General features: G+C 34.9%; 6 protein-coding genes across 8 annotated transcripts; 2 read left to right on the plus strand and 4 right to left on the minus strand.

Moving 5' to 3' along the window:
* Nucleotides 1-10,875: 10,875 nt before the first annotated feature.
* On the plus strand, nt 10,876-13,337 carry LOC141695099 (protein YABBY 4-like). Its single transcript, XM_074499356.1, has 7 exons — nt 10,876-11,247; nt 11,519-11,680; nt 11,815-11,938; nt 12,487-12,535; nt 12,633-12,708; nt 12,795-12,881; nt 13,008-13,337. Exons 1-7 carry the CDS (start codon nt 11,134-11,136, stop codon nt 13,077-13,079), a joined length of 684 nt encoding a protein of 227 aa, XP_074355457.1. The 5' UTR covers nt 10,876-11,133; the 3' UTR covers nt 13,080-13,337.
* A 1,821-nt stretch (nt 13,338-15,158) lies between these two features.
* LOC141697165 (acid beta-fructofuranosidase 2, vacuolar-like) lies at nt 15,159-18,440 on the minus strand. Of its 2 annotated transcripts, XM_074501417.1 has the most exons (9): nt 18,027-18,440; nt 17,866-17,874; nt 16,811-17,670; nt 16,542-16,703; nt 16,230-16,465; nt 16,066-16,153; nt 15,739-15,950; nt 15,568-15,619; nt 15,159-15,388 (listed from the first exon to the last, which is right to left on the minus strand). In XM_074501417.1, exons 1-8 carry the CDS (start codon nt 18,415-18,417, stop codon nt 15,577-15,579), a joined length of 2,001 nt encoding a protein of 666 aa, XP_074357518.1. In that variant the 5' UTR covers nt 18,418-18,440; the 3' UTR covers nt 15,159-15,388; nt 15,568-15,576. The 2 variants fall into 2 exon arrangements, with proteins under 2 accessions (XP_074357518.1, XP_074357517.1); XM_074501416.1 differs by lacking the exons at nt 17,866-17,874; nt 18,027-18,440 and having other exon boundaries at nt 15,159-15,400; nt 16,811-17,652.
* Nucleotides 18,441-19,412: 972 nt separating this feature from the next.
* LOC141697166 (uncharacterized) lies at nt 19,413-23,988 on the minus strand. The gene is made up of 13 exons (XM_074501418.1): nt 23,832-23,988; nt 23,533-23,647; nt 23,101-23,179; nt 22,933-23,008; nt 22,521-22,604; nt 22,334-22,438; nt 21,872-21,952; nt 21,684-21,748; nt 20,812-20,881; nt 20,641-20,718; nt 20,366-20,463; nt 20,129-20,264; nt 19,413-19,828 (listed from the first exon to the last, which is right to left on the minus strand). The coding sequence occupies exons 1-13, from the start codon at nt 23,889-23,891 to the stop codon at nt 19,682-19,684; spliced, it is 1,194 nt and encodes a 397-aa protein (XP_074357519.1). The 5' UTR covers nt 23,892-23,988; the 3' UTR covers nt 19,413-19,681.
* A 7,097-nt stretch (nt 23,989-31,085) lies between these two features.
* Nucleotides 31,086-32,783, plus strand: LOC141696587 (serpin-ZX-like). The gene is made up of 4 exons (XM_074500712.1): nt 31,086-31,122; nt 31,227-31,311; nt 31,475-31,901; nt 31,992-32,783. The coding sequence occupies exons 1-4, from the start codon at nt 31,086-31,088 to the stop codon at nt 32,781-32,783; spliced, it is 1,341 nt and encodes a 446-aa protein (XP_074356813.1).
* A 6,066-nt stretch (nt 32,784-38,849) lies between these two features.
* Nucleotides 38,850-43,094, minus strand: LOC141697167 (putative trehalose-phosphate phosphatase F). Of its 2 annotated transcripts, none has more exons than XM_074501420.1 (13): nt 43,024-43,094; nt 41,555-41,617; nt 41,007-41,453; nt 40,757-40,897; nt 40,599-40,670; nt 40,336-40,467; nt 40,191-40,247; nt 40,003-40,104; nt 39,795-39,872; nt 39,614-39,683; nt 39,437-39,507; nt 39,247-39,339; nt 38,850-39,136 (listed from the first exon to the last, which is right to left on the minus strand). In XM_074501420.1, the coding sequence occupies exons 3-13, from the start codon at nt 41,301-41,303 to the stop codon at nt 39,083-39,085; spliced, it is 1,167 nt and encodes a 388-aa protein (XP_074357521.1). In that variant the 5' UTR covers nt 41,304-41,453; nt 41,555-41,617; nt 43,024-43,094; the 3' UTR covers nt 38,850-39,082. The 2 variants fall into 2 exon arrangements, with proteins under 2 accessions (XP_074357521.1, XP_074357520.1); XM_074501419.1 differs by lacking the exon at nt 43,024-43,094 and adding an exon at nt 42,809-42,997.
* A 14,849-nt stretch (nt 43,095-57,943) lies between these two features.
* On the minus strand, nt 57,944-58,924 carry LOC141696588 (uncharacterized). The gene has a single exon (XM_074500713.1). It carries the CDS (start codon nt 58,922-58,924, stop codon nt 57,944-57,946), a length of 981 nt encoding a protein of 326 aa, XP_074356814.1.
* Between the last annotated feature and the right edge of the window lie 13,165 nt (nt 58,925-72,089).

Below are 72,089 nucleotides of genomic sequence, written 5' to 3' on the forward strand. Positions count from 1 at the left end.
TATAAATATCCATGGTGAACCAATCATTCCAAAAGAGGAACCTATTGATTGGGACAACATCACATTGCCTACCTTTCTAACCACTCTTCCACCACCAAAGAAACAGAAAAGAAAACCAAAATCTACACCTCCCACAACCTCTAAGAAATTCACTCAAAAACAAAAACCTAAGCCTAAGTCACCCATTTCTAAAGATGATTATGTGCACATCTGTGACATAAAAGAAATTTCAGACATTGAACTCTATCTGGATGAGCTGGAGGATGTAAGGGGAATAGCTGCCTACAGACAGTTACCAGAAAGATTAGTGTTCAGATATAAAGGAGCTGGGGAAAGAACATGGCCTCTCCACAGGATTCTAAATGAAGGCTACTCTACCTTGATCAGAGTCTTTTCAGCCATTAAAAAGGATTCTGGCTTTACCAGAACAGCCAAGACTGAAATTCTCAACAAGATTGCCAACATAAGGAAGACTTGGAGGGAACCAAATGCTTTGCCCAGAACCTTACTCATACAAGAAAGGGGAACTAAAATTCACAAATCACCTCATTGGTTGATGGAATTTAGAGATGACAAAGGAGTCAGAAGATTTTTCAGACTTGAAGACCAACTCAAGATTGCCAGCAATGAAACTCTCAAGGAAATGCAATCTAAGTTGGATATCAGTGATGAAGATGAAGCTGAATTCTTCAGAAAACTCCAACTCCAAATTGAGGGAAATGACAAAGGGCTAGGAAAGAAAACCAGGGAACAAAGAAGAAAATGATGTTTTGCTCAGGCTAGAGGAGCACCCTTGGAAATACTGTAAATCTTCAATTACCTCCTAGTACATACACTTTTGCAGCACTTTTTATATTTCTACTTAGTTTCAATTCAAATATTTGTTAAGTGTTTTGTTATCATCAAGTTAACCCTGAATTTATGCCTACAGTTCTTATAGACATAAATAGGGGGAGATTGTTAGGAATATATGTGCATTAGTTTGATGATATGTTTAACAAAACACTTAAGTAGAAATTTAGTGTCTGTAGCCTCAACGGATAAGACCACTTTGGCTATCCGTTGATGGTGTAGCTTTACTTAGAAATAAGTCTAGTATTGTAGCATATTTCAGTCTCTGTATTTAAAATTGTAATTCTTAGAAGTTGAGAGAAACTATGAGTCATGTTGACTACTAGATGATATGCAGATAGGAAGGCCAATTGTAAATATTTCATGCCTTGTAATTTTGTATAAATGAAGTGGTATCAACGGATGACTTAAAAGACCTTCAACGGATGAGAAGCTAAGCTTCAACGGATGTCTCTAAAGCTTCAACGGATAACATCCTTCAACGGATGAGAGCATCAACGGATGAAAGCTTCAACGGATAACATCCTTCAACGGATGAAGTCATCAACGGATGAAAGCTTCAACGGATGTTCTGCTAATCAGCCGTTGATAAGTGGTAGTTGTACCTACAAGCAGAGGCACGTGGGTTGACAGAGAAAACTGAGATGTGGTAGCCGAATTTCAGGATCAACAGAAAAAGCAGCCGTTCTTCTTTTGTACAAAGTTGCAATAGTCAACAAAGTACTTGAGTGAACAGGAAAAGAAGCAAGTGAAGAACTTATTTTACTATTGTAATTTTATATTGTTTTTCACTTGTACACTTGGTAATATATATGAACCAAGAAGAAGCTAGTAATTAAAAAGAATTTTTCCAGAGCTGTCAAGAAATATCTTGAGAGAAAATTCATCTAGTTTGTACTAGGATGCAGCTGTGATCAACATTGTTGAACACAGATTTTCTAATATACCATCTCTGGTGGAACAACAAATCCACCAGAAAAGTTTTTAAGGTCTGTTGTGTTCTTTACATTTGTGCTTGAATATATATCTGTCTGTATTAGCTTAAAGCAATTCACACACTTGTTCTTCTTGAACACACAACTTTATAAACTGCTCAAAACTTGAAAAAGTTTTGAGATTTACATTCAACCCCCCTTCTGTAAATCTCATTGTTAGTCTTCTAGGAATAACAATAGGACTCAAGTCTCATCTTGTAAGACACACTTGAATGAATACAATATTCTCTTCTTAATCTCTCTCTTTCTCACATATCTATAATATAGTTATCATAATATATTTCTAATACTAATATATATATATTTTTACATATTTAATATCAGTGATGGATATTTCAAATTTATTCTAAAATGTGATATAATAAATGTTAAATTTTATTTGGTAGAGGCATAGACACGAAGTTAGACAAATTATTTTAGAAATGTTACCAATTACTCACGTGAAACATCTATTGTAATAAACAAATTTAACATTTCGAAGTATCTAGCATTTTGTAATAATAATTTTAACATTTTGAAATATCTAGCATTTATATGTAGAAACAACTTAGGCATAATATAAGTATGTAAAATCATCAAACACAAAATGTGTTGATTAAAATAATTGTATGAAATAATATAATTGTATACTATCAAAAAGATAAATTTTGAATTGTAATTCAAGTTGAATGTTTTATAGGTTAGAATTTAGATATACTTAAAAGTAATATCTTGATAAAACTAATTTTTACATATATCTAGTCCTAAACTCTGCTTGTTCGGTTAAACTCGAAGTTACTTTCTATTAAACTTCCCGTGAAGTTCATAAACTTGTTTGATTTGGAATAATGTATTCTACTTTCTAGGTTTTTTTTCTTTTTGAATTTACTTATTTTATTTGTACATAATATTTATTTTTGAGTTGTTAATTATTTGTTTTACAAACAATTAGTGTGTATCTTAATATATGTCCAATTAAAAAGAAAAATGATGATACAAATTTATTTATCGTTTAAAATTATAATTCTCTTATTTTTATTAATATCTTAACATTATAATAAGTAACAATATAACATGTGACTTTAAACTATTATTTTTATCATCAATATTTTTAATAAATTTTATGTATGCATTTTATAATTAAAATGAAATTGACTTGAAACTACATAAAAAATATTGAATTATAATTTTAATTTCTTTAATAGAAAAACCCTACTCACTACAAGAAAACAGAGTAAAACCGACCGGACATAACCGACCAACGTCGATTTGGTCACCTTAAAACCGACCGACGTTGTAGGTCGGTTATAAGTCAACTAAACAACACCGTATCGATTACGTGGCACACATAAAACCGACCACCAGTGGATGGTCGGTTTTATGTACAAAAAACGACACTGTTTTGCTGATGTGTCACTTTTTAAACCGACCACCTACATGTGGTCGGTTATATCCACAAATTTTACAGGTTAAAACCGACCATACCATGTGGTCGGTTTTGTATAATAATAAAAAATTAATTTAAAGTACAAAAAAAGTACCCGTTACAGAGAAAACGGTATCGTTTTATTCTTCTGCCTAAAACCGACCGCTGACGGTCGGTTTTAACGTATTTTTTTTTATTTTTTTTGTTATATCCCTCATTTCTTGATTTTGAGCAAAAAATTAAAAAGACACAAGTAATTGAGGATTGAAGTGGAGGAGTTTTAGAAAATTGTAAGTTCTTTCCATATTTTGTAATTAATGTGTGTATGTGTTTTTATGTTGGTGGTGTATGTATTAAATGTTGTTGTATGTATTTAATGTTTTTATTTTTTTATATAATGTTTGTTGTGAGAATTGAAGTTTGGTAGTAGATAATTTGTAAGTTAGTTTCATTTATTGTAATTATAGTGTGTGTGTTTGTGTGTTTTATGAAATACATGAATAAATATGAGATTAATGATAAATTATTTGTTAAATGTATTTTTTTTAATTTTAAAAAATACTATTGTAGATGGAAACCATTGATCGAAGTTGGATTGATAATCAATTGCAAAGCGATAAAATTTCATTGACTCCGGAATATAGAATTGGTGCAGAATTTTTTTTTTTAAATTTGCTAGCGAAAATGGAATGGAAGATGGTACAATGAAGTGTCCGTGTAAACGTTGTAAAAATTTGAATTGGTTAAAGATTGATGATGTTAGATTTCATTTGTTCGCTAAAGGGATGCTTGAGGGTTATACCGTGTGGACGTCGCACGGTGAAAAAATAGGAAGAAAACGTAGTCGAACATCACATCACCGTTATTGTGTTCGTGAACCTTCGAGAGTAGAAGAACCGGTAAATTTGAATGCGATGTTACATGATTTAGCCGGTGAAAATTATCAATTTTATGAAACTACGGATACAGGAACTATGAATATAGAAGAAGCTCCAAATGATAGTGCTAAAAAATTGTACGAGGTTATTGTTGAAAATGGAGCACCTATTTATCCCGGCAATACAAAGTACATAAGATTAAGCTTTACCACCAAATTATTGGAATTCAAAAATAACTCGCATTGTAGTAATAAAGCTTTCGATAGTTTGCTTAAACTTCTTACGGATGTGTTACCAAAAAAACATACATTACCCGAAAGTTACTATGCAATGAAAAAAATTATGAAGGATTTGAGGGTTGAATATGAAAAAATTGATTTATGTGAGAATGATTGTATGTTATTTTATGGAGATGACAAGGATAAAGTTGTGTGTGATATATGTGGTGAAGATCGTTATCGGGATGTTTCTAGGAAAGATGGTAAAAAAATAGCAAAAAAAATCTTAAGACACTTTCCTTTGATCCCTCGATTACAACGCTTATATATGTCGGGACATACATCCGATCACATGAGATGGTACAAAAATAGAGATGTGAAAGATGGAGAAATAAGTCATCCCGCGGATGGAGAAGAGTGGAAAAATTTTGACCGTAGGTATCCTTCATTTGCTCAAGAGATTCGTAACATAAGGCTCGGCCTTGCGACCGATGGTTTCAACCCTTTTGGCCCTACCGGGAAAAAAACATATAGTGTGTGGCCCGTGGTGATAGTTGTCTACAATCTTCCACCATCGATGTGTATGAAAAAGCCTTATATGTTCATGACCGATATAGTTCCGGGTCCAAATAGTATTGAAAAAGATATTAATATTTGTCTAAGGCCTCTCATTGATGAATTGAAGATATTGTGGAATACCGGGGTGAAGGCATACGACCAATCTTTGAAACAAAATTTTACAATGAGAGCGGCTATTATGTGGACAATTAGTGATTATCCCGCTATGAGTATGATAAGTGGGTGGTCGGGCAAAGGAAAGATGGGATGTCAAGTGTGTCTTTGAAGCGTGTAAGGGTTTCAATTAAAATATTGTGGAAAATGTAGTTTATATGGCACGAACCGAATATTCCTTGAATCAAATGATCCACTCCGTCAAAAAAGTAATTTGTTTGATAACGAAGAAAGAAGATTGTTTCGTGGTCGTTTGTCCGGTGAGGGTGTTAAGGAATTACTTGATGGTTTAGTTTTTCCACCACCCGGAAAGACTAATTCGAAGGCAAGGAGTGTCGGATACGGGGAAGAGCATCATTGGACTCATGTCCCAATCTTTTACGAACTCCCTTATTGGTCATCACATAGTTTACGATATTCAATCAAATAGTTTACGATATTCAATTGACATCATGCATACGGAAAAAAAATATTTTTGAAAACATTTTTTTTACTATTGTCAATGCGGATTGCAAGCATTTTGGGGGTGTTACCACATTTGTGGATCGATGAGAAAGGAAAGTCACCTAAAGCACCTTATTCCCTTACTAGAAAACAACGTAAACTTTTGTGTGAATGGATTAGTTCACTAAAACTTCCGGATGGTTATTCCTAAAATATATCACATTGTTGCAATGTTGAGGAGTGTACATTTACGGATTCAAATCGCAAGATTGTCACATTTTTCTTCAAAAATTATTGCCTCCCGCAATTCGTGAACTTTTACCGGCGCCTATTGTCGATGCAATCACGACAATTTCTAACTTTTTCCAAGATTTATGTAAAACCGACCGATGTGCACACTTTGACCACGGTCGGTTATGAGTTCCAATCAACATTTTAATAATAGACATAACCGACCACCAACGGTCGGTTATGACTCAGTGACGTGGCGACACGTGTGCACACGTGTTACCACGTGTACACAGTGACCCCACATTTCAGTAAAATGCCTAGATACTTAACCAACCACTGTATTGGTCGGTTATGAGGGTTAAACCCGACCAAAAGTCATAACTGACCAGGCTAAAACCGACCACGGCCTATGGTCGGGTATGACCCTTTTAACCGACCGTTTTGCCTCTTAACCGACCGTTTTTTATGGTCGGTTTTGTCTCGTTTTCTTGTAGTGACTGAAACTAAAATTTTATATACCAAATATATTAATGGGATTAAAAATAATATTATTTTTTTTATTAAAACCTAACTATATTAAGAAATATATATTAGGCTTTTAATAATAACATGTAGATTATTTATGATTTTCCCTAAGCAGGGAGCGTAAGCAGGGGTGGGTAAGTAAGTTACTGCCTTGTACACGTATTAGGGGCGATCGCGGTCCGATTTGGTTCGGTATATATATTAAACCGGAACCAAATCACATAATTAATAATATAGTTACGTATTCTTTTACAATAAAGTATATCACTCGTATTAATTATAAATGACTAACGTTTAATAACATGTTGATTAATCAGTGCAATAATGAATGTTTAATGTAAAAGAAATAAAAAAAATCTCCAAACACTATTTTTTTAAAGGAAAATAATACACAATCTATTAAAATTTTTGATAAGTTCGTGATTATTTGATAAGATTTAACACGAATTTAGTTATTCATCATAATATATAATTGTTTTACGTTATATAATTATAAATATAAAGCTGTGTGTGTATATATACATATATGTATATATATTAATGCGGCTCGGATCCGAAGCTGGTTGAGTTATGAGCAAACCAAAACCAACCAATCACCCGCGAATTTTTAAAGTAGTTGAACCATAACCGTAAATCACATTTCGGATTCGGTCTGGATCAGTTTAATATCAGTTCGATTTATGTAGATTATACGGTTTAACCCGAACCGTGATCACCCCTAACACATTTCGGGAGTTTTTAGGTATTTCTAATACCCATCATTTATCCCACCAAACAACTACAACAATTTAGATACATGTAGTTTAAACATGTGTAAACCAAACCACCTTAGTATAGCCACTTTCCAGCGAAACAATAAAAAAATATCAATAGGATGCAAGTAGTTAGTATCTCAAAAGAAACTAAGAAAAGAAAATGAGGGTGAAAAAGGAGTCATGTAGTGGGAGCTTAAAGGGGGGATGGGCTTATTGTCCGGGGGATAAAACAAGGAATTGAAGATCAGAGAGTTAGGTTTAAGTTATGTGGCGGTGTGCTTGCAAAAGCCAACTTCAAAACGGGCGCTATATATTGTCTATTAACTCCGAAAACAACAGGTGAATGAGCTAAAGATTTTTCATTTTATATCACCCCATGCACACGTCCCTTTCCTTGCTCCTCTCCCCCACATCTGCCGCTTCTATCTATCTATCTATTGAATCCCCTCATTTCCTCCCACTTGTTATCGTTTACGGGAGATTGTCTGACACGCATTTTAAGATGAATATAAAGTATAATTTTATAACTTTATAATTTTTCTTTTTAAATAAAATTAGAATGTTTAAACTTTTATTAAGAATTTTTTTTTTTAAAAAAACGTTCTGCAACTATACTTTTTATTTACCTTAAAATGCGTGTCTGACACTCTCTTACAAACGATAAAAATTGGGAGAAACGGAGAGAGTACGTCTTTTTTTCTTTTTTTTATTGTAGGTAACCCGCAGCCGCTATCTTTCGAGTGCGCACTGGGTAAACCCTACGGGCTCACGTAATAGCCTGAAACCACGTGCACCAAGGTAAACCGCATTTAAGCGACATAGTCTGACTCAATAGGCATAATCATATATTCTAAATTCTCCTTCTGTGATATTCGAATCTTTGACCAAGAGAATAGTTATGTGCTCTTTAACCAACTGAGCCAACTATTGTGGTCACGTCTTTTTTTCTTTAACATGTATGTGTAGATTTGAACATACACACACATTGAGAACGGGGATCATGCATGCATGGTCTCTTCTTTTGTAACACCATGCGTATGTTGAAAAGAAGTCCTTTGTAACTTGTCCATTGAAGTAGAGCAGAGACTGTAAATGTGTTCATTTATTTTTTATATAAATTGTCACATTATGGCAATTGTACTGATGCGTACGAACTACTGGTGTATGCAACTGTATATATGCACTTGGTTAATATATCAATTATGAACTTATACTGTATGCTACATTTTTTTTCAATATTGTGGATAATTTGTAATTACTTTTTGAAAATTTAGGGTATAGAAATATCTGATTTCGTTGAGTATACAATTATTCATATAAATACAATACGTACACATATCATATGTGTGTCGAAAATTTTTAGAATATAGTAATTTTTTCTTAATTTTTTGTAGGCTCCCAAATTGCACATCTCTGATCAGCAAAAATGATCAAAATCGTGCCTTTTTGATCGAAAAAGCACTAAAATCAATCTTTTACTGTCCGAGATATAAATGGTAGATAGTGAATGACCAATTAGCCAATTTATTACTGCCTTTATCGATCAACATCCGATCAATTTCAATAATTAATCATCGATCATCGTTTAATCAATTTCAACTTCAATGATCAATTATCGATCATCATTCAACGAAATTCAATCATTTGTTGTCCCTTTTCACTTGTCTATTATTTCGATTCTTTCAGATAAATAACTGTATAAATATCGTAAAAAAATATATATACGACAAATGTGAGTATATAGTAAATTGTTAAATGATGGCCATTTAACATACACTCCATATAAATTTATCCTGGTGGAGGATGCAAATTGTATGTTACAATTATCGGTATAATTTATAAAGCCAGCCACTCATGATTTCGAATGACATGACATCTTTACAGTCGATCCCGAAGAGACAAATTCTAAGTGCGAATAACATTGGGGGAGAGAAGATCCCAAATCCATAGGGGTCCAAACAAGTTTGGTAGCCTGAAGAAAGTATCATCTTGACATGACTATGCATATTGTACACATCATTATACATGAATGCATTAATATAATGGGAGCTGTTTCCCTGTTTTCCGGAATTCGTTGAATAGGATACAGCTGCCGCAATATTTCATTGCGATAGTACCCACCTGTCGCAATAAAATATTACGAAAGCCTACAATGAAACATTGCAGATGGTGTATCCAACCAAATTGGTTGGGGATAATTTACCTAATATATATATGTATATATATATAATTTCTCTATGTTCTATGCATGAGCTTTACTAGCCCGTAAAGTTTATGCAGGGCGCACTCGAATGATAGCGGCTGCGGGTTATCTACGATAAAAAAATCATTAATTTTATTTATTAATCGTTTGATTGATTGTTTCAAGATAATCCGATTAATCATTATATTTTTCTTTTAAATAATATATTTAGTTTAATAAATAAAATATTTTATATTTTATTAAACACGTTATATTAGTATTCCGATTAATTATTCAATTAATCACCGATTATCTAATTAATTACTTCGTAATATATTTACCAAAAATTCTGATTTTCGTCTTTTAGAATACACGTACCGATGTATATGCTACATGCACATGGTGCATATATACTACAAATATAAAGACTGCTTTCATGGCAGACCTATAAACAGGTGCTATATGTAAAAGCAGAGCGAGGAAGACGAGGAAGACGGAAGCGAAGATTGGGATTGTGTATTGACATGATCATACATGAATATAAACAAGTAGTTGTATAAGAAAATGAAAACATTCGGACATTGTTTAAAGAACATTAAATAATTTTGGTTTGGTTCGATTCGAGCTTGACTTTCGTAAAAAAATACTTCGCACAAAAAATAATCGGTTTGATTTTGGTATTACAAATGATTTGGTGAGTGATATAAATTTATTTAATTTAGCTAATTAATGTCAAATTAAAGTATTTATGACGTAGTAGGTAGAAAAAACAAGCGTTAATTCTCGTAAGAACTCTTACACGACAAATTCTTTAATACCTTTAATTCACAAGACAAACTTTAGATCCGTAACGAAATTTCTTGAATCTATAAGAAAGATATTAAAGAGAATTCTTAAGGATTTTATTTCAATAAAATATATTTAATACGTTATGTCATAAGACAGTTTATTTAGCGATATAAAACTCTAAAATAAATAAAAACACATCTTAATTAAAAATAAATAATAATTAAAAGAAGCGTGATTATGCATCCTAAAATATGAGCATGGGATATCTCTTTCTTGATCTTCAAAAGTCAATGTTATATTTCTCAGTTTTGGCATGTTCATGCAATGAAGCGTCATGAACATATCATCATATATTCTAAATAGCGTGATCATGTTCAGCGTGATAATTCCTTTGATCTTTTAACATTCATTACATTCTTGATATGTATAAAAAATCTCCTACATCAATTTAATAATTAGTTAGTTTGTAGGACTCAAACATTATCTCATCAATCAATTGCTGATATTTAACTTGCAGAACTCAAGCATTATCAAACAAGCTAATTCAAGCCGAATTATTATATTTAGTGTTTAACTTGCAGGACTCACGACAATAATGATAACTAATAATGTTTTTATATTGATAAAACTAGAGTTTAAATGTCAAAAAGTATTAAATTAACTAATTTTAACAATATTTAAAATATATAAAATTAAATGAAATATAAAAAAAACGTATAAAATTGAACAGAACAGAGGTCGTAATTCACCATACATACATATTACACAATCATTATTACCGCCTTCATGACCGACCTACAAAACAGTGCCAAATTAAAAGAAGAATTGGCCCTCTATTGGCTTTCTCATTATATCTACCACTACCAATGTTACTATGCACCCAAACAGACTCATCTACTTTCTCCTCCTCTATTTTGACTAGTTTCAAATCCTCCAGTTTTCTAGCTAGTATAGTCCTTTCTTAATTATTATTATTTTATTATTCCATTTTTCCTTGGGATAGTAGTATATAATGAGCTAGCAGATCCAAGGTGGTGGTTAATCTGTCAACCCATCAATCAGTCCATCTATCAAATCAAATCATAAACATTATTTATTTTATAAAGTGTTCAAGAAATTAAAAAGCTATGTCTTCATCTTCTTCTTCTAACTCTTCCTTGTTATCTCCTAATGAACATCTCCCTCCACCATCTGAGAAGCTCTGTTATGTTCACTGCAACATCTGTGACACTGTTCTTGCTGTATGCATCTTCTTCTTCTTCTTCTTCTTCTTAATCTTAGATTTTGTTAATTTTTTCGATTTTACGAAGTTTATAGACCGTTATTTGCATAATCTAATCAACTTCTTAAGTCTTTGTTACTAACTTTTTTATGTTGTTTGTATTGTAAGCGAAATTTTATTAATTTTTTCGATGCATATTTAGGTTAAAGATTTCAGTTTAGGGTTTGTAGTGATATTAAGGAGTTTATAGAGGTACTGAAAAATATTTCATGTTAATTTGTGATTTGTAGGTGAGTGTTCCTTGCTCGAGTTTGTTCAAGACGGTGACGGTTCGATGCGGCCACTGCACAAACCTACTTCCGGTGAACATGCGTGCACTGCTGCTGCCTTCGGCTAATCAGCTTCACTTGGGTCATCACTCCTTTTTTCCTCCTAGCCATCACAACCTTATGGTACATATTAGTACTATATGATGTCTTGTGAAGTGTTTAGGGTATCAGTACTGTATAACGTCGTAAATGACCTGATTTGTTGTAGTGAAATGTCGATTAATTAGTTTATTTGTGTATGATGCATCTATTTGCAGGAAGAGGTTCCAAACTCAACTCCAAACTACCTGATCAATCAGGCTAATCTGATGAATGACTTCTCCTTTTCAAGTAGAGCTGGTGGATTCGATGAAATGCCCAGACCTCCAGTCGTTAACAGACGTGAGTTAAATTGATTAATTCTGCCTGCAATATTTAGTGAACTGTAAACACATTCATAATGTCGGAAAAAGCAATCCCTAAAGCACACAAATTTATATTAATTATAAGATGTAGAGATCATTAGAGAGCAGCTCCTCGTGTTGTAGACTATACTGTTTGTCGTCTTTTGTAACAAGAGCTTGAGGGTTGAATTAATGGAGTTGAGGCAGAGAGGCATGTATTAATTGTCGTCTTTAACCATGTTTTTGGAGATGTTAATATTAATCTTCTCTTCATTTTAATTGTTAATACTTGGAAGACCAGTTCAATTTTTTTACATATTTATAAGATTTTCAATTCGCATTCAAGATTATTAGCTAGCTGGCCAACATGAACTTCATAATTGTTCTGACTACTGCAAATAGACTATGTGTCGAGGCAGTAAAGGAAGATAAGAAATGTCAGTACATATGTATGTGCAGCACACATACGCCCACGCCCTCACACGCACAAAAACACACACACTTAAATCAAAGAATGTGAACTTATTGATGTTGTTTGTTGATCAGCTCCAGAGAAGAGACAGCGAGTCCCATCCGCCTACAATCGGTTCATTAAGTAAGTTTCGATAACATGTCAGTACAGATAAATTTGATGAATTATGTCACAGAATGCAAGTATAGATATATATATGATCATGTGCTCGAAAATGCAGGGATGAAATCCAACGCATCAAAGCCGGAAATCCAGATATCAGTCACAGAGAAGCATTTAGTGCTGCTGCTAAGAATGTAAGAATGAGAAAATTAGGGTTTCATTTCTATGATCAAATAATTGGGGAATTATTTTAAGAATTTATTTCTTGTTTGTACTTTAGTGGGCCCATTTTCCACATATCCATTTTGGTCTCATGCCTGCTGATCAAACTGCAACCAAGAAGACAACTACTACTGTGTGCCAACAGGTATAGATGTGCTTACATTAATGCAATGCTCCCCAGCTCTTCTCTGTAATTCACACTGCAATTTAATAAAGACTTATGAGTTATGAGTAATTGCTTATATTATCGAAACAAAAACTATTTGTGCAGGAGAATGCAGAAGATGGATTCATGAAAGATGGCTATTTCGCTTCAGCTAATATCGGTGTTTCTCCATATTAGCTAGTAAACAGCTAGATGAATGTTGTTGGTTTCTTATATAATCTAGTTTATTTAGCACTTCTGCAATGCCTAGAATTCTGTTTCATTTGTTGCAACCTGAGGATGTATATCGAATGTATGTGCCAAGAACTTGAGTGATCTAATGAAGGATATATAGGTTCCTTTGTGCTATCTAGCTAGCCTTGTATTTCATCCATTCTCCAGCATACCTCTGGCACTGCTAGCTAGCTAATTATATAAATTTATTATTATTATTTACATCTGATCCTTGAGCATTGATTGATTAATGCGCTTAATCTATATGTTTTAAGCCTTCATTGTCTTTAAAATATATATAGGCCAGTCTCATCTGAGCTATACTTTCTAACCTGAGCTTTTCATATATCTATGCCTCGTTTGTTTAGTCGATTTTATAGTTACATGGGAACTTAAATTTCCTTGGAAATAAGTTACTGCTATAAGTTACACCGTAATTAGAAATGTATGTGTTCGGTTTATTATCATCTAATTAGTGATATATATTATGTAGTTAATTTTGATAAATATTAAATGATTTTGTATTTGTTAGTTATATAACTTCAAGTGACCATATTTGAACTTGGTAACTAAATTCCTATATTTTGTATAAACCAAACAGTGTAACTATTTTATAATTCAAGAAACTCTAAGTTACACAGTTAATCAAGTACTCAGCCGAGTAATCAAATCAAATCTGAGTTGGTTGATCTCCGGTTTCCGAGTACTCAACCTTTTTTTTGACTAATTTGATTTATATGCCTTACAATTGAGTATCTGTCCTCACAAATCTCGGGGTGAGCGAGAATCGAACCCAGAACCTGAGACGACAAGAAATAAGCCCTTAACTTGAGTACTCAACCTAGCTATATATAAATGGAAAAGATGAGATATCCAGATTTAGCCAAGTAAAAGTAAGGTATGTTAGGCATAGGATCCTACAAAATTCTGCAGCAAGGTCTTCAAGTAGGCATGGCATCCCACAGTTGTATCTGCTGCAACTCGACATTAAAATCTCCGGACCAAAAATCACTGTATATTACTGTATACTGTATAGGCATGTAATATCTCTTTGTAACAAACAGTGTCATTTTGTCGAGCCCCTGCAATAGCAAAACAACTGTTGACTTTTCCCTCTCAAGTCAACCTCGACCAGATCTCATATATGCATTGCTAAGCTTAATGACTCAAAGTTCCATCAAAGCTGGAGGACAACTGCATGATATATGGACATATAGTTATGGCTGCTTTAGAAATGTTATGGTTTTGTAAGGGATTTTTTTTTAATAAATATTTAGTAGAAGGAAATACATTTGCACCTTAAATTAATTGAAACACACTACTATATGTGGACACCTCGGTTGTAGAAATCGGCCGATTTTTCTGTACCGGTGACAATGACAATGAGGATGATGACATAGAACCTTACTAGAAGATCTGATAAAGAATTTCTTTACCTTTTTCGTTTCTTTTGTAATGTTTGAATCCGTGTTTCAGGCGACATCATTTTCCAGTTAAATAAAACTACTGTATCTTTTTTCTGTTTTTGATCATGTTGTTGTTGTGTGTTACGTCTTGAGTTCTCGATCTGCCAGTTACTCTAAAACATCAAGGTGTTAGAGTATGACCCTTTCCAGGATCTTATATTATTCTAACACTCTCCCTCACTCGAAAGCCCGGCAGGGATCGAACATGAGAGGGATCGAACATGAGTCATCTGCCTGAGCTCTGATACAAGTTACTCTAAAACCTCAAGGTGTTAGAGAATGGTCATTTCCTGGATCTTATATTATTCTAACAGAAACATGAAAGTTCTTTAGACTCGATAAATTTGATTTAACAATATGGAATGATTTGTGTCTGTTCCATCGAGATTTTCATTGAAGTCATTTCATTGCTAGTTCTTACCAGTGTAGTGAATTGACTGCAATTTTTTCAGGTTTATCACTCTGCTGCAAGTTAAGGTCGAGTTCAGTTACAATTTAGTCATTTAAGTATATGGTAATGTGGTACATGTATTTGCCTGCTTGGCTGTTAGGAATGGTCTGCAAGGACAATGTCATGGAAATTTTAAATTATTCTAAATAATCGTGATATCAAATAAAGGACTCGGATCGTTTCTGAAACAAGACTCTCCTGATTACAGCAGAATGTAAACATCCTATGAATATGTCGAAAGCACGAGATGTCTGCCACAATCTTAATGCTGGATCAATCTTCTGTAGTTCAGAAGTTGGTTGTACAACATCTGCATCAAAATGGCGTTTCTAGGACACTCAACTCCATATTTGTACCTACACATTTCACTGATAATGAATAAATATTCAGAGAAATAATCGTCTGCATTTTTAAATACGATAACCAGAAACATCAACTGATGAATGGCTTGACTGGGATCATAGTTATACAGTTCTACAATAGATCTTGACAATAGCAGAACAGAAAGGTTAAAAAATCGCAAGAGATATTGTACCTCAATGAATCATCTGAGAATCCAGTGAAGGAGCAAGGAGATGAAAGCAAGCCTGTGGACATTAACAACAGTTGCATTGCTAGTACTGAAATATAATTAGAGAGAGAGACAGACATATGATACTATAAACAAAATCCTATGTTATCCGTAGGAGAATAAGAAGCTGCGTACATCAGAATGTGGTTAATTCGAGTATATGTGTGAGCAGCACTAGTGGTCATGGTCATCTGATAAGTCTCGATGGAGGCAGATATCGTGGATTCAGTGGCATTGTTAAACAGATATAACTTCGCCTTTTCTCCAATGGCCTTCGTTGGATATACCCTTGATGTTATACATGTCCTCCCTCCTTGCGCAAAGCTTTCCACTATTGAATGATCCACCTGAAATTGGCATATGCTCGACTCTCTATAATTAGTTTGATAAAGTACTTCCCATATTTCTTCAAAATTTTAGCTTTTTGACAGATGAAATGTAGATGAAATTGAATAAACTTACAAGTATCCTGACTGTTAGTTTTTCACCGTTGAGTACTGGAACTGTGCTGCCATATATTCCCTTATCGACGTCACCAGCAACAGATGACCTACAATCACATATAACATTTAGTCATGAGCAGATAAAGCTTTAGATGAAGAAATGTGGTTAATCTATATTATAACCTTGAATGATCAGCACAAAACAATGTATGGAGATTGCCAGAAGGGCCTTTATAAATGTAGAAGTAAACTGGAGTGAGCTCAGTCAGGTCATTATCAGCAAGAATCAGCAACCCGAATGGCCCTAATGCTCCCCTGTCAGCAGCTCCACCACTGCCACTACAATTGTATACTACTTGTTGAGCATTTACTCTCTCTATCGCCTTCTCATCCAGCTCGAATTCAGCTTTAATATCCAGCTGTTTATTATTTCCAGGATGATTTAGAAACGCAAGATTAATGTACAATAGATATGCTACAAATGCACAAACATACCTGAGCAGCTGATCCTATATCTAGTGGCATAACAGAGCCAGGTTTAATCTCCACCTTGTCGAAAACCTTTTTGTTTGATCTCAACTCCTCGACCTCATCAACTGGCCACTGAATCAAGTTGCTACCGGTCTTTTTATCAAACAATATAGTCCTTGGAACGGCCTATTCAGAATCACATTTTGAATTAGTACTTCTCAAATTGACAGTACAATAACATTTAAATTTTACAAAATTTAAACGTAGTTTGGATAGAAAACTTCGTGCTGTACCTGAAGAGATGCCCAACCCTTTTTCACATCACTCTTTTCACTATCAGTTTCCTTTATCCAACCCCATAAAATTCTTCTTTTCTTGTTTGGATCGTAAAATGTCTTTGATGCATAATATATTCCATAATCATATCTCAAACCGATACCAGCATCCACATTCGGATTATCAGGAATCCATGTAGCCGTTTTAGGTTCATAGGTTCCAAGCGAATAATAATCACACCTATCATCATCAAGGCTAACTTTTACTACATGTTTTACTCCTTTAGCCATATATGATGTATCCAGCCCATCTGTTCCATCGATAGAAACTGGGAAAAAGTCCACACACTCCCACATACCGGTCCCTTTAACCTCATGGAGCAAGCCTTTTAAGAGTTCATAACTCTTGAAGTCCACAGTGTCATACACTAGTGAAATGCCAGTTTTGTTGAGTTTGGACCCAATGGTGATGCGCCATTTTCCCTCAGATGTTTGCCAAGCTGTTGTTGGATCACGAAAGTCTTTGTACCCGATACCAGGTGGTGGATATAAAACAGGGTTGTTAGGATACTTGATCCATTCCACGAGGAACGGATCAGATGGATCAGCAGGATAAGCAAGATTTTGCACCTGCACTGATTCATTTGTCGATCCAGTGTAAAGCATGATGACTTTTCCATCAGGAAGGATTGTGGCAGAGCCCGTCCACACTCCATTAACATCGTACCACTTATCGGTATACATAGCCACCGGAAGGTGCTGCCATTGCATGAAATCCTTTGATACAGCATGACCCCATACAATTTTATTACCCCATACTGCACCGTCAGGGTTGTATTGATAGAACAAGTGATACCATCCCTTGTAAAATAATGGACCTGCAGCAATCGACAAATCTTCTAAAGGTCTAACAAAAACTCAGGATCCTTGAACTAATTCAGATTTCAGCTGACCGATAAAATTGATGTCACAAGAGTAGCATGTAGATGAAAAATGCTGAAATGTAGATATGTCACAAGAGTTGCATGAGGATGAAAGTCATACAGATATGATTTCGAGTTCAGTGAACTCACCATTAGGATCTGCAACAGGTGAAGTCCGATAAATTTCACATGCATAACCAGATCATTAAAGCGCGTCCATTGACATGTTCAACAGATAATCACGAATTAGTGTACTTCAACAACAAAAAAATATAGTTCAGTTTTGACAAATGAAGATAGACAAAGAATACCATTCATCCAATTTTTCTTTGGTTGAAAATGAAATGAAGTTCTCTCAAAAGACAACATCTTCGGTGACCAAGGAAACGAAGGCAGCTTCAGTTCCCATAATGGCCACCTAAATGACTTCAACGACACACCTTCCGCCACTCCACGAGGCAGTACTTCGTCAATTTTCTCATCTGCAGGGGAGCCTAATGACAAAGATCTAAACTCAACTACTCTCGAAAATCCAAATATCAAACCAACACAAAAGAAAACAGTTAGCAACACAATAAAAAGTTTTAACAAATGCTGTCGAGGTCGTTGTTCATGATCAATGAAGGGCTGTTCATTAGCAGCCTCCTCGTCGAGCAGACGAGTGTAAGGCAGATCAAAATTGGTAGGTCTTGGTTCTTCCATAGAAGATAGTGTAAATATACTATCTGCAACTTCTTTTGAAGTCTTTTAAGACATGAAATTTATGTCTTGATGTGTTGAGTAAAGAGTGTATTTATGCAGTTTCACTTCTGTTAGAGAATGAGAATGATTCTATAGGCTATAGTCATGGAGACAGTGAGAATGAGTCTTCTTACTGGATCCCTGATTTTCGTATCAGAACAACTTCCACTCTGCTGTAACATGTTGAGTAATTTATACATTTGTTAAGAGTTAATGTAGTTTACATTGCTTAAATATAGCTCAAACTCATTTTGGTACTACATGATTTGGATAAATGCACCTTAGATATTGCACGTTCAAAACCATATACATGCAAAAGTAATTCTGCACGTACTCCCTCTGTTTTTTAATATTTGACGTCGACTTTCGGCACACATTTTCAGGTGATTTGACTGTATAACTAAAATTAATATTTTTTTTTTGAATGAAAGGACATAATCAAAATTTTAATTCAAAAAAAATTTTAAAATATTAATTTTAGCTATCGTGTTAAAGCACCTAAACATGTGTCAAAATTCAAAACATCAAATAATAAAAAATAGGAGTATACGTGTGTTGATTTATTATATAATAATTATAAAGTATAATAAACACTTTAGTATATTTGGTTCGGTTTGGATTATTCGGTCCGTTTGGCGTAAACCAAATTCAAACCAAATCGATAAAAAGTCATAAACGGTTTGATCGGTTTGTTTCGGGCGGTTCCGCAGAAAAATGCTCGGCCCTCTTACCGAAAATTTTCGGTATTTACTTTCCAACGGTTATTAGTTTGATGAAACTTCATCCAATCAATTCCAATTCACGGTTAAGGATCGACAAGAATACAATTCAATATTCGAATATAAGCTTAACCATTGACCAAACATAGTACACACATGACACATGCAAGTTCCTACTGAATCAGCACACTAGTTCAACAAGTACCCGAGCTCTATCTGTAATGAAAACTATGTCTATTTCATTGGTTAAGCTCAGCATAACCTCTCAACAAAGGCTTATAATTGAAATCATCAATTCAGCAAATGCGAGCAAGATTCTATTACCGCACTAACCAGTTAACCAACATAAATCTCGAATAACAGCAGGACTTTACTGCACTGGAAAACATGGTTGCTAAAGATCCAACTAAAACATTTTGACCGTAAAATTTGAACTTAAAAGAAAGATATTTGAGATATAACTTAGTAATTCACTTTATTCAAGTCAGCTGTCATCTGTTGAATGCCTATACATTTGGAGGAGGCCAGATCTTCCCAAAGAGCTCCTCAACCCGCTTTGCTTGATCAGCATACCCATTCAAACCGGCAGTCAGAAGCTCCATGCTAGCAGGCCCCATTGCTGATTCAAAATTGTTCTGATCCCACTTCACAAGCTGAAAATGAAGTGCCAAATATCGGTCATCCCAAATTTTCATAGAATTTTCAAGTACAGAAACGATATGTAAGCCTCAAAGGGGAATTGTTTCTGCGTTTCCCCTACTTTAATATTTTGAAAACAATGGGCAAGTTAAACAAATGCTCCCAACTCAATCTATTGTTGCTAAGTCAAATGCTCGGTAGTCCATCTAAATAACGGCTCTTAGTATAATGATCGATTCTTCAGTAACTAATGCCTTCACTTGCATTTAGAAAGCATTGGAAAAGACGCACAAAAACATGGATAAAGGTCAAACCTCTTCCTTGCTAAACATGTAGGCAGATGCTGATTGAGGTGATAGCCTTTTCACATAAGAGTACTTCTCATCAGGAGGAGTCACAGATTCCTGAAGAGACTGCAATATCTTCAACGGAGTGATAATATAGTCGACCCTGATCAACATTTAGGAAGATAGTGTTGAATATGAAATGATTGATATGGAGGTCTGAAATAATAAAAATAATTGGTGGCATTTGAACATTTATATAGTTACCCTAAAATGTTAAATACGTCTTGTTTGTTCCGGATAGCTGCAGCCATCAACTTTGATTTATGACCATATTTGTGGATGTAGTTGTAAGCTTTAGTAACCTTCAATTTTAAACAACAATAATGAACTCATATTCATGCAGTTGCTATTAGTTCTTTGTATCACATGATTGGCAATGTTTAGTATCCACAAACATGAAAAATTACACTAACATTAGGAAAATTATGCTTGTCCCTGATTTTTTACGAAATGACAGAAGCAGAAGACTGTAAACTAACCAGAGCTAATCCAGGATCTTCTCCTCTCTGAAGTGAAGCTTCTACCTCTGGGTCACCAATGTGGTTACGAGCCCAATCCTGGCATTTTGCATGCATTATTATAGCTATCAATGTTTTATAGCCATTAGCTCTGATATTTAAAAAAGTACAATCATCAGGTACAAACTTTACCCTCAGCCGGCCAACAAATATCTGAATAACAGAAGCACCAACTTGAGCTGCAGCAGCTACTTGACAAAAGCTGAATAAGCAATGATTAATAAGTTGCTGTCCGACCAGAAATAATAATTGTATAGTTCTGTATATATGATAACATCAAGTACATTATTTAACTTGATATAATACGTGTTCAATTATATTTAGCGTGGTCCCAAAATCAGCTTAAAGGTATTTTTAACCTTTAACCTATTCAACTGTCTGCAGAGAAATATGGTCACAGTAGCCTATTTATCCAAACTTATATGTAGGGAGGTAATTAACAAGTACTCAACATAAGTTAAAACAAGTTTGTATATCATTTTATTAAAAACTATACTGAACAGAGCATTTATATCCAACGAGAATGATGCTGATTTATCTCCTCAACCCCGTTTAATTTCTCTATATCAGAATTGCACTAATTCATTATGAGATCTTAAAACTTAAAAAGTTAACCTGCAATATGATCTCATAAGTCATAACTGGATTTGCTTTCAAGGTCCACCAAATGTAAAGTTATGTTTTCTGTAAACTTTTATTGGGTGAATTTGACATCGCAATTTAAGTAACCAATCTCTTCAGAAAGTAGATAAACTATGAACCAATATCTTTTTATTTTATTTGTTCGTTTTCAACTCCCACTCTTGTTTCTGACACTAATAAAATGGGTATTACATAATTTGAAAGAACTGCACAACTTGGCTCCTGCCAAACTTCGCTAGCTACATGTATGATATCCAACATAAATTTGAAAAAAGATTCAGTCTTCAAGTAACCTAGATATGGGATATTTAAAATAAATTAGCCAGAAGTTGGTAATCAGGAAATGGGGCTGTCATACATACCTGTAAGCAAAAGTCATGTGTGTCTGTATACCCTCAGATTCTAACAATCTTGATGCTTCAATTCCCTTGAGCACAAGGTAAGTCAGAAAAGGCCAGTGATATAAGGAAAAAATTCTACTTTCGTGCATATACTTTGTTTCCGAGCAAAATGTTAAGACTTCATACTTCTCAAGTTCTCATATACTCACTTGCCATGTTGAAGGAATTTTAAACAGCAAACGCTCTGGAGGAACTTCGAGTTCACTGTATAATTTCAACAGATCATGCACCTGCACATTAAGGCAGATACGAACTTGTAAGCATCAGCATATTTGCATAGATCATATTCCATCCATGGTCATATTCTTTGTATGTCCACAAATTCAAGGTAAGTATGACCTGTCAATGCAACCCAGTTTCGTATCGAAATAATGAAATTTGTAATGCACTACAGATAGTAGTGCAAAAAACGGGAAAAAAGAAAGTAAAAAAAATAAAGCCTCAGCTTATTTTAGAAAATTCAGCAACTACAAAAGCAATTTCCGTCCTAAAAGGAGAACAATAGGTCTTGAACGTATCCAACCGAGAACAACATGACTTAGACGTATCCAAAAAGGCATTTGATTACTAACAAATTGAGGGCAAATGAGATTATAGGAAAAGAATCATACCTTCTTAACAATGCTATTTGTATCATAAGCAAGCCGAGCATCTACCTCAGTTGAAACTCGACCCGGCACTAGTTTTGCAAGATCAACACCAACATTTACCAAAGCCTGCCATGTATCTATGATTACTTAAAATAGAATTAGGTAAGCATATGAACTGCATCGATTTCAAGTGAACAAGTATCTGTACCTTGTTGACGAAACAGGACATTCGAGCATCGGAGCTTTTCAAATCATAGCATTCCCTATCCGAGAGTGCATTATCCACGGCACCCTATATTTCAAACTAAAAAAGTCAGAGATGGTAGAAGTGTATATTAGCCACACACAGTATTCACTGCGTCCTAGCTAATCGAAATGAAAAAACTGATTTGTTTTCCATCACAAACAAGCCCAACTTCCGTTTATCATAATGATGTTATTACTTCACACAATTGCAAGGTGTAAAACTTTATCTTTACTCCTTTTGAACATGCTGACAATATATACCTTCGCAAAACACAATTTTTCTTTATTTTGTTTCTTCTCTCCTAAAGAGCTCAAATTAAATGCAGGTAAAACTGGAATCATTCAATTAATAAAAACGATGTATATGAACTTACCCTGAATGCAGTATCAGGAAGACTGCAAATACCGAGGAGGAGGGAAGAGCTAACAGTGGCAGCTGTAGGAGGAAACCTTCATAAATTTGGGGGGAAAATCAAATTTAAGTCATGCCGAGAATGATTAAATATAAAAACATAACAAAAACTAAACAAAATGTTATTGACCTTTGAAAATCATCGAAGATGACAGTATCGGGAACGATCTCACTATGACTAGTAACAGAGTCCAATTCAGTAATTAAACCTAACAGCACAAATAACACATTGTTCATAATCTTATGTCATAATTCATAACCAGTATATACACATAAATATACATATGTCATTAACAGATTCAAGTTCATCAGTCAAATAAGCGCGCATTTGGATCATAATTCTAATTTAAAGATTAAAATTAATCCTGAAATAAAATACAAGGGGTTCTATGAAATTCTTGAAAAATGATAAAGATTCAAACTTTATAACATAATCATGATGGGGTTTAAATTTTTTATGTTGGGTACTTTTTATTTTGCTTAAAGATTTGTAATAAGAAATTAAGCTTGGTAATTGTTCAGAATCAATGTCTTAATCACATTCACACACACACACATGTACCAGTAGAATGAATTGAAGATCCAGCAGAGGGAATGAACAGGGGAAAAGATCCTTTAAGCTTAAAGCTAACAACATTTGAAGTTGCAAATTGAACTGTGAGCTTTGATCTTCTATCCTGTAAAATATAAAGAATTAGTATAATGGAATTCTCAAGTTTTTGTGTGTAGGGGGAAGAGAGAGAGAGAGAGAGAGAGAGAGAGAGAGAGAGAGAGAGAGAGAGAGAGAGAGAGAGAGCGAGGGAGGGAGGGAGGGAGGGGGAGAGAGAGAGAGAGAGAGAGAGAGAGAGAGAGAGTACTTACTAGGAATGAAGGGGTAGTTAAAGAAGAGATAGCTGAGGAGGAGGAAGAAGACAATGCCATTACAGTAAGTAGATAGCCAAGTAAGGCATGATCATGATCTGAGTTAACTGCAGTTTTATCACTTTCTTTTTATTTATTTGTTTATATTATCATTCTATATTCAGCTAGGGGCTGGGGCCTGGGGGACATTTATCAATCAACTTATCTACTTATCTGTTTGAAGACGTTTTGTCTGGGCCTGGGTATGGGTTTGAAATCAAAATCCTGTGAAAATAATAGTAGTATAGTTTTATCCATGTGAAATGAATATATTTGATGTAAATTATTTTTGAGTGATTAATTTTAATTAGTTTAAAATCTTAAATATTTATTACTTATATTGTAATTGTTGATGCTGATTTTCATAATGAAGAACATTATTATTTCTTACAGAGTTATAAGTGATAGCTGTGAACCGAGCAGATGAGAATTTTGAAGAGTTTTCGATTGAGTTTGAGGTTTATTCCAAGAACGAGCTCCAAAATTCGGGTATCGTATTTGTTAAATGTAATATGACACAAAGTCTAACCATAGTAAATAGCAGTAGCAGTCCATCAACTAGTAGTTGGGTAGTTCATTAGTATTTCAATAAGTAACAGATTACTTTACACACTTTGTAGCCTATAAATAAGTTATCATGTAACAAAGATAACAAGCTTGACAAACATCAATACAAGAGTCCTTTCTTCTCTTACATTGATGAGCAGATATATACACATAAACATTCACACACTGTTTTATATATATATATATATATATATATATATATATATATATATATATATATATATATATATATATGTGTGAGCATTAAGTTTTAACATGGCATCAGAGATTTATGCTCCTTTCCAACCATTTTTCCGCTGCCTCCATTATTTTCGATCAATGCCGTCTTTCCTGGTATCTCTCTCAACAGGATCTCTCTGTATCATTTAACAAACAGATTATGTGCAGACCCAACACAGACAAACACACGCCACCACAAATTTCCCAAGACGTATCTTTCCTCCACATTTCACAGTTATCGCCTACGGTGACAGCCATTGGTTCGGGTGATATAACTTTGTTCAGGCATTTCAACAAACAATTGGTGTTGTCAACCTATTGATGACTCAGGCAGAGCCTGTTACTCATCTTGTTCTCTCTTACAAAGCTCAAACTATATACTGAGTTCACCGAGTTACTCACCTGGTCCTTCCCACGAGTTCACCGAGTTCACATACTGAGTCAAACAACTCGCTCGACTCAGTTCCGAACACACTCATTAATTAAGTTCATCAAATCTGGTGATAAAAACTTCAAGATTAAAAGATATCAAGGTCTTCGAATATCTCCGGAGTCTTCTTGGATCGCGCCATCCTTGTTCCCGGTGCAGTGGGTAACCTAATTTAACCACAAACATTTACATCTCTTTTAAACCTCGTATTGTTTTTATTTAGTTAACATAAATTAGCTAAATTATTCATTAGTATCCTCACATTTATTACTTCTTGCACTTTGAACCTTCACATTTTGTACGTCACATTTTAGTCCTTACACTTAACTTCTTTTGACATGGAGAAAGAGAATAGTTCACCAATTCAAACTATTTTGAATGGTTCAAACTATATAACTTGGTCTCAAGCTATGCGCAGTTTTCTCAAAGGAAAAAGACTTTGGCGATATGTGAATGGGGATTTTACCATTCCGATAAAAGAAAAAGATGAAACTGACTCTAAATTTAAGGACCGCATTGAAGATTGGGATGTCAAAAATCACCCAGCTATCACATTTTTTAGAAACTCTTCAGTTTCTAAAATTAATTTACAGTTCGGAAACTATGACACCGCAAAAGAAATTTGGAATTTATTGGCATCAAGATACACTACATCCGATCTTTCTCACCAATATCAGATAATGAGTTCATTAAGTAAGCAAAAGCAAGAGCATAGTCAATTTGTTGCAGATTTTTCTCTCAGATTCAATCACTTTGGGAACAGTTAACATTATCTGAACCAAAATGGCTACATAAAGAAGATGTTGCAATTTATCACACATATCGCTACCGACAACGACTCATTCAACTTCTGATGGCTCTTACTCAAGATTTTGAACCAGTTAGAGTTGCGCTTCTTCATCGAGTTCAACTACCCTCATTGGAAAGTTCTGTTACTGAACTTATTTCTGAGGAAACTCGACTTGGAATTGGAAAAATCAAATTCGTGGTTGACAATGTCCTAGTCGTACCTCCAGTACCTACTTCTGACAAACCATTTTGCAGGTTCTGTCGCCAAAATGGCCATATTACTAAGAATTGCATATCACTACGTAATCATACATGCCAACGTTGTCATCAAAAAGGTCATTACTCTATTCAGTTCTGCAAGAGAAAGCCACCATTTCATTCAAACAAGTTTTCTCAGTCTTCCGTTGCCGCAACTTCTGAATCTCCAATCACATCTACTAGCGAGCTTGAATCCTTACTCAAACAGGTTTTATTTAAATCCAGCTCTCCCTCCACTGCATTTTCTGTCATTTTAGGTACTTCTTGGTATCTTGATTCTGCATGTTATAATCATATGACAAATGATTCATCCATATTTACCATGAAAACAGAGAGTTCACGCCTTCCAAATATTCAAACTTCTGATGGTTCTACCATGAAAGTGATACATATTGGAACCGTATCTATGGAAGATCTTAATCTTCCTAACACATATTTCGTTCCTAATCTTTCGCTTAATCTTGTTTCCATCGGTCAGTTATGTGATCTCGGTCTTGATATTATATTTACCTCTTCTGGTTATCATATACAGGATCCTCAGACAGGACAAACTCTTGGGACAGGACGTAGATGTGGAAGGTTATTTGAACTCACTTCCCTTCATCTTTCTACACCAAATCATCACCCGATCATCTAGTTGGTTCTTTTTCCACTACAACCAACATTTGGCATTCCCAGTTAGGTCATCCATCTCCTTCTCGTTTACATAGTCTTATTTCCAGTGGTCATCTTGGTAGTGTTAATGCAGACATAGTTAATTGTGTTTCATGTAGATTGGCAAAACAACATGTACTTCTGTTTCCTATTCATTATGAAAAATCATCAGCTACTTTTGATCTTATACATTCTGATCTTTGGGTCCCTCTCCCACTCCTACAATGGGAGGGTCAAGATACTATGTGATATTTGTTGATGATTTTTCTCGTTACACTTGGATATATATTTTGAAAAGTCGATCAGAATTAGGAGATACTTATAAAAATTTTGCCATAATGATTCACACTCAATTCAAAAGGAAAATCAAGCTTTTTCGTGCCGATAATGTCAGAGAATACAAAGAATCAGAACTTAACAAATTTTTGGCATCTTATGACACTCTTGCACAAAGCTCTTGTCCTTACACATCACAACAAAATGGTCGTGCTGAACGTAAACATAGACACATTCTTGATACAGTTCGAGCTCTTCTCATTTCCTCTTTTTGTCTCGAATTATTTTGGGGGGAAGCTGCATTAACTGCTATTTACACAATCAATATGATTCCTTCTCATGTTACAAATAACTTGACTCCTTATGAAAAATTATATGGAGAACCTCCATCATATGATTCTCTTAAGGTTTTTGGTTCAGCATGTTTTGTTCTTTTTCCTCCACATGAACGAACAAAACTAGAGCTATGTGCCCGTCTATGTTGCTTTATTGGTTATGGTAGTGGTCAAAAAGGAGACCGGTGTTGTGATCCTATCTCCCAACGTCTATGTGTCTCTCATAATGTGACATTTTGGGAACACAAAATGTTTGCATCTATGTCTCAATTTAAAATTGACAATTCTATCAACATTTCTCACTTTACAGATCCTTTTGTTGATTTACATCCTACAGATGACTATATAGATTCTTCGACACCTTCTAAAACAATTTCAGAAGATCATTCAATTGAGCTCACTCAACCATCTCCGACTATCAATGTTCCATCAACAGAAGTTCAGTCTGAGGATTCTAATGTCGAGCCTGCCACGCTACCATATCTTTCAGATGATCATGTTCGCTCTATTCGAGTAAGAAAACCTTTTGTTCGATTTACTGATTATCATGTTTATTCTGCTATACAATCGTTACATGAGCCTCAAACATATAGAGAGGCAAGTGTTAACCCTCTTTGACAAAAAACAATGGAAGAGGAACTTCATGCTTTAGACAGAACTCACACTTGGGATTTGGTAAATTTGCCTCCTGGTAAAACTGCAGTGAGTTGCCGATGGATCTACAAAATTAAAACAAAATCTGATGGCTCTATTGATAGATATAAAAGCTCGTCTAGTTGTTAGAGGCTTTACTCAAGAGTATGGCATTGATTACGAGGAAACTTTTGCACCAGTTGCTCGCCTCACATCTGTTCGAAGTTTACTAGTTGTTGGAGCATCAAAACACTGGAATATGTGTGTCAAATGGATGTCAAAAACGCTTTTCTTAATGGAGACCTTCATGAGGAAGTTTATCTCAAGCCACCTCCAGGATTTCCCCAATCTTCAAATCAAGTGTTCAAGCTTAACAAGGCTCTTTATGGTCTTAAACAGGCACCTCGAGCTTGGTTTGAAAAATTCAGCACAATAATCCAACAATTAGGATTTTCTTCAAGTCCGTATGATCATGCCATTTTCATTCGACGATCAGAACGGGGAATTATTTTACTTCTTCTATATGTCGATGACATGATCATTACTGGAGATGACATCGCAGGAATTTCTGAACTCAAACAATTTCTCAGTCAACAATTTGAGATGAAGGGCCTTGGTTCACTAAGCTACTTCTTGGGTCTTGAGGTTTCTTCTATTCCTACCGGCTACACTCTTTCACAAGTAAAGTATGCATCTGACCTGTTATTGAAATCTGGAATCAGTGATACCAAGATTGCTTCTACACCTTTCAAGTACGAGGTTAAACTTAATGCAGAAGATGGTGAACTACTTTTCAATCTTACATTGTACCGCCAATTGGTTGGAAGTTTAATTTATCTTAGCGTCACTCGTCCAGATATTGCTCATGTCGTGCACATTGTCAGTCAATTCATGGCAGCTCCTCGCACACCACACTTTACAACTGTTCTTCACATACTTCGATATGTCAAAGGCACTATATTTCACAGATTACATTATTCATTTGACGCTCCACTTGAGTTACATGCCTACTCAGATGCTGATTGGGGTGGTGATCCTACTACCAGATGTTCAACTACTGGTTTCTGTTTCTTTCTTGGCGACTCTTTTATCTCCTGGCGCAGTAAGAAACAATCTCTTACTTCTCGATCAAGTGCCGAGTGAGAATATCGGGCTCTTGCCAATACCACACAAGAACTAATTTGGTTACGATGGTTACTTGAAGATATGAGTGTAATTCATTCTCCGGTCACTTCTATCTATTGTGACAGCAAAAGTGCCATTGACATTGCTCACAATGACGTTTTTCATGAGCACACTAAATATACAGAGATCGACTGTCATTTCATCTGTCAACAAGTTGCCGAAGGCACTGTTCATTTACAGAGTGTGTCAAGTGCTGATAACAGTGCAGATATTTTCACGAAAGCTCAATTTATCGGCAATTTTCGCAATTATGTTTCCAAACTCGAGTTGATTCTTCAACCATCTTCAGTTTGAGGGGGGTGTTAAATATAATATGATATTTCTGCAGCTATTTCCTTTGTACACAAAGTCTAAGCTAGGACTGTCAAAAAAATTCGAAAAATCCGATATTCGTCCGAAAAATCCGCATTCGTATCCGAAATAAAGCGGATATTATCCGTATCCGAAACAAAGCGGATAATATCCGTATTCGAGTCCGACGATTGCGGATACGGATACGGATATAGGCATATTCGTATCCGATAATATCCGTATCCGATAAATATATTTTATATTTAAATATTTAAATAATTTAAAAATATATTATATTAAATTTATAGTATATTTATGTGTATATATATACATACATATATATACGGATATATTATATTTGTAAAATTTTATAGACATGGAGAAAAAAATCATTTGAGTTCAACAATTTAAAGATAACGATTATATTGAAAAGATAAATAAAAAATTAATTTAAAAAAAATAAAATATGATTAAATCACTTTATCCCTTATTTTAATTTTTAAAAATAAATTTTTAATTTTTACTATATTTTTAAAAAATTTTAAAATTTTTTAATAGAAAATAAAAAAACGGATTTAAAATCGGATTCGGATCCAGATATTATCCGTATCCGGATAGTATCCGTCGGATCCGGATCCGGATATAATTCTTTAAATATTTTCGGATTCGGATACGGATACGGATATGGATTTTCGGATTCGGATCCAGATACGGATATAGGCAGATCCGTATCCGAATTATCCGTTTGACAGCCCTAGTCTAAGCATAGTAAATAGCAGTAACAGTCCAGCAATTAGTAGTTGGGTAGTTCACTAGTATTATTCAATAAGGAACATATTACTTTACACGCTTTGTAGTCTGTAAATCAGTTCTCATGTAACAAAGATAACAAGCTTGACAAGCATCAATACAAGAGTTCTTTCTTCTCATACATTGATCAGCAAATATATACACATAAATATTCAAACACTGTTTTATACATATATATGTGCATTAAGTTTTAACAGTATTGAATTCCCTCAAATTGCCTACGTATCTCTATTCATATTAAGTCTGCGTTGTTGGGTTAGGATCAACTATCTTTTCCGGAGTAGAATCCTAGACAGAAAAATACTCGTATATTTAAGGAGTCACTCTCGTAATTGTAGTATCCCTAAATGTTATATTTCATGTTATTGGTCTATTTAATATAATATGAAGGGTACCCCATTATGTAAAAATCGGATTTATTATAATATTAAATTATATTTAATATATAATTATGATTATATTATTAATTAATTAATAAATAAATATATATTTATTATATCATATTTTCTATAATTATTCATATTTAAATTAATATAGTATTTTAATTTTAAGAAATAATTATATAAACTTTGATAAAGAAAAACTAGTAAGGATTAATCGGATTTCAAAAACCGAATCGGTGGGGATTAATCGATTAAATCGGGATTAATATACATTGAGACGGACCTATATATAACGGATAAGCCCTAGATCGCTCCTCATTCTTTTCTTATCATTATCCGCAAAGATACATACCGTACTACTAAAACTTAACTAATTCTCTCTATAATGGAAGATGCTATCGAGGATCAATCTTTGCCCAAAGGTATATATAGCGTTGGACAACAATATCATATCCATCCTTATATGTATGTTGTGTGTTGTCATGTTTGTAACTGTGATAAATTTACTATGTCGTTGTGTGTGCAGGGAGATCGTCATCGTCGAAACGTATGCGATCAGCAACAAAGTTTATGGTGGACAAGTCAACCAAAGCTTGTTCTGCTTCTAAGAGGTAATGGCTCGAATCTAGAAGGTGACCTAGGTCCTTTATTTACACGAGTTTGCGCGCATCTAGACTAATTCTGAAGGGCGACTACTAGTACATGATTTCACCACCATACTGTTTGTGGTTGTCACAAACTAATTATATGACTAATCTCGTATTTTATTTACAGACTCAAAATTTCTTGTAGTTTGTCAATGGAAAACATTCTTAAGGGGGACGCGCGACAGTTGCTTGACAATCAAGCTGATGTCTCATTAACCCTAGCTAAACATTTTATGTTAAACTATGGCAAAGATTCTAATCTTGTCTTCTCACCTACATCTGTACAAGTTATTCTTGCCATAGTTGCAGCTGGTTCCGGGGCAGGAACCTTAGACCAGCTTCTCTCCTTTCTTAAAGCTAAGAGTATTGATGATCTTAACCATCTTTATTTACATCTCGTGGCTCTTGTTTTCGCCAAGTCCTCTGATGGTCTTTGCTTGTCGTTTGCTAATGGTGTTTGGGTCGACAAGTCTGTATCTGTCAAGCCTCCGTTTAAACATGTAGTGTCCAATTTGTACAAGGCTGCTTTTCAGCAGGTTGATTTTCAGAACAAGGTCAGGACTTTCTTTTCATATCCAATTAATTAACCACTCTGTTAATGAAAGCATAGATTGTATGATTTTAAAACTATTTTACATGTGCAGCCTGACGATGTGTTGAATTTAGTGAACTCGTGGATTAAAAAGGAAACCAATGGGCTTATCCAAAAAGTACTTCCTGCTGGATCAGTCAAGAGTTTAACTAGGTTAATATTTGCCAATGCCCTCTATTTCAAAGGAGAATGGATGACAAGGTTTGATAAATCCAAAACGAAAAGCTTCAAGTTCCACCTCCTAAATGGTGACTCAGTTGAGGTTCCTTTCATGACGAGTTATAAGAAGCAATTTGTTCGGGTTTTTAATGGTTTTAAAGTTCTGAATCTTCCTTACAAACAAGGCAAGAACCTATATTCGGACAAGCTTTCTTTTTCCATGTACATATTTCTCCCGGATGCAAAAGATGGGTTGCCAGCATTGCTAGAGAAAGCCGGGTCAGAACCTGGATTCCTGGAGCGTCATATTCCATCTCGAGAAGTCGAACTTAGACAGTTTCGGATTCCAAAATTTAAATTTGAATATAGCATTGAAATGACACAAGCTTTGCAGAAACTAGGGCTTGATTTACCCTTTGATCCAAATGTAGGTCTCAGTGAGATGGTGGATGATCCTAACCCTTTGTTTGTCTCAAATATATTCCATAAATCATTCATTGAAGTAGATGAAAAGGGCACTGAAGCTTCTGCTGCAACTGGGGTTTATGCTGCCGAGTGTTGCGCGATGATACAGTTGGCGCCCATTGATTTTGTTGCAGACCACCCGTTCTTGTTTGTCATTAGAGAAAACACTAGTGGAATTGTGCAATTCATGGGACAAGTGCTTAATCCTTCCCTCAAGTGAATTGCTTGCTGTAGTGCTAGGTATTACAAATCCGTTCTCAAAATCTTTTCTGAATAGCATGCTGTGATTTTGTCACATTTTAATTTATGGGCGCATATATATACACACGGAATCTCATCTCACTATGCAAGGCAAATATATATGCACCTTGCATATCTTAGTATTTGAGAAATAAATTTGAAACCGTCTTTTGTACTCTAACATTTTTCAAGATATAATCAACTTTTTTTTATGCTATATTAATTTATATTGAATTAAAATAAAATATTTTTGAGATACATGTTAGCTCCAAAAACCACCACGGTCGAATTTGGTGGTCGATTTTATAATAAAACGGTCTGTATGTCACCACGGTCAGTTTTAGTCCGGACAACGGTCAATTGGGAAGGACCATGTTTATTCTACTTCGAATAGATTCGATAGTTTATAAAATATTTCTATTATATTTTGACCATGTGAAAGATATGTGAACTTATTTCCTTACAATATTGTTTAAAAATCGTAGTGTCGTAAACTATTTTACATTTAAGATCATAGAAAATAAAATGTCATATTACTGTTATGTACCGTATAGTAAGACATATAATTTAAAAGCTTATTTATTTTTTGACAACAATTGAAAAGTGTAATCGAAATCAAGCTTTGTAAATAACTTTAACTTTAATATTAATAATATCGAGGTTCCAATAATGTATATCAAAAAATAACATTTAGCACATTTTCTCAGTAACTTTGAGAATCAACAAAAATTTAACTTTAAATCAAATTAAGTTAATAAATATAAAACACACAAAAAAGGGAATAGCGTCAATAATTGTATAAATGTAATATTTATGAATACAAATTGAAAATAATTAAATAATTCTTAATTGCACATTTGTTTTTTTATAAATAAATTGCACATTTTTTGACTCCATCTTGCGAATTTTAATTGACACACTCCGAACCTTGGCCGAGTAGCTTGAAAGAGATCAAAACAATGGTAAGTTAAATCTTTTCATAAATTATTTTGAATTCAACCGTCTCTAGATATGTATAAATAATTTTGAAGTATTTGAAATATTATCCATAAATTGAATACAACCCCAAGATCAATACCTACGTGAACAAAATGATCAAAGTAAAAGAGATCAGATGTAACATATGCCTCGTAAAATCTCTTCGTTATTGGCGGAAATCGAACCACAATCTATTTATTAATTTTTACGCTACAATATCAATATAATACTATTTTTTTATATTTTTAATCAAACACTTAATATATATGTGTATCGGTATCGCTAACAAGTAAAATTTCAGTTTTCTATTATAATTAATGAAATAACACTTTTTTGTCATATTTTTTCCTTTATATATATTGATTTAGTTATCTATTTATTTCTAAATAATTAAAATTATAATTAAAATAATAATTTTTTTTATCTTAGGGACCCGTAGCCGCCACTCTTCGGGTGCGCACTGGTTAAACTCCACGGGCTCACTCAATAGCCTGCAAATCACGTGAAACTAGTTAAACCGCAATTAAGCGACAGACTCTGACTCATGAGGCATAATCATAAATTCTTCTCCCGTGGGATTCGAATATGTGACCAAGAAGATAATTATTCCCTCTTTAATCAACTGAGCCAACTCTTGCGGGTTTAAGATAATAATTTTCACTACAAGCAAAACGGGTTTTTCCTACCGGCACATTTCCTACTAACCATTTTCTACTGATTTTCAAATCAAATGATATTTTCCTACCAATTTCGTACTAGTAGGAAATGACTATAGGCGGATCCACTTTTTCATGTCATCTTGCCAGCAAGGTTGTCACAAACAAAACGACGTCGTTTTAAGTAAAGTATTTCCTACCGCACTACCACGATAGGTTTTGTGCGTCTCATATCCTAGTGAGGTTGATAGGAAACGGGTCTCATCCACTACTTTTCTCTCTTCTCTCTTCTCACTTTTCAACCTCATTTCATCTCCATCTCTACTCTTTCATATACTTCTTTCTCTCATCTTTTCATCTAATTTAATCACCTCACTTTACTAAAATTTCAATTTGTATACATCTCTTAATCTAATACAATCAACTGACATCCTTCATCTCAATTGTTTTTATATTATCGTGTGTGTTTTAATTTTTTTAATACTTTGTTTATGTATTAGTTTTTTATTCTTTAAAATTAATTTTTATTTGTTTACTTATTATGTAAATTGATAGGATTTAATACAAGCAAACCGGAATTTATGATTTGAAGATAAATAAATGGAGACTGCGATGTCGAACGTTGATGAAGGATTAAACGACGATGTCCCATTTTGAGGGTGATTGATTTTAGAGTTTAAGACAAAAAAAAATTCATGTAATGTTTTAATTTTAGTACATTTGTATGGTATATAATTTTTAATAAAATGATAGTGGTAAGATGAATTATATTTTATGATGTATGATTTTCGATTTTAGTTGTATGTTTGAGATTTAGAAATCGACGTTGTTGGGGAATATGTTATATATTACATTAATGATTTTTTCTGAAAAACTTAACCAGCAATTCCTACCGCATTCAAACTATTTTCAACCATCTTCAAGCTATTTCTTACTATATTTAAGCCATTTGCTACCATCTTTAAGTTATTTCGTACTTTCTTCAAGCTATTTCCTACCGTCTTTAACAAGGTATTTCCTACCGACGATGATAGGAAATGACCGGTAGAGAATGGTGTTTACATGACCTTCAAGTATATTTCATACCAAGTGGCCTCATTTCCTACCACCGCTCCTATTTCCTACCACCATTAGTAGGAAATAGAGTGGTAGGAAATACGTATTTTCACATGACAATCTTATTTGACATGTGAATCCTCGACATGTGGCTGTCCACATCATCATGTGGGGTCTGTGTTGACTACAGTTATACTCATTTCCCACCAATACTGTTCTTTATCGGTAGAAAATAAGTCATATCCTACCGATTTTGGGTCATTTTCTGCCAATTACTCGATAGAAAATGCCTATTTTTCTTGTAGTGTTTGATCAATATATTTTTTATCGTAGAGAACCTGCAGCCGCTACCCTTTGAGTGCGCACTGGGTAAACCCCCACGGGCTCACGCAATAGCCTGCAAATCACGTGAACCAAGATAAATTGCACTTAAGCAAAGGCTCAAGTTTAGGAGGCATAATCATAAATTCTCCTCCCGTGGGATTCGAACCTGTGACCAAGAAGATAATTATCCTTTTTTTAACCAACTAAACCAACCTTTGCGGACATGTTTGATCAATATTTAACATATAAAGAAAGTCCTATATGAATAATATAAATAAATTAAGACATAACATTATTCAATAAATAATGTAATATGTTTTTAAGTAACTGTCTTATTAAAATCTACGATCATGTTCACAGTAATACGAATAAATAAATAAATAAAATTTGTAATGCGTGTTTATTCAATAAAAAATATATTGTTAGAAAATATATATAATATAATTTTAAGAAAAAGCAAAATGCTAAGTTTTAGTTATTTGACCAAGTTGACCGCAAAAAAATAAATAAGTCTACAATTATGGGATAAACAGAGTATTGCTGGATGTACACATAATTCAGAAATTTATTCGATTTTTAATTTAGACTAATATATTTAGATTTATTTCGAACTTAGCATCAGAATCTACTCGATTTTAAAAAACACAAAAAACAAATCACAAATATATCAGAGCTCGATTGAGTTGAAGTGATTTTTCAATTACCAGATTTAGAAAGTTTGTTTATTGGATCGATGAGAATGTTATATCAATTAAACAAGGTATTTATAACAAACTACATCCACATGGATTAATGTGTTCGAGACCTTTATAAGACCGAGTCAATAAATAATATAAAATTGCAAGATTAATTTATTGTGATTTGTCGTGAATTTGACTTGATTTACGAAAAGTATTCAGTATTATGTCTCAACCAATTTTTTCCCCTATTCCACTTTGTTAAAATAAAATACATAATAATATCAAAATTTAAACGATGTGTATGTAATTTTTTAATACATGCAATTTTTTAAAAATCAAATTTATTATTATAATTTATATTTCATAGTGAATCAAAGAAAATGTTACTTTTTTTTACAATAAAAAGAATCTAGCAATTAAGTAATTCGAAAAATTAATTGACTTTAACAGTTTTAGATAATACTCTAATTAAAAATATAAAATGTATATTCTTTTATATAATTAAAATTATATATAAATTTAAATTTTTTTGAATAAAACACTGAACTTCTTGTAATTGTTTAATTTGGTATGAAATAATTCATGTTATTATATAATTATCATATTTAAAATTATATTATATGACTGAAACTTATATACACACTAAATATATGATTTGATTCAAGTTATTTTATTTAAAAAGGAAAAGTAATTATATTGATCGCATAAATTATCGTATTATCTCTTTCATAATAACATTAAGGCATTAGAAATTTAAGTACTAATATTTATGAATATTTTATTAGAATTTAGAAAAGTTTGGCACAAGAAGCCAATATTTATGATTTCATGAATTTGTATATGAAAAACAGTGGAAATCATTCAAAAAAAATGACAATGATTACAATAACGTTACATTAATCTCTATACCAAAAAGGAGAATAATATGTAGTTAGACACTAACCTACCACACACAATAACATGTATAAATAGTAGATATGCATATATTGTTAACTAAACACTGCTACAAATAATTTAACCACATTATACTGGTACTTCAACTAGAGAAATTTGTGAATTGAGTTGAAAGATCTTCTACATCATATGCAACAAGTTTCATCACCTTACATCGTATTTATGAATTACCCAAATTATAATAAATAACAACATATTTGACTTAGAGATCACGAGCAATCAATATATTTGTTACTAACAGAATTATCAAGCTTGAAAAGAAGAGAAGAAGAAGAATTGTAATACAATAAATCATCACTATAGAGTCTAAATATTTATTAAACATAATTATATGCAGTGCTATTTCTTCTACATTTTAATTAAATTATTAAGAACTATACTTTATTTATTAATCGCAAAAAAAATGAAATTTGAAAAATTTCATATGTCGAATTTTGATATATTACTAAAATATAACCCATGGCTCACACGAACTATTGCGCTCATTACATATAAATATCAAATATAATTTTGTTACCAACAATCAAACATAAATGCAATGTTTTATTGGATTTGTTTGACTTGCGAATACTTAAATGCCAAAAATGAGTACACCAAAAATTAACTAACTACTCGAATCTTGAATAAGTAACTAAGAGCAACTCCAACAGTTTAGCTATTTGTAGTCTTAAACTCTAATATAAGGAATGTGGAGAAAAAGACTACTCCAACAGTATCCTAATGATTCCTTAAATCACTAAGATCTTCTTCACATTCCTTATTTTTAACTAACCTCTTTCCTCTTTTAACTTTTATTTTATAATATATATTTGAATCAAACACTTTCTTTTTCTTTATTCTTTACTTTATATAATAATGTTACTTTTTAATGATTAAATATTGTATAAGGAATGAATATAGAGAATATTGTTAGAATTGTGAATAGCTGTCTTAAGTTACTAAGATCCAATATTTTATATTAAATTTAGGGAATGGTCTAAGAAACTCTTGGAGATACTCTAAATAGAACTGAGTTCCAACTTCTATAATCTAGCCTAATACCGTAAAACATAAATGAATGATCCATTACACACAAAACTACTTAGACATATCAAACATGTTAAACACAAATTTACCACCAACATAATCAAGCATAATCTGAATAGAAAATGCTTGGTGTTGTGTACAAAATTTTGTACATAATGACATGTAGTGGATTTTAATTGGAACGGGCCTCCTGCATTCATATCAACAACACCAATTAAAACACCCCACATCAAATGTCATGTCATTCTGTACAATTTTTTTGTACAAAATTCTGTAAACCAAGCATTACAGTTATATAGATAAACAGAATGATCCATGATATAATCCCTGCACAGAAAATTGTTAAATATGTTTTAAACATATTAAACACAATTTCACCAACACAATCAAACATCACCAAAACAGTTAAACATAAACAGAACAGAAAATTGTTTGCATGTTCTAAACATATTAAAACACAAGTTTGCAACCAAGTACCAACAGAGTCAAACACACTTGGCTACTTTATTTAAGAACACCAGCAACCAAACATCTGTATATAGACTTTGGACTTAAAGTTTGCAACTGTAATAACACCATCACACTGCCAAGATTCATTGATTTCTCTACTGCATACTTTCCTCCTTCCAATTCACAAGAAACTTCAGAAACTCCTTCACCTGTAAATCCGATAATCGTATATACAGCCTCATTCAGATTTTTCTGATACTTTACGAAAACATTGAGAACTTGAGACATTCATGTAAAGAAAGAAAACGGTGTTTAGTACCTCCTCAGGGTCCTTGAGCGAGAAGAATGCTGCGCTATCTTTAGGGATAGAAGAAACCAGAATTCCGTAACCCCTGTTTCCCTGTCTCAGTACCTGGTCAAGTAATTACGAACTAGTCAATGTCTCGTTTTTATACTTAAGCAATAAAATACTCAAACTAATCATTTTTTTCGATGAATCTGTCACATACCTTGAATGCATCTTCATCTGTCTTGTCATCTCCAATGTATATAGGAAGGACGTCTTCAGTCTTACCAAGATCTGATAGAACATCCATAATGATCAGATAAATATGTTTTTGAAGCAACACAAAAATGGAGAAAATAGGGGCAATAACAAAACAGTTGTACAGAACTAAAAAGCTTACTCATTGATTCAAGCAAAAACTCGACAGCTTTCCCTTTATTCCAGTCAATCCCAGGCCGCACCTCTAACACCTTTGGAGATGGATAAAGTTTCATCAGAATGTAATAATAAGGAAATTAAGAAAAAACGACGGAGACTGTGGAAATAAAAAAGTATCAGCACAGATGGATTTAACTCATTACCTTTCGCCCATGAGTAAGTCGTAACCGAGGGTAGTCCTGTAATACATCATGGACAATCTGCCCAATCGCAGGCCAACTCTGCATTTATAGAACGGAAATGAGAAGGGAAATAAATTACTCGAGGAATTTTCTCAAGTGACATGTAAGCCAAAGAACCAGTGTTAAAATTTAAACAGGCATTTTGAGAAATGACTTGAGCATTCTTCACCTTTTCATCTACATTCCGATAGTGCACCGAAGCACAAAACTTGTGATTCTCCACTTTTGCACCAATAATATCCTTGGTAAGATTGACAAGTGTTCCAAAAACCTGAAGCTCAAAGAGGGGAAAACAAGATACCAAGTTACATATTGTTTTCCACGTGTGACAGGATTGCTAGATGAATGCTCACTCACCTCTTCAATCATTGGCAAATATTCTCTGGCAGGCTGAAACAGATTAAAATCCTTGTCCTGCACACAGAAATTAGTTAAGGTAGCTTAATTGATAGAATTACAGGTGCAGGCATAAGTTGAAAAGGACTTGACATAAAACGCAAACCTCCAGGTCAGAAAGTTTGTCAGACTTCAAATGGTCAAGAGAGACTGCCCCTGTGTCCTTGCGCGGGAATTTAATGTCCATCCCATGACTACCAGCGTAGTAGAGTTCAGTAAGACCTACCAACCCATAGACCTAGAAATGCAGGTGCAAATGCAGGTGCGAGTAAGGATACTTTTCACAATGATATACAATAGATGCACCACTGAAATGAATTCTTATATGATTGGAGACTTAGTAGCAATAAAAAGGCAAAATCCAATTACCATATCACGCTTTCTTCCACTTATAATTGCAGTTGGAAAATGCTTTGCAGCATCCCTAACAGCAGATCGCATCTGTCAATGAAATGGTTAATATCATTATCTACATACAGCTGGAAACAATGTGAAGCATATGCACATAAAATGAAAAGGCCACTTACATCAGCAGACATGAAAGCACGATCAGGGTCATCTACTATGGGAGAAAGTGTTCCATCATAATCTAGAAATATAACTATCTTCTTATCAACCGCGCGTTCTATGATCTTCTCAGAACAGATAAGAGCTGATGGGAAATTGAGCTGGCAATTGGAACAGAAAAAAGAAATCATAATAGTAAATAATCAAAGAAAAGAGGTGAAAGACAGCGTGCATGTAAAAGAAATCAACTTTGGAATAGTCTTGACAGACCTGCCATGCCTGATAAGCACCCTCGCTATCATCTGAAGAAATCTCATCAAACAGACTCTTTACTATCTTCTTACGAGGAGGCGAGGAGCACTTCATAGCCTCAAGCCAACCATTGGAACTAACATCATCAAGCTTTGGTGGCTTCTTTCTTGGTGTTGTCTGTACAGGAGGGGAAAATGGTGTCCCCGACTGTGGATTAGGCGTCACGCTTGAATGTAAGCCAAGTCTAGACTTGCTTATTGGAGATGAAGGAGGATCAGTAAGTACATGAGATGCTTTTGTTGTCTTGTAATCCATAGTATCCGGAAAAGTTTCGAAGTTTACTGTAATCAACTATTAATATTCTGTATAAAGATTTATTAATATCACAGAAAACTTCGAACCACTCCTCTTTTCAATGCAAAACCACCTGTTTAGTTTTTTCCTCGTCACTGCTACTTGGAGAACCTTCATAACATAACTATTTACATGTTAGTAATTGCATTCTTATTAGCATTGTAAGAACCTGTCAGACAAAGTAGCAGAAGCAAACCGCTTATGAATACCACCTGGTCAATATATCGCTGTATCCAGCGAAATCGGCAAAACAAACTGAAAACACTTCGCTTATCCTGAAAAAGAAAGGAGAAGTTTAGTTATCATAAACATCTTTATCCGAAATAATAAATTTACACATTCATCAACAGTTAAAGGCAGCTAAATGTAGTTCTGCATTCACAAAAAAAAATGATTCATCAGTTTTCAGATTCATTAGCTTCTGTTAACTGACAAAAACACCATACAAATATTCATCAGATGGTCTTGCCTACTATTAAAATCACCACATCAATAGTTTAGACCACCCACAAAACAAACAAAATCAAGACTAGACTGGTTCAAACCAAACCAAACATAGTCGGCATATCCCGCACCCAAGGTACCGAGGGCGATAAGACATCCTCGGCATATCCCGCACCCAAGGTCCTGAGGGCGATAAGACATCCCTACTCTTAAAGAGTAAAGAGACTGTTTCCGTAAAGACCCTCTCCGTGCACAACAAAACAAAATAGTGGGTGATAAATAATTACACACAAAACAATCAAGATCAAGCAACAAGATACATATATAATTATAGTTAAACAAAATCAAGACTGTTTAGTCTTAATCGAATATGAATAAATTAATCTAACACACATGAACAACATCTTCACTGACATGCGATACCAATAAAAAAAATAAACTAAACATTATTCAATTGACAAAAGACATGGACCCCCTAATTATATAAACATCATATATCAAACATATGCAACTTACTACATAAAGCAAAGCCAAAGTCAAGCAAAAACAGAATAATTGTCAAAAAAGTCACAATTTTGCATGTCTGACTAAATCTTCATCGGTATTACAAAAGGAAAAAACACAAAAACACAAACTTTTTTACATGAATCTGATTAAATCATAAAGACAAAGAGAATTTCGAAAGATTGTTAATGAAAAAAAGGGTGTAAGAGAAACAATTAACAAATTAAATTTTTCGTTATCAAACTCATATATTCACACACCCCCATTACGTAACGTGAATATAATCAATAACAAAAAAATTAAATTAATTCTCAAATAATTACTGAAAAAAGGATTCAGAAGGGGGAAAAATCTGTTGATTGAACCATTAAAACCCCACTATTTTATCAGATTCAGAAACACAAAATTCATAACACAGTTCAAAAAATCAACAAAAATTCATGGGTGCATCATATATATGCAATTTACCCAGATAAAGATTTATAAAAAGGAACGAGTGATTCTTGAAATAATGTTACCTCAAAGAAAAACTGCAGGGCAAGGGGCGAGAGAGAGAGAGAGAGAGAGAGAGATTATAAAAGAAGAAAAAGAGGGGATTTAAGAGGTGAAAAGTGTGGTATTTATAAAGATTCAATTGTCCAAATAAGACGTGCCAAACAAGGTAACTGTCACACTAAAGGAATTGGGCTTGGTTCACTGTGCATAATATTAGATGAACAAAAATTTACAATACCTTGATTCCGAAATCTTCTCTGCAGCACACTAGCAATACCTTATGGGGTGTACATGTTAAATACACGTGTGTGTATGAAGTGGAATATGAAAAATTAAGTTATTATTTCTTTTAAAAAAAGGAAAATTAGTAATGTCGTGTGAAAGCAGGAGACTGATAGAGTCAATACAGTGACGTGAAGGTGTGAAGGCGCTAACAGGATTTACGTGAAAACTGAATGTGAATGCATTATGGTCTATTTTTTTCAAAGAGTTGGGTGCTAACAGGATTTACGTGAAAACTGAATGTGAATGCATTATGGTCTATTTTTTTCAAAGAGTTGGTATCAATATGCTTCATCTCTAATCTGTAACGGGTATTATATTTGTACTTATCCGGCGGTAGTTTATCTATAAAGAACTTACCGTGACAAATCTGTTAAATATGTGTAAGTTTGTAGATCACTGGTTAATGTCTACCGAAATATAGATAGCCGTGTGATTATAAAATACAAGTTTCTAGTTCATCTGTCAATATCTAGCAGAATACAGATTAGACGTGTGAATATGAAATACTGAAATAGCGAAGTCAAATTAACGGCGCGAACTTTTGAGATAGATTGACGGTTGTCAAATGGAGATGACAAGATTATATAAGATAGATTTACCTAAATAAAATACATAAAAAGGTTATATTTTTATTACATAATCTAATTTTGTTAAAACTCATTTGTTAAATTGTGCGAGTTTACATTTTAATTACTTATATTTGATGTTAAAAATAATACATCAAATGAGCAAATATTAGATGAACAAAATTTCAGATGAACAATTTTTTTACAATACATTGATTCCGAAATCTTCTCTGCAGCACGCTAGCAATACCTTATGGGGTGTACATGTTAAATACACGTGTGTGTATGAAGTGGAATATGAAAAATTAAGTTATTATTTTTTTTTAAAAAATGGAAAATTAGTAATGTCGTGTGAAAGCAGGAGACTGATAGAGTCAATACAGGGACGTGAAGGCGCTAACAGAATTTACGTGAAAACAGAATGTGAATGCATTATAATCTATTTTTTTTCAAAGAGTTGATGTCAATATGCGTCATCTCTAATCTGTAACGGGTATTATATTTGTACTTATCCGGCGGCAGTTTATCTATAAAGAACTTATCGTGACAAATCTGTTAAATATGTGTAAGTTTGTAGATCACTGGTTAATGTCTACCGAAATACAGATAGCCGTGTGATTATAAAATACAATTTCTAGTTCATCTGTCAATATCTAGCAGAATACAAATTAGATGTGTGAATATGAAATACTGAAATAGCGAAGTCAAATTTACGGCGCAAACTTTTGAGATAAATTGACGGTTGTCAAATGGAGATGACAAGATGATATAAGATAAATTTACGTAAATAAAATACACAAAAAGGTTATATTTTTATTACATAATCAAATTTTGTTAAAAACTCATTTGTTAAATTGTGCGAGTTTACATTCTAATTACTTATATTTGATGTTAAAAATAATACATCAAATGAGCAAATATTAGATGAACACAATTTTAGATGAACAATTTGTTTACAATACATTGATTCCGAAATCTTCTCTGCAGCACGCTAGCAATACCTTATGGGGTGTACATGTTAAATACACGTGTGTGTTTGATGTGTAATATGAAAAAGTAAGTTATTATTTGTTTTAAAAAAAGGAAAATTAGTAATGTCGTGTGAAAGCGGGAGAGTGATAGAGTCAATACCAGTGACGTGAAGGCGCTACCAGAATTTACGTGAAAACAGAATGTGAATGTATTATGGTCTATTTTTTTCAAAGAGTTGGTGTCAATGTGAGTCATCTCTAATCAGTAACGGGTATTATACTTGTAGTTATCCGGCGGCAGTTTATCTATAAAGAATTTATCGTGACAAATTTGTTGAATATGTGTAAGTTTGTAGATCACCTATTAATATTTACCGAAATACAGATAAACGTGTGATTATAAAATACAAGTTTCTAGTTTATCTGTCAATATCTAGCGAAATACAGATTAGACATGTGACTATGAAATACTGAAATAGTGAAGTCAAAATAACGGCACGAACTTTCGAGATAAATTAATAATTGTCAAGTAGAGTTGACAAGATGATATAAGATAGATTTACGTAAATAAAATACATAATAAAAAGATTATATTTTTATTACATAATCAAATTTTGTTAAAGCTCATTTATAAAATTGTGCGAGTTTACATTTTAATTACTCATATTTGATGTTATAAATAATACATAAAATGAACAATTATTAGATGAACAAAATTTTACAAAACCTTGATTCCGAAATCTTCTCTGCAGCACACTAGCAATACCTTGTGTGGTGTACATGTTAAATACACGTGTGTGTATGAAGTGTAATATGAAAAATGAAGTATTATTTATTTAAAAAAAAATAGTAATGTCGTGTGAAAGCGGGAGACTGACAGAGTCAATACAGTGACGCGAAGGCGCTACCAGAATTTATGTGAAAACAGAATGTGAATGCATTATAATCTATTTTTTTCAAAGAGTTGGTGTCAATGTGAGTCATCTCTAATCTGTAACGGGTATTATATTTGTAGTTATCCGGCGGCAATTTAATTATAAAGAACTTATCGTGACAAATTTGTTAAATATGTGTAAGTTTGTAGATCACCGGTTAATGTCTACTGAAATAGTGATAGCCGTGTGATTATAAAATACAAGTTTCTAGTTTATCTATCAATATCTAGCGAAATACAGATTAGTGTGATTATGAAATACTGAAATAGTGAAGTCAAAATAACGGCGCGAACTTTTGAGATAAATTAATAGTTGTCAAGTGGAAATGACAAGATGATATAAGATAGATTTACGTAAATAAAATACATAATAAAAAAAATTATATTTTTATTACATAATCAAATTTTGTTAAAGCTCATTTGCAAAATTGTGCGAGTTTACATTTTAATTACTCATATTTGATGTTATAAATAATACATAAAATGAACAAATATTAGATGAACAAAATTTTACAATACCTTGCATTCGAAATATTCTCTGCAGCAAACTAGCAATACCTTATGGGGTACATGTTAAATACACGTGTGTGTATGAAGTGTAATATGAAAAATGAAGTTATTATTTCTTTAAAAAAAAAATTAGTAATGGCGTGTGAAAGCGGGAGACTGACAGAGTCAATACAGTGACGTGAAGGCGCTACCAGAATTTACGTGAAAACAGAATGTGAATGCATTATGATCTATTTTTTTCAAAGAGTTGGTGTCAATGTGGGTCATCTCTAATCTGTAACGGGTATTATATTTGTAATTATCCGGCGGCAGTTTATCTATAAAGAACTTATCGTGACAAATTTGTTGAATATGTATAAGTTTGTAGATCACCGGTTAATGTCTACCGAAATACAGATAGCCGTGTGATTATAAAATACAAGTTTCTAGTTCATCTGTCAATATCTAGCAGAATACAGATTAGACGTGTGAATATGAAATACTGAAATAGCGAAATCAAATTAACGGCGCGAACTTTTGAGATAGATTGACAGTTGTCAAATGGAGATGACAAGATGATATAAGATAGATTTACATAAATAAAATACATAAAAAGGTTATATTTTTATTACATAATCTAATTTTGTTAAAACTCATTTGTTAAATTGTGCGAGTTTACATTTTAATTACTTATATTTGATGTTAAAAATAATACATCAAATGAGCAAATATTAGATGAACAAAATTTCAGATGAACAATTTTTTTACAATACATTGATTTCGAAATCTTCTCTGCAGCACACTAGCAATACCTTATGTGGTGTACATGTTAAATACACATGTGTGTGAATTGTAATATGAAAAAATAAATTTATTATTTCTTTTAAAAAGGGAAATTATTAATGTCGTGTGAAAGCGGGAGACCGCTAGAGCCAATACAGTGACGTGAAGACGCTAAATAGATTGTGAATGCATTATAATCTATTTTTTTAAAGAGTTGGTGCATGTGTGAGTCCTCTCTATTTTGTAATGGGTATTATATTGATAATTATTCGAAGGCAGTTTATCTATAAAACATATCGTGACAAATTCGTTGAATATGTGTAAGTTTGTATATTACCGATTAATATCTATCGAAATACAGATAGCTGTGTGATTATAAAATACAAGTTTTTAGATCATCCGTCAATTTCAAGCGAAATACAAATTAGACGTGTGACTATAAAATACTGAAATAGCGAAGTAAAAATAACGGCACGAACTTTTGAGATAGATTGACAGCTGGAAGTGGAGATGACAAGATGGTATACATAAATAAAATACATAATAAAAGGTTATATTTTTATTACATAATCAAATTTTGTTAAAGCTCATTTGTTAAATTTTGCGAGTTTACATCTAGTTACTCATATTTTGATGCTATAAATAATACATGTTAAATATGTAGCAGAGTCAATACAAAGATGTGAAGGCGCTAACAGATCACGCGAATGATATTAGATTTTTTTCAAAGAGTTAGCATTAATACAAGTCATCTATATTTTATAATGTATATAATTTTTATCGTTAATAGGCGGTAGTTTATCTATAAATAACTTATGATGACAAATATGTTGGATACACGTAAGTTTGTAGATTAGATCAGCGGTCAATATCCACCGAAATATAAATTAGTTGTATAAAATAATAATTTCGCTAAAATATTAATACTTTATAACTTAAATTTGCATAAAAAATATTTTATGATAATATTTTGATCTAATCTTCACATCACACCACACCGTTCGATCATTAAAAATTTAAATTTAAGTTAATATGCTAACGTTTAGAAAAATCCAATGTTAATATGATGACGTGAAGGAGTTAACAGAATTTAAGTGAAAGAAGAATGTGATAATCTTACAATGTATTATTTGAGTGTTCGAGTAAATGTGAATCACTTTGATTATGCAACGAATTTTAGTTTTTGTTATTAATCGGCAACAATTTATATGTAAATTCTGTATCGTGACAAATTCGTTGGAAACGTGAAGTAGATTATCGATCAAATTTCACCGAAATACATATTAATGTGACAATTACATACTCCGTGGGTATTGAAGTCAATATATTAATAGCTAATAATGATGCTAATTATTGACACAGCTTTTTAGTCAATATATAAATTGGGGCGGAGGGAGTAGTTAGGTAAGTTTTGTAGAATATTAAATTTAAAGATTGAGGGGTATATTTGATTTAAATTTTAGAAGATTTATAATATTTATAAATTTTAAATAATTATTGTTGATTTTAATTCAATGCATATTTTATCGGAGTTGTTGATAAATCTTCTATAATATTGCTGATTTAGATGAAGATTTCAACAAATCCTTTAAAATCTCATGAATTTTGTCAAAATTTGAAAAAATATATCATTAGTAAATTTATCAAAATCTAGAATTTTGTCAGATACAAAAAAAATCATGGATTTTTTAATACCTTTAGATTTTAATGTATTTTGAAAATCCAAATTAAATGCCAGCAGATTTTAATGGACTTTTCGAAACCTAAATTGAATACCTCCGAATTTTAAAAGAATTTTTAGAATCCTTATTTAATACCAAAAGATTTTTTAAAAGACTTTTTAGAATCATTATTCAATACCAAAAGATTTTTTAGAATTCAAATTAAATATTTTAGGATTTTAAAAATACAAAAAAAAATCTTCAAAATTTAGATTGAATAAATCCCCTATGTTTTAATTCTGCAACTATTATGTGTTTGATATTGTTGTTCTAGACGACCACATCAGCTTTCGCTGAAAATCAGCTAAAAATTTGTTTGGTAAAATTAAAAAGCTAGTTTTCTGAAAGGCGATTTTAGTGTAAAAGCTGAAGTTAGGAAAACTAAGATCTCTCTTAGTTCTCGAAAAAAGCTGTTTTTCAGTTTTTACAGGAAGCAAATGATGATTTTACTAGCATTATATTTTATAATTTTTTACATCAAAATATATACAAATTAAAATTATTACCAAACAGTCATCTGATTTTTTTAACAACACAGTCATAACAGAGTGATAATATATTCATATTATAAATCATTTAAAAGATTATCAATATTTATACTATCAAGATAAGAAAAAGTTAAATTATAATAATCCTTCAATATCTATTTAGGTCCCACCGCATCATAAGTCTCCCGCTGCCGGGGTCCACATTATATTATGCGAAACCAAAGATTCTTTGCAAAAGCTTGATGCTTGATGAGTAATAACAAATGTTCACATAAACAACTTTTGGTTGAAAAACAACCGAAAAATTGTAGGTTACAATTTAAAAACTGATTTACAACTTAAAAGCTGCTTTAAGATAAAATAGGCCCATTTAGTTTTGAAAAAAAAACTGTCAAACCTCACCGAAAATACCTTTTTAAAATATATTTAAAAAAAATACAATCTATCTAACATACAATAGAAACGATTACATTAATATAAAAATGTGAAAATTTAGCCCAAATATGAGCAAAAAAGACTCCTAATGAGCAAAAACAATGTTATCTAAATTATTTATTATAGGTATTAGAAAATGGCTCTTTTCAGAATTTTATATTATTATAACACTCCCCATCACTCGAAAGCCCATTTATGGGTCGAAGAGTGGATCACGGTTGCCCATCTTTGGGGCATTAACTTTGCCTTTCGTGTCCCTCATAAATTGTGAGAAATGTTGGGGGTGGCCGGTATCGAACCTGAGTTCTCTGCCAGAGCTCTGATACCATATTAAGAAATCAGTTACTCTAAAATCTTAATGTGTTAGAAAATGACCCTTTTCAGGATTTTATATTATTGTAACAAAATAAATATCATAAACTATAAAAACTATAACTATTATATAAGCAAATAATACAACACTATTTCTACTCACAACGCAAATTACGATATTTATCTACCGAAAAAGTAATTAATTACTCTAATCCAATTACGTCGGGATCTTCTATCATATATCATGTCATCTTGAAGGTTTAAGGCTCGTAACCGATGAGCATGTCACCTAAGTCCCCCTTGGCCTCCGAGCGAATATCTGCCTTTTCCGAATATGATCAAGCCTGCGAAATCGACCTTCTCTCATTTTTTCTGAAATACTCGTAATTGATTCTGGAAAAACCAATTATCATCCGTTCAAATGTTATTTTTAATTTTAGGTTTATGATATTTAGTCAAATTGCAGAAAATATTTGCAAAACGTGATTATAATTCTTGCACTCGGTTGTAAAATAAATCAATATACTCGTATAATTAAGAAAAACAAGAGTGTTTGGGTGACGCAGATCGTCTCATTTTATTTTGAAATCAACTTATCATTATAATATTCTTTTAAAACTTCCCCTTTCTATTTAAAATAACTTAATATCTTGATATTATCCTAAATTTTTTTGTAAATATCATTTCTTCTCTTTTTCCTAAAATCAACTTAATATATTATATTTTTCTAATTTTTTTTTTAATTTTTTAGCCTATAAAATACTATAAGAAAAAGTATCTATAAATATGTTCTCTCAATATTTTTTAAATCATCATATCGTCATAATATTATATATTTACGCAAATGAGAAGACGAGGGCGGTGAGGTGGCGATTCTCATATCATTTCAATCTATTTTTGTAATTTTCTCAAAATTTTATATTATTAAATAGAAAAAATATTACATCGATTAAAGACTAATGCATAGTTTATTTTTAAGACAATTTTTTGAATAATGAGAGAGCGGCTCATGAGAATAAAAATGATTAACGAGACAACGAATTTTTAAACTTTTTGATCTAATGTATTTATTTATTATTCATAACTTCTAAATAACCAAGACTAGATAAAAAATATAAAAAAGATTAAATATTATTTTAGAAGGTCACTGCAAATCGCGGCCTAGTAAACTAGTTTTTCACAAATTGGTAGCAAAGTGTGAGATGCAATATGTTTCAATTTGCACCTAAGCTTTATTGTAAATATATGCATTAAGGCAAGTGCCCAAATGAGAAATTCTGCTATAACAGATATATTTATTCTTCACCACTTATTTTTTAAAATAATTATAATCTTGACCCCTCATTTAAAATTTTATTTACATCTTATCTATTCCATTTTCACCTCAGCCCGGTTGACCTGTCGGTAACTTCCGACCACCATCACTTCCACCATGAATAGCGGATCACTATGTGATATGCCTACAATACTATTATATTATTAGACTATAATTTTAGGAGATGATCTATTTACTTTAATTTGTCAACCTCTTTTAATGAGGTTGTTATCTTCTATTTATACCAAGTCCCAAATGGGCTTTATCTTACAAATTGGGCCTTCTTGGACTTTACATTATGTTCCATAATTATTCTAATTATGATGCCTTTGGGCCGTCTTGTCTTGGTCCAACATTTGTCCCCCTCCCAGTTTAAGCAACTATCTTTATATTTGCGCTTTTATTTCGGGACATGAGAGTTAGTAAAATGAGCAAAGCGTGGTAAAAAGAATAAAATAATGAGAGGATTAAATGTTAGTAAAATAAAAATAAAAATAAAAAAGACAAGGGTATTGAGATAGGAGTGAATGTGTTGTTCATATTGTTGTACTTTAACTTTACTTCTTTTCTTCTTCTTCTTTTTCCTTCTTTTCTTCTTTTTTTTTTTTTGAAACGTATAAGTATTTTGGTTTTTATTTTCTGGGGACTATTGATTGGACATTGGAGCATTGGACTGTTCGGCTTCTGTTTCAGTTAATAAAAGGGGAGCGGCTAGCCGGATTACTTTTATTTCATCTCAAATTCTCGACCTCTGCAGTAACCGCCTGTAAGTCATCTTCCACCTTCTATATTACCTTTTGTTGTTTTCTCTTTTACATCTTGCTTCTCTTGATTTAGTTTATTCAATTACAATCATTTAATGGATCAATCTAGTTCGTCATCTATCCGTACCGTTTCTGGTCGAGATCCCGGTAAGCGACCCCTCGAGGAGGGTGATCAAGAGTCATTCCTAAATTTGAATAGTCTGGAGATTCCTGACTTAGAGCAGTGTGGGTCCTTCGATTTTATGAACGAGGACGAGTTCTTGGGGAATGTCCCTATTGGGCCTCTTCCCTCGCCTCCCCCGAGTCCTGGGACCTTAGAAAAGAGACGACAGGTTGTTGAAGATAGTCTTCGGTTAGGTAGGGAAGAGTTCGAGGGAAGAACAAGTTTAAACTATATGCGTCATCATATTACAAAGGATCCTGCAGTTAACAAGATAAAGTCGTATGTGGATTTGTCGAATGGGTATCGATACCGAGTACCGACAGCTGATGAACGGGTGTGGATGATGCCGGAATTTGGGATGCACGGGATACCGATGATATTTTTCCACTTCGGACTTCGGTTGCCTATGCATCCTTTTTTCTTGGCGATGTTCGAGGCCATTGAATGTGGGGTTAGTCAGTTGACGCCCAACTCCATTGCCCAGCTTAGTGGATTCGTCGCTCTTTGCTGTGATAGGAATAGAACTCCCTCTTTTAAACTTTTCTTTTCGATATATGCAGTTAGGTATCACGACGGACAGGTTTATTTTGACTGTCCTTATAAGAGGGTTAAAATTGTCAGTGTTCGATCTTCCAATTCTGGGTATCATGCTAGGTGGCTGTATTTTGGGGGGCCTGATTTAGAGTTTATAAAACCGTGTGGTAAAGTGAGCCAGCTTACTATCGATTACTTAAATAACCTCGAGAAGTACGATGCGAGGTATCTGAATGAGTTTCATGGGTTGAGGTCGATGTACACACATCTTTAGTTAAACGAGCCCGATTTTTTGGAAATGCATGATTGTAAGAGGGGATTTTCAATCGATTAATTACTTTTTCATATATTTTTTTAATTTACTTCTTGTCTCCCCCCTTTTTGTATTACGCGTTGATTCTTTTCTTTCTTTTTGTTTTGTTTTAGTGGCTGGAGCTTCTTTGCAGAAGATTTTGGACAACGGAGTTAGAAAGGAGATGGATAAGGCCATGATGTTGCTCATTCAGTTTTCGTCGAGGAAGAATACTGATGGAGCATGTGCTGGCACTTCTAGGGTCGGGGCTTCTGGGGCTGGGCACTCTATGTCCATTGGGTTGTTAGATGATCAAGGAAACAAAGATTGTGGAGGCTCCTGAGAAGGCTGTGACTGATGTTGATGTGGGGGATTTGAATCCTCGGAAGAGAGGGCGTCGTGAGGTTGATGATGTTAATTTAGGAGGGGGAGATTTTGTCGAGCCAGCTGTGGGAGGTAGCGGAGTGAATAAGACCATCACCTTGGTCAATAGTAGGGTTCTTATGTCCAACCCTGGTGAGCCTCGATCCAAGAAGGAGTCTGTGAGGGTCGAGATTCCACCCAACGAGCGTTGGACCGGAGGGACAACAGTGTCGTTGAGGGCTTTTAATCTTTTTCATCTTCCCCAAGACGCAATTGCCTTCGATGGCCGGCGTCGGGATGACCTTGCTGACAGGTGTAAGAGTCGAGCCGGGAGGGTATGTGAATTTTGTTTTCATGTATTGTATTTTTCTTCTTCTCTTATATATATATATATATATTTATATTTAACTTTGTATTTGTGGGTTGCGACAGTTCCTCGCAGATTTTATGCATATTGTGGAAGAATTTTGTACCGATAGTAATGATGAGGCTTGCAAGAGATTGGAAGCGGAGGTGAGTGCTCTCAGGGTTGAGAGGAAGAAGCTTATGACGGGTTATTCAGAGTTGGAGAAAAGATCGTCGGATTTGACCACGGCGAATACCACGCTGTCGAAGAAAGTGAGTGAGATGGAAGTTGAGAGGCAGTCGATGAGTGACAAAGTCTCGGAGCTCGAGAGAAGGCTTTCTGAGGTAGAGAAGGAGCGAGATGATTTGAAAGGGAAGTGCGAGGGTTTGGACTGTCATGTTGAGGGCATGGATTCTTCTTATCGTTTGATCGTTGAGGAGAATTCTAATTTAAAGGCGGAAGTGCAGAAAGGGATCGAGGATATCGCGAACGCCCTTGGTGACGGTTATGGGCGTTGTGTTGCCCGGATGCAGGGAGCGGGGTACGATACCACGGGGCACTCCTTCGAAGACTACATTGCCGACCTCGCTGCCTCGCTGCGTGATGATCCAACCAAGAAGCCTTGAAGGCGGGGAATGCCCCGTAAATGATATATGAATTTGAATTTTAAGTTTCTGTTATTTTAAGACAATATTTCCTGATTGATGCTACGTTGTTTGTCGTACCTCGAATGAGGCCTTTGTGGCCTTAGACGTTTTTATGATATTTGATTATCTGTTTGGTAATTTTTGTGTTAGTCTACTGAAGTTTTTTGTGATGTGAATTTTAAGTGTAAGGTTTTCGTACCACTTGTATTTCACTGGGATGCATTGCCTCTAGTTTTTTTTTTGAGTATGTTTGCGTAGTGTTTAATTGTTTGTGTAAGAATAATTTGCATGTGGAGGGATCGCTTATTGCTCGTCGTTCGGGGATACATATGTTATTTGTATTTGGAGTTTAATGGGATACATCCAACTTATGTTGTTGTTGTTTGTTTTTTTTTAGGAAGCAGGGGACGAATTATGATATTTTCGCAAAATAACTTAAAGCTTTCATAATTTAAATTCCCTCGATGGGGATCTCATAACGACCCTCATTGCATCGAGGGTTGGTTTTTGGTAGGGCCCTGCGGCCTCGAATTTTTATCATTACATAGAGAGTTAATCACTGGTAAAATTTTTTGAGGTGGATGCAATTACAGGCATTCTTAATTGGTTGACCATCGAGGTACGAGAGCTCGTAAGTTCCTGTGCTGACGACCTTTGACACCTTGTATGGGCCTTCCCATGTTGGTTTAAATTTTCCTGAGATTATTGGATGTGATGCGGCGGAGTCTCGAAGGACGAGGTCTCCCACTTCGAATCGCTTATTTTTGACTTTCTTGTTGAAGTACCTTGTCGTCTTCTCTTGTTGTGCGATCATGCGAAGTCTAGATTCCTCTTTTGTTTCTTCAAGTAAGTCATTGTGAAAGCGTAATCCTTCAGCCGCGAGAGAAGGATCGAAGACCTCGATCCTTGGGGAAATCAGGCTAATCTCGACAGGCAAAACGGCGTCGACGCCGTACGCGAGACGGAAAGGAGTTTCTCCTGTTGCACTTCGAGGAGTTGTTCTGTAGGACCACAGCACATTATGGAGCTCATCAACCCAACATCGGGGAATTTCTTCTATTCTTTTCTTTAATCCTTGTAAGATGGTTCTGTTCGTTACTTCTGCAAGGCAATTGGCCTGTGGGTATGCAACCGATGCTTTGATGTGTTGGATTTTCAAATCGCTTAAAGCTTTCTCGAATTGTGCTCCTACAAATTGTGTCCCGTTATCCGAGACTAAAATCCTTGGAATTCTGAATCGAAACACCACATATTCCATAAAAAATTCAATCATCTCTTTTTCTCTGATCTTGGAGAGAGGTTTTGCCTCGACCCATTTCGTCGCGTAGTCGACTACAACCACGATGTATTGGCACTGACCTTTAGACTTTGGGAAGGGCCCCACGATATCGATTCCCCATTGGTAGAAAGGGCAAGGAGCGAGGATCGAGTTGAGCTCTGTTGTGGGTCGATGACTCACTTTCCCATGTCATTGGCATGCCTGACATTTGCGGACGTAACTTTCACAATCTTTTCGGAGTGTGGGCCAATACATCCCATGTCTCATGATTTTAAGAGCTAGGTTCTTTCCCCCGAGATGTTCGCCATATATTCCCGTGTGAACCTCGAGGATTTCTTGGTCGGCCTCTTCTGGGCTTAAACATCGGAGAAGTGGTCCAGTTAAAGCACGTCGATATAACACTGAACCGACCGTGCAATAATTTCTTGCCTTAAACATGATAGCGCGGACTTCACTTTTTTCCGTGGGAAGTTTGTTTTCTAGGATGTACTCGAGAATAGGGCTTTGCCAGTCAGGATTACTCTGAATATTGTGGACCATTCTAGGATGTACTCGAGAATAGGGCTTTGCCAGTCAGGATTACTCTGAATGTTGTGGACCATCACTGTGTCGATAGCGAGGGATTTCAGGCTGTCAACATATACTGGGTCGAGGTTCATTTCCAGATTGGATGAAGCTAACTTGGCGAGGGAATCAGCCCACTGATTTTCTGTTCTATCAACATTTGAGAGTTTCCAGGAGGAGAATTTCTTGAGCAACTCTTGTGTCATTGCAAGGTATTTAGCCATGTTTTCATTGTGAGTCTTAAACTCTCCGCTTATTTGCTTAACTACCAGCTGGGAATCGCCAAATATGTCGATAATATCTACCTCGAGGTCCATTGCCAATTTTAATCCCGCAATTAATGCCTCGTACTCGGCCACGTTATTTGTCGCTTGGAATTTGAACTTAAGGGCTTGTTGGACTTTAAACCCTTCTGGGCTGATAAGAATTATCCCTGCACCACCAGAATTTGAGGTCGATGGTCCGTCAACAAACAATAGCCACGGCCTTCGCTGGGCTTCCTCGGGATCCGACCCTTTGGTCTTGAATTGGCATTCTGCTACAAAATCTGAGAGGACCTGAGCCTTTATGGCTGTTCGCGGTTTATACTCGATGTAGAATTGATTTAATTCGATGGTCCATGCGGCGAGCCTTCCTGTCATATCGGGTTTGTGCAAGATTCTTTTAAGTGGCGCATTTGTAAACACATGTATTTCCCTTGCTTGGAAATAATGTCGGAGCTTTCTGCTTGTAGTGACCAAGGCGTACATGAGCTTTTCAACCTGAGGGTACCGAGTTTCAGCATCACGCAGTGAGTGACTAATGTAGTACACGGGGACCTCCCTCCCTTCGTCGAGTCGAACAAGGATGGCTGCAACTGTTTCGTCGGATGCCGACAGATAAATGCGCAGAGCTTCGCCTGGGATTGGCCTAGTGAGGATGGGAGGGTTTGTTAAAAATGTTTTGAGTTCTGTGAAGCTGGATTTGCACTCATCGTTCCATTCGAATGGTGTTGACCTTGAAGCCTTTTTTATGGTGGCGAAGAAAGGGAGACACCTTTTGGACGATTGAGGGATAAATCTTCGAAGGGTTGTTATGCACCCTGTTAGCTTTTGCAAGTCTTTGATGGATTTTGGATCCTCCATTTCCAGGATGGCTTTTATCTATGCGGGGTCGGCCTCGATGCCTCGCTGTGTGACTAGAAATCCCAGGAACTTGCCGGACGTAAGCCCGAATGAGCATTTGTTAGGGTTGAGACGCAAGTTATGCTTTCGGGCATTTTCAAAAGTCTCACGAAGATCAAGTGAGTGGTTAACGGCGAGTTTGGACTTGGTTATCATGTCGTCGACATAGATTAACATGTTTTTCCCTATTTATGAGCCAAAGATTGTGTCCATCATCTGTTGAAAAGTTGCGCCAACATTAATCAACCTGAAAGGCATGACTCGATATCCAAATACTCCTCTGTGAGTAATGAATGCCGTTTGATCCCAGTCATGAGAATCCATTTTTATCTGATTGTACCCTGAAAACGCATCCATAAAGGAAAGGAGTTTGTTTCCTGTTGTAGAGTCGATCAGCTGATCGATGTTTGGGAGTGGGTAGAAATCTTTGGGGCATGCTTTGTTAACGTCAGAATAGTCGACACACATTCGCCACTTTCCATTGTGTTTCTTGACTAAAATGATATTAGAGATCCATGTGGGGAACTGGACGGGCTCGATGAATTTAGCTTCGAGGAGTCGGTCAATTTCTTGATCGATAGCTACCCTCTTTTCATCGGAGAATATTCGACGTTTTTGTCGTACTGGAACAATGTTTTTGTTGATGTGGAGGGAGTGGTGTGCAACGACCTCGGGAATTCCCGGCATATCTTTCGGGTCCCAGGCGAAGATATCGGCGAATTCTCTAATAAGGTCAATGATCTATTATTTCAAATGTTCGGGGAGTCCTTTTCCCACCTTGGTTGTCTTTGATGGGTTGTCGATGACCACTTCGATCACCTCCGTATATTCTGCAGGGAAACATGAATTCTGACTTGTAGATTCAATTGAGTCGCGAGGGTCGATCTCGAGTACCTGGTTGACTCCTAGATCTTCCTCCCGCTTTTTTTTTGGGGAAACTGTTGTCAGGCAACACTGTCTCACGGTCGCTTGATCTCCAATCATTTCTCCGACCCCGAAGTCAGTGGGAAATTTCATCTTCAAATGGGAGTTTGAAGTTATTGCCTTTAGGGCTGTGATTGTAATGCGGCCTAGGATGGCATTAAAGCTGGAAGAAGCACTGATCACATGAAATTTAATGACTTTCCAAACCTGGCAAGGTGGTGAGCCAAAGAGAACTGGCATATCAATGGTTCCTACCACATGGACCTCATTTCCGGTAAATCCGTACAATGGCGTTCGAGAGTTCTCGAGCCGTCGATCTCCGATGTCCATCCGCGAAAAGGCGTGATAGTAGAGGACATCGACAAAACTTCCGTTGTCGACCAACATCTTTTTCACAGTATTATTTCCTACTCGGGTTGTGATAACAAGAGCATCTTGATGACCCTCGATGAGCCCCGGATGATAATCATCATCGGAGAAGGAAATGACTGGGGTCGGGTTCGCGCGAGGGCGTTTAACTGTCGAGGGATTGACATTGAAGACTTCTCGAGCGTACGTTTTCCTGGAGTTGTGAGAGAATCCTCCAGAAGCTGCTCCCCCGAATATGACATCAATGACCCGATCCTCTTGATCTCGATGGTGACTTCTAGGATTGTCCTCTTGTTGTACGTAATGTACTAACTGTCCCCGACGAATCTTTCCTTCTATGAGGTTGCTAAGTTGAAAGCACTGTTCTGTAGTGTGACCAGTATCTTCATGATACTCGCAATATCTGGAACTGGGGGGTCTCCCGGCCTTCATGGGCCTCGGTGCCTCGGTGGTCTGTAGTCTGGCTCTGTCTTTAGAACTGCCAGAATTGTTGTTTTCTCTGTGTTCAATTTAGTGAATTCTTTTTCTGGTCGAGTGCGGGTTTGCCACTCTTTTTCCCTTCTGTCACTCGGAAATCGATCATCCACACGTGGCGGAGGTGATCGACGACGCTCATGACGTCTTTCTCGCGCGGGAGATCGCAGGCTATAGCTACGACGACGTTCATGCCTTGAAGAGCGTCGGGGTGACTGAATGCAGCTCACTGCTTCTTGTAGCATCATACGATGTTCGATAATTTGGAATGCTGCTTGGAGAGTCTTTGGCCTTTTTTCAAAAATTTCTTTTAAGATTAATCCATGTCGTGACTTATCGATGCCTATCATTAAGAAGTTGACGGCCATTTGTTCAATTAAATCTGGAATCTCGGCGATCTCTTCCCTAAATCGGGTTAAAAAGCTGTGAAGGCTCTCACCTGAGCGCTGATGCATTTCATCAAAGATGCTGTGACCTTGATGCCTTTGTAGTTACTGGAGAACCGGGCTTGAAATTTGCTTTTTAAGATTGCCCATGAGTCGATGGATCGAGGCGGCAGATTGATATACCATCGGAGTGTTGTGCCTTGAAGGCATGTAGAGAAAAACTGACAACGGGCGATTTCAGAGTGGCCGAAGAAAGCCATTCGTCCGTCGAATGTGTTGAGAAATGCCAACGGGTCTGAAGATCCGTTGAAGTGATCGAGGGATGGGGTTTTTAATGTCCTGTCGATGCGTGCTTTCTCGAGGAGGAGGGATAAAGGGCTTTTAGAGACAGTTTCGAATCCTGATTGATTCCTCATGATGTTACGCATTTGGGCGATTTCTTCTTGCATTTTAGCAAATTCTTCATGTGATATGGACTCTGTGGATTCAGTTTGGAGCGAAACCTCGGCGGATGACACTGTCCGCTGTCGACGTGCACGTGGTTGTGAATAGGTCGACTCTGCCGATGGCTCATATTCATATTCTGCATCATCGTATTCATCATAAAATTCTTCATCTTGCTCTTTGTTTTGTATCGTTGTTTGTTGGAGCTCTCGTCGGAGACAGTGAATTTCACGCTTTCGCTCAAGTTTGGCCTGCAGCCTCCGAGTCTCACGCTCTAGCAGTTCTAGCTCTTCGTCTAAATCAAATGGTTCTTCTGGCTCTTCCAGATTTTCTTGGTTTTGAGCTTTTAGCTTTTCTTTCTTTTCTAAATATAGTCGCATGTCACTTGAGAGAACTTTTTTACCTCTGGAGGTTTGTATTCTAAAACGCTGATCTGAGACGGATTTTCTCTTCTTGTCTCTTTGACGTGTATCTTTCCAGCTCTCCGGTTGATCCTCAGGAGGGCCTTCAGGTGGAGGAAACAAACATTTTGGATTTAACGCCGACTGCTTGGGAGGCTCACGGCCATCGAAGGTCGAAGGGTCGGCGGCAGGTTCTGCCGTCAACTCCTTCACTTGTGTTGGTCCGGCTGTTCCCGGATCAAGCTCTTCTACAATCATTTTCTGGTTGGATCTGTTAAAGCAAAACTTCTTCTAGCGCCAAATGATATGCCTACAATATTATTATATTATTAGACTATAATTTTAGGAGATGATTTCTTTACTTTAATTTGCCAACCTCTTTTAATGAGGTTGTTGTCTTCTATTTATACCAAGTCCCAAATGGGCTTTATCTTACAAATTGGGCCTTCTTGGACTTTACATTATGTTCCATAATTATTCTAACTATGATGTCTTTGGGCCGTCTTGTCTTGGTTCAACACTATGAGTCATTAATTCCCTCCCTCAGTGACGAATCCAACTAGGGGCATATATAATATTTTAATACGCCGATAAATCGCTAATCTACTTAATAATAACTTATACAAGTGTAAAGTAATAACTGACGCATGTTTACGTATATACGCTTTCACAAAAAAATGCCCCCAAGTATGAGTACTTAGTGTATTTTATTAATAAATATTATAAATGCTTAATAAACTTGCGTAATTTAGATGTATCACTCGTGTATTTACATTAAAACCCATTAAAAAAAACTTTACACTCGTCTAAGTTAGGTGTGTCTTAGGAGGATCAAGCTCTTTCATAAATTATTTAAAGCTTGAAATTTGTTGAGAGAATTTTTAACTCAAGATACGAATTCGATACTATTATATGATCTCTCTCCTGAATAAATTTGTGGCGACCTTCATCTGTTGCCAAACGCCATTAGTTTTATCCTTTAGCTTATTTTCGTGCTTCTTCTGTGTTATTCAGTTTAGTTAGAGTATTCAATACCTCTATAACTTAAATTAAAATGTTGAATCAATCTTGTTTCGCTTGATTTTCCTATTCCAATATAAGAAATTTTACTCATCTAGAATTGGTCAATTGCAGAAATTTAAATGATCTGACGAGCCTTTAACTCTCATAGTCTTGTCGCAAAAGACAAAGTGAAGCGACTGATTAGGAAAAAATTCGGGATCCACACTTCAACCTATTAATGGACTTTGAGTGAGGGGAAGTGTTATAATACTAATATAAGATCCTGAAAATTGTTGGTGTATGTGATGAACTAACCAAGTAATCTAGTATTTTAGACTTAAGAAATGCAAAGCAAAATAACACAAGAATGCGTATTTATTTCAATGCTCAAAATAAAATACTTATACACATGTATGCAGATACAGTTATAAAAACTAGGACTAATCATCCTACAATCAAGCACTACTTACCATTTATTCCATGACTCTCTAAAAATACTCTACCATTATATGACCAAATAAAATGTTTACATATTTAGACAAACTAAATAATTTAAATGACCAAACTTGAATATAAGGAAACTCTGACAACCATGACACCAGCAAGACCAGAGAATCAGCACGACTTGGATTATCTCCAACATTCTCCCCTTAATCTAAGTGTGCTCCTGTAAGTTTTCAACACACAAAAATGATCTCATTCTTTCAAACTTCACAGTCACTAAGGTTTTAGTTAGAATGTCTGATTTCTGTAAATTGGTGCTCACGTGCTTGATGGCTATCTCGTCCCGCTCAACGTATTCACGAATAAAATGGTAGCGTATATCGGTGTGCTTACTCCGGCCATGAAAAACTAAAATTTTTGCCAAGCCCATGATAAACTTATTATCGATATAAATCACCACATGCTCAATTGTTCCACCTGTAATCTGACTCAGCAAGTTATTCATCCAAATGGCTTGACACGTTGTTGTCGTTGCTGCCATAAATTATTCCTTGCATGATGAAAGTGTTACGCAATGTTATTTTTGAGAAACCCATGTCAATAAACTTTCATTCAAATAAAATTCCATATCACCAGTACTCCTTCGATCTTCTACCTGACCAGCAAGGTCGTTGTCTGAATAACCACACAGAATGTTATTGCTACTCCTCGAATATATCAAACCATATTCAAGTGTCCTTTTAACATATTGGAGGATCCGTTTGGAAGCTTGTTGATAAAGTATTGTCAGTTTCTCGATTTATCGACTTACGATTCCCACTGAATATGCAATATATGGCCTAGTATGTACCAAATAGCGCATCTCACCCACAACGCTCTTGAATTCAGTTGAGTCCACTGGTGTTCCCCTTCGTCCTTGGTTAAGTATTCTTTAGGATCCATGGGATACTTCGTGGGGTTGCAGTTCATCTTCCCAGATTTTTCAAGTATCTTTTTCCCGTAAGCCGTCTATTTCAACTTGATATGTTCTTTCCCTTGCTCGACTTCAATTCTCAGGTATTAAGACAATTTTCCAAGGTTTCTCATCTCAAAGCGGTTGCTCATTTGGTTTTTGAATTCCTCAATAATGTCCACCTTTGTACTTGTCACTAGGAGATCATAAACATAGACTCATATTATCATAATATATTCTCCATTTTTTTTTATAAACGACATGTTCGTATGGGCAGTGAACAAAACCTATCTCCTCCAAAAATTTGCTCCATTTAGCGTACCGGGCCCAAGTGGCTTGGCGTAAACCATATAAAACTTTTACAAGTTTGTACATAATATGTTCCTACACTTTTCTCACGAAACCTTCAGGTTGGGTAATATAAACCTCCTCCTGAAGTTCCCCATTTAAAAAGGTTGACTTGACATACAAATGATGTACCTCACATTAGTAACATCACCATCTCGAGCCGAGTCACAGTCGCGAAGCTTTCATCGAAGTTTCTTCCCTGCTGTTAAACATACCCTTTCTCCATGACCCGCGCTTTGTGTTTAACTACATCACCGTTTACATCCTTCTTCACCTTAAATATCCATTTTAACCCAATTGTTTTTTTGCCATCAGGAAGCTCGATTAGCTTCCATGTGTTATTTCTTTCGACTGAGTCTATTTCATTTTTCATTGCTTGTTGCCAACATTACTCGATCGCAGCCCTCTTGTAATTTATGGATTCGACTGTCCCCATCAACATAAGTTCATCTTCATCTACTTCAATTTCCTCTATGATATTGTAGATATCAATGAGTAGTCTTACTCTCCGTGGTGACTCGCTGCTCGTGTCACTCTCTGAGTGTACTCTTGATTCACGAGCTGTTGGAGTGGACTAAATTAACACTGAGGAGTCACTGGTAAGTGATTGAGTGTTTCCTTCATTTTGGGAACCGTAACCTGAGTTATTTTCATCTTTCCTATATATGTATGTCCAGGCTTCCCAAAACCTTTACTTTCAGTTTCATGTCCGACTGGTTTTATGTGCATGTTTTTTACCACAACTGTGTCCTGATTTTTTCCCGGTACCTGGCCCATTTCATCCCAGCATCAGCTCTTCCATTCCCCAAAAACCCTGTCGTGGCTCACATACACCATTTTGTTTACAGGATCGTATACCCGATATGCCTTAGTGTTTGGGTCCTTCCCGAGATTGATAATCATCCTACTTCTGTCACTGAGCTTTGACAATTGTACTGCTGGAATTTTCATATAATCCACACACCCAAAGATTTTGACATGAGCAATATCTGGCCTTCGACCTGACCATGCCTCGTATGGTGTTACACCTGGCAAAGATCTAGTTGAGAGTCGATTCAATATATAAATTGAGTGCCTAAATGCTTCTTCCCAGAATATGGATGACGAATTTTTATCTTTCAAAAAACTTCGTGCCATTTCGACAACTGTTCAATTTCGCCTCTCGAACACTCCGTTTTGTTAAGACGAATAAGGAACATTGATTTGTCGAGAAATTCTTGCTTCATCACAATATTCATTAAATCTTTTGAATTAAACTCACCTCCCCTATCTGTCTGTAATGTTTTGATCTTCCTTTCTGTCCCATTTCATCTTTAGCCCTGAAGCTTTTGAAAGCCTCCAATGCACCATCCTTGCTCTTCAAGAAGTATATCCATATGTCTCTAGTATAGTCATCGATCAATAAGAGAAAGTATTTGTTCCCGGTTGTCGTCGAAGGTGAGATAGGGCCACACAAGTCGCCATGGACAATTTCAAGGGCTTTTACAGCATGATAGGTAGCCTTCCCAGGAAAAGAGTTTTGTGTCTGTTTTGACATAAGGAACCCTTCACACACTTCACTTTGAGCTTTGATTTGAGGCATCCCGTGCACCATTTTTCCAGAGGTCATTAAGTTCATAGCCTTATAATTAACATGCCAGAGACGTGACACTTCCTCGACTTGAGATCTCAAACATTTTACTTATACACTTTCACTATTAATCAGAATTTTACAAAGGCGATTAGAAGATCGTTTTACCTTCATCATGAGGTTTCCTTCTCTTTCATAAATTCGCTGAAAATCTCATTTATTGTGACACTGGATCCTTCCTCTGCAAGTTGTCCAATTAAAATGATATTGCTACACAAGGCAGGTATACAATATACCTTTGTCAACAGTCTTGTTTCTCCATTTTTATAGTTCAGGACATTTGATCCCCTTCCTTCGATTTTTACCATGGACCCGTCCCTGAATTCCACTTGGCCATGAATGGATTTATCCAGGTCTTTAAATTTTAATAGGTGCCCTAACATATGGTTGATTTTCCCATTGTCAAGGTACCAAACATTTGATTCAACTTGATTTTCACGGCTGTCCTGATTTGATTTTGGCTTCACTTGACCTTCATCAATCAGCAGTACCTTTTCTGTTACCAGTTGTGCAGGTTCATCGTCTTGTAACTGGGCCAGATTCACTTTCTCCTTTTGATCCCGATCTCGAGTTTGTTTTTTACACTCTGCTGCGAGATGGCCATAGGCAAGACAATTAAAGCATCGTACCTTGCTTATGTCCCTTATACCACGTGCACCTTCTCTGTTGCTTCGTCCTCTAGAGTTCATGAAACCCTAAAAATTTGTCTGTTCTCGCTGTTTTAACCATTCTTCTCTTGTCAGGAGAGGTTTTGCCTCATCCTTTTCTTTGTTTGACGATTTCTCAGCCGTCATTAGCAGTTGTGACCCACCAGAATCACTTTGACCTATGAGCCTTTCTCCGTGCGCCTTGTGGGAGCCTATAGTTTCTTCAACTGTCATGATTTCCATATTTTTAAATTGTTCGATGGTGGAAGCAATTTGGAGGAATTTGTTGGGCACAGCTCGCAACAATTTCTTAACAACATATGCCTCTTTAATCTCTTCTTCTAGAGTTCTGATAGTGGTCACCAAACTATTCAATTTCATACAGAAATTATCCAAAATTTTTGTTTCCTTCATGCTCAGCGATTCAAACTCAGTCTTTAGAGATCTTAGCCTTCTTCACACGTTCTGCCCCCAAGCACATGGTTTTGACAGCTTCTCAAGCTTCCTTCGTCGTGTTTTTCTCTGCCACGGATAAGAGAATATCTTCCGGAATTTCTTGATAGATAGCAGCCAAGGCCATCTTGTCCGTCTTTTCTTCCTTCGGATCTGTAGCCTCCACAGCAGACCAAACACCTTGCACCTTGCGCTTGCATATACACTCTCATTTTAAACGACCAAGCAGTGTAGTTACCCCCTATTCAACATGGGATAACTAAGGCTGGTCCATCCGTTTTTTGTTTTTCCAGTTTTCATCGCCACTCCTTTGGGCATATACTTTGGCATACACTACTGTTGTCAGGCTCTGATACCAGATTGTTGGTGTATGTGATGAACTAACCAAGTAACCTAGTACTTTAGACTTAAAAACTACAAAGCAAAATAACATAAGAACGCGTGTTTATTCCAATACTCAAAATAAAATACTTATACACGTGTATGTATATACAGCTATAATAAACCAGGACTAATCACCATACAATCAAGCCACTACTTACCATTTATTTCATGACTCTCTAAAAACACTCAACCTACATATGACCAAATCAAACGTTTACTTATTAAGACAAACTAAATAATTTAAATGACTAAACTTGAATATAAGGAAACTATGACAACCAGGACACCAGCAAGACCAGAGAATTAGCACGACTTGGATCATCTCCAATGGAAATGACTGATGGATATGAACCAGATATACACACACATATAACAGAGAGAACAAGAAAATGTAAGTTACTGATATTACTTCTTAAAGACAAAACAATACAATAAGGAAACTAAATAATGAAATACAACGTTCTCTAAAAATACTCCTACAAACTTTCCATGAGTCCTACACGTACGCAACTCTCCTGTAAAAAATGAAACAAAATATGACTTATTCTTGCTGCTACAAACCAGGACAACAACTATTTTATTTAAAACATACTAAACTTAGATTATAAACCCAATAATGACCTTTCTCTAACATCCTAGAGAGTAACTAGTTCCTCGATAAAAATGACCTAATCAGAATCTTTATAAAAATGTCATTGCATATTTGCATTAAAGAGGTATATAATCTTGGGATCTTGTAGTACTAGAGGTGGCCAAACGGGTGGTTCAACCCGCCCGAACTCGCCCCGGCTCGCTTAATAAACCGTTAAAATTTGACTCGTAGCGGGGCGAGTTAAACTCGGCACTGAACATGAATAGTTACGGTGCGAATACGGTTTCATTATATTCTAACCGTGAATCGGCACGGCACAGCTCGTTGAAACGGCACGGCACGAGGCTGAACCGGGACGCGAGAACAGAACGGCACGCGAACCCGCTCGAACCCGCGTAACCCGTTCGAATTCGCCTGACCCGTGCAAACCGCCCGGCACGTTATATTATTCTTAGAAGTCAGGACATATTCAGTTGGTTTGGTCGTCTTGTGGCCCACAAGTTGTGGGAGTATGCATGTGACACTCTAACTCTCTGACCTGTCTGTCTTCTAAGTTGTATAGTTGTATAAGTACTGTACAGTCTGTACACATAAATTCAGACAATGCAGCTCTGCAAATTCAGTTTCAGTTCCGTTTTATTAGAGAGGAGTCCTCTCAAACTTTTTATAAATCTTTTTTAAAATTAATAAAATTTATAGAGGTACCGTTCTCTTTTATTTATTTAACATATATTATTATTAAAAGTTCAGATGAATATTTAATATAATTTTACATATAAAATAAAAACGAGATAATTATCAGTATGATTGTTATAATACTATAACTAATATATGCACAAATATATATCTAAAAAAGCTGCTTGCAATCATGACATCAGGTTCTGCAGTTACAAGTTCTATACTTGTATTGTTTAAATAATAAAAAACTTAACTCACCCCACCCCGTCCCGTAAACCCGCCCCACCCCGTAAACATAAACCCGCTGCACGCGCCCATTTTCTGTCTGTTATTTATAATCTTCCCTGACCCGTTCAGCTCGTATAAACCGCGAGCTACACGCGAGTTCAACTTCTACGAACCGGCACTAACCCGGCACGAACCGTATATCTAAACGTGTCATTCACGAATTAAGATATAGCCAACTCGGCCCGATAAAAATCCGGCACGGCACGTCTGGCACACCCGTTTGGCCACCACTATGTGGTACACTTACACGTTTGATTCTTTCGGAGGTAGCATGCGCCATGCAGACGGCAGGATACCGTAACATTATCAAGTTGAATGATGGGCATGTGATCAAATTCAAGAAGTTGCAGTTATATTTTAACTCTGCCAAAAACCTGAACAGAATCTTCTTCCACTGTTTCTTTCCTTGGTGTATCATACCAGTTGTATATTTAATATAATCAAATCGGTTTATGAGATAAGAGCAACTCCAATGGGGTTCCCCATTTTGAACCCCTAAAATAAAATAAAATAATGTTTATTTAAAATATAGGTAACCAAAAAGTTAGTTTACTCCAATGGTATTCCCTATATTGGTTTCCTATATTTTCAAAAGTACTATTTAATTGATTGATGCAGAGGACTGATGAAGAAGAAGACTATATGTGATTTTAGGCGGGAGAGGTAATAGAGCGGGAGATGGAAGCAGGAGCTGAGCTGGAGAATATAGGGGTGTGAATTTTGGTTCCCAAAATAAGAGGATGAGTTTTCTCTCTCCTAAAATTTTTTGGGGATGAGGAGTTGCGTTGGAGGCCCAATTTTTGCTCTCAACCCCTATAGTCATCCACCTGTACTGTATATAGGTAAGGAATATAGCCCATTGGAGTTGCTCTAATATAATATGTAATAAGATAATACTCCCTCAGTCTCTTCCAAGTCTCTTCCAATTGTTTACATTTATGAGAAAGTGTCCGGCACGCATTTTAAGGTGCATAAAAAGTCTAGTAATGTAATTTATTTTTACAATTTTCTTTTTTTGAATAAAAGTTGAATAAGATCCGAGATGATGTACATGCAAGTATTTCTAGTTTTACGATGTTTCGTTTGTAATGTTATCAGTACTTTTTCGAAAAGTACAACCTCTATAACATAGGCAAACTGCAGGTACAATAATCAAGGGTTAAATATCAAAGTGGTCACTCAACTGAACGCCATATATCAGTTTATTCATCAAAGTTAACGGGGTATCATTTGAATCACTAAAGTCATATAAATATCATACATATACCTCAAAATATGTGCTCGAAAATTAAAATTTATTTTATGGAGTTCTTTATATTTTTCTTGAGTCCTATTACAATCAAATGAAAATGTATGAATTCTAGTATTTTCTATAATATAATAAGATTTTTTAAAATTTATCTACTATTTATTTTTAATTTTGTAGTCATTTGCTTTATTTAAATAAAAATAATTAGTAGATAAATTTTTAAAAATCTCAAAAAATCATCTAAAATACTATGAATTCATAACTTTTCATTTGGTTGTAATAAGATTTTAAAAAAATGTTTAGAACTCCATAAAATAAATTTTAGTTCTCGAGCACATATTTTGAGGTATATGTTTGATATTTATTAATACTTTAGTGATCCAAATGATACCCCGTTAAGTTTGATGATTAAACTGATATATGACCTTCAGTTGAGTGACCACTTTGATATTTAACCCCAATAATCAATTGCATATTCGCATGCTCTTTTTTAATATCTATTCTAGTTAAGTTAGCCAAGTTGAATTATATATTATAGTTAGAAAGCGTAGATTATTTGTTGGGCTTGCTAAGCAGCAACGGATTTGTTTTTCGGTCACTCTTAAAAGGTCTTATACTAATGGAGTTAACCGGCTGCTTATTAAGCAGCAAACTGCATTTCCCACCAGCGATGTGGGACAATTCCCGACATTCTTTACTTACCTGCCGCACTGTGCACTTGATGTATTATTAATAAAACCAACACCTCCCATCAGGTAAGAACAATCCTCCGTGAATTATGATTCTGAACTTCTTATATAAAGATTGTCAAGTTGAGTAATGGGTGTGATCAGATTCGAGAATATAGAGTTATTTTAACTCTCTGTATAACCTGAACAGATTCTTCTTCAACTGTTTCTTGCCTAGTATAAAATTGGATAAAATGATCAAATATTAATCAACTTGTTTAAGAGATAATATAATCATATATAGGAGATAAAAAGATAATCAACTTGTTTCTAAGATAATTCAGATACATAGCCCGATAATGCAGTTCTGCAGTTTCTTGCTATGAATCAGCTTCTACGTGTTTCATCTGTAGGGTTTTTAGTAATTTTCCGAAAAATACGACATACTGATACAGAGTACTAACTTGCTAATCTGGGAAAACTGCAGGTTGTATATTCAATTGCATGCACTTTTAAGTTTTAATCTCTATGCTTGTATAAGTTAGACAAGTTGAAAATTGTGGGTGTGTGTTATAGTGTGAACTTATGAATAATCCTAGGTTTGATATCTTCAACATGTTTCCTCTGTTTTCTTTTTAGATAATGGACACAGGACACTGACACACACTGCATTTTGTCATTCACAAAATTCGAACCCTCGATGTCCCGTAAAAAGAGCGAAGGTGCCAAGGGGGTACAAGTAGATTAAGAGGTCACACATGTTATTTCTAAGTCTTGAGTGTTTCATGAGTTATTTGCAAAATGCATCCCCGTGGTTTGGCCAAAATGCATTTTTTTACCTATACTTTAGATAAGTGCACTTTGCATCCCCTTACTATTTCGGCGCGACAAATTGCACCCTTTTCGTTAAAATTCTCAGGGGCATTTTAGGAAATTAAAATATTTAATTATAATTAGATCATTATTTAAGTTTTTTGACCCTCTAAATGATACTTTTCGAAAATATTTAAAGAACGGAAGTTGTAGAGAATAAAAAGATCTTATCTAAATAAAAAGGTTCAAAATTGAAATATTTTTTTTATAATTGTTTTTAATAAATTCAATAAGTATATATTTTATTTAATTTTGGCTTCGTAAATTTTTTGATAATTTTGAATGTTATTGTTTTGAAAAGATTTTTTCGTTCTCTATAATTTTCGTTCTTTAAATTTTTTCGAAAAATATCATTTAAAGGGTCAAAAAACTTAAATAATGATCTAATTATAATTAAATATTTTAATTTCCTAAAATGCCCCTGAGAATTTTAACAAAAGGGGTGCAATTGGTCGCGCCGAAATAGTAAGGGGATGCAAAGTGCAGTTATCTAAAGTATAGATAAAAAAATGCATTTTGGTCAAATCACGGGGATGCATTTTGCAAATAACTCAGTGTTTCATCTGATGACAGTAACAATCAAGTACATAATATGAAGATAACAATATGATCTGATCCACAATTCCGGGCTAGCCCAACTCTTTATACGTGTTTTTGCTTGATTGAGTTCATATCTTCTGAGCTGCCTTTGTACTAATAACAATAGGTAGTTACGACTTTATCCTCTGTCTTACCATCCCGAGAATTTCTTAGAACAGATACTCATTGTAAGGTTATAAGCCATATTTTGTCAAAAAATAACAATAGATAGTTTTGGTTAGTAAGAAATTTTTAGCTTTTTCTTGTTTTTAATAAGTAAACCAATTTATTAACAAGAACACATGATATAATTATTTTTTGAATAGCGAATACATAATTATCAGATCACAATAAGAAAATTATGTAGTAGCTTTATTAGGTAACCTAGCTTCTCAACAAGATTACTTGCCTTTTTATCATGTACACTCAATTATAACAAATATATTTCTAGTTGAACTAGTGAAACACTGGGCACAGTTTTATTATTTTTCTTATAGTAGGTAGTCCGCATCCACCATCTTTTGGGTGCGTTTACAAACCACGTGAACCAAGATAAACCGTACTTCAGACTTTGGTTCATGAGGCATAATCATAAATTCTCCTCCCGTGAAATTCGAATATCTGACCAAGAGGATAATTATCCCCTCTTTGACCAACAACGGAGCCAACACTTGCGGGCCACTGGGCACTCAGTTGTCAACAATGCAGATAGATTTCTGGTATAATGCCTTGTTCAACAAGTCACAGAATCTCATATCTGGAGTTTATTAGCTGAGAAGGTAAACTAATAATTACTTATCCACCAACATTTCATCCAACTCATGAATCCTGAATTCTCCTATAAGTATCCATTGATATTAGGTTTCATTTCAATTCAAAACACAACACTTTCAAGCAATCAGTCTAAAGATAAAGATTAAATATTCTGCTCATCAAACCAGAGATGGCTGCTTTCAACCGCAATCTTGTCCTAGCTATCGTCCTAGTATTATCGATTTCAAGCATGGAGGTGAGTTTTGCAGCGCGTCACTTGCTGCAATCTACACAGCCAACACTTCCAACTATTCCAACACTGCCAACCATGCCGACTTTGCCTAAGGTGGCA

The sequence above is a fragment of the Apium graveolens genome, chromosome 11 (assembly GCF_009905375.1).
Source record: "Apium graveolens cultivar Ventura chromosome 11, ASM990537v1, whole genome shotgun sequence".
NCBI classification, from domain to species: domain Eukaryota; kingdom Viridiplantae; phylum Streptophyta; class Magnoliopsida; order Apiales; family Apiaceae; genus Apium; species Apium graveolens.

Coding starts and splice junctions, on each gene's coding strand:
- LOC141695099 (XM_074499356.1), top strand. CDS start 11,134: ATGTCTTCATCTTCTTCTTCTAACTCTTCCTTGTTATCTCCTAATGAA. Junction 11,939..12,486: donor ACCTCCAGTCGTTAACAGAC/GTGAGTTAAATT, acceptor TTTGTTGATCAG/CTCCAGAGAAGAGACAGCGA. Junction 12,536..12,632: donor GCCTACAATCGGTTCATTAA/GTAAGTTTCGAT, acceptor TCGAAAATGCAG/GGATGAAATCCAACGCATCA.
- LOC141697165 (XM_074501417.1), bottom strand. CDS start 18,417: ATGGAAGAACCAAGACCTACCAATTTTGATCTGCCTTACACTCGTCTG. Junction 16,154..16,229: donor TTTTGTGCTGATCATTCAAG/GTTATAATATAG, acceptor ATGTGATTGTAG/GTCATCTGTTGCTGGTGACG. Junction 15,951..16,065: donor AACTAACAGTCAGGATACTT/GTAAGTTTATTC, acceptor TGCCAATTTCAG/GTGGATCATTCAATAGTGGA.
- LOC141697166 (XM_074501418.1), bottom strand. CDS start 23,891: ATGGCATTGTCTTCTTCCTCCTCCTCAGCTATCTCTTCTTTAACTACC. Junction 23,009..23,100: donor ATCTTCGATGATTTTCAAAG/GTCAATAACATT, acceptor AAATTTATGAAG/GTTTCCTCCTACAGCTGCCA. Junction 20,265..20,365: donor GACGTATTTAACATTTTAGG/GTAACTATATAA, acceptor AATGTTGATCAG/GGTCGACTATATTATCACTC.
- LOC141696587 (XM_074500712.1), top strand. CDS start 31,086: ATGGAAGATGCTATCGAGGATCAATCTTTGCCCAAAG. Junction 31,312..31,474: donor GCTTGTTCTGCTTCTAAGAG/GTAATGGCTCGA, acceptor TTTTATTTACAG/ACTCAAAATTTCTTGTAGTT. Junction 31,902..31,991: donor AGGTTGATTTTCAGAACAAG/GTCAGGACTTTC, acceptor TTACATGTGCAG/CCTGACGATGTGTTGAATTT.
- LOC141697167 (XM_074501420.1), bottom strand. CDS start 41,303: ATGGATTACAAGACAACAAAAGCATCTCATGTACTTACTGATCCTCCT. Junction 40,248..40,335: donor ACAAACTTTCTGACCTGGAG/GTTTGCGTTTTA, acceptor TTCTGTGTGCAG/GACAAGGATTTTAATCTGTT. Junction 40,105..40,190: donor ATTTGCCAATGATTGAAGAG/GTGAGTGAGCAT, acceptor TTTGAGCTTCAG/GTTTTTGGAACACTTGTCAA.
- LOC141696588 (XM_074500713.1), bottom strand. CDS start 58,924: ATGAAGGCCGGGAGACCCCCCAGTTCCAGATATTGCGAGTATCATGAA.